The following is a 72,089-nucleotide window of genomic DNA, read 5'->3' on the forward strand; positions in this document are numbered from 1 at the left end:
CTTCTCAGGAGAAGATAAATATCTGATACTCCCTATTAGTCAGACAGAACTGAGGAAGCCTTTTGGACGAAGGGTGAAACTTTTTCAAGAATTTTCAAGCAAGTCCAGTTGCCCATTTCTACCACCCACAGTTTACTATGACCTGGATGATTGAGAATCTTCACAGACATGCTCTATTCTTGTGCTTTCTAAATGATAATTAGTTCATGAGTGAGTCACCAGAGTGGAACCCTGACTGAAAAAGTGACCTTAAAAACACCCCAGCATATCCACAACCAGGCAATGAACCTAACCCATCATGAGCAGTATAATGACCTTCCCACAACTGTACACTGCACCTGCAAATTCATCAGCCCACTCTGATGCCAAGTATGAATGTAATCATGAGCCACTCTTATACCACCACAGAGTCTAGGACAGAAGGAGAGAACAAGAGAGTTGCCTCTCAAGGGAAGTGATCTTAACCTACGGCTCTACATTGGGATTCCTGGATCTTGTATCTGCCCCATAGTAAGGCCTGAGCTGAATAATACTGCTTCACTCTGTTTTTGCCTGGAGCAGGCCCAGAGTGCTGATCTTCACATCTAGCCATGGCTTATGAAAACCATCTCATATGTTCCTATAGGACTCGCATGTCTAGCCATTCTGGCTGTCATGAAACACCAGAGTAGTAGTCTTGATACAAGACCATTCTGGTCTGGGTCCCTCTATACCTGCTCACAGGAGCCTGACTCTTTGAGGTCTGCTTTGTAGAATAGAACGGTGGCTGTTGTATTTCCACTGGTGGTAGTTCACAGGCTTGTGGTGCTTCACACTTCAAAGAAAACTCTAACAAAAGATTGCAAAAGTTTGTCAAATTGTTCATGAGGCTTGAGCACTACTTCTGAGACACTCATCTTGCTTCACTGTCTTTTTGTGACATATGTTTTCCATATTAATGGGAACCAGAGAGTGCAATTGGCATGTCTTTGGACTGTGGGGGGGAAACTGGAGCAGCTGGAGGAAACCCACACAGACACAGGGAAAACATGCAAACTCTACACAGAAAGGCCCTCATCAGCCACTGGACTCGAACCCAGGACCTTCTTGCTGTGAGGTGACAATGCTAACCACTACACCACTGTGTTGCCCTGACCCACAACAATAAATAATAAATGGAACTGAACGAGAGAGAAATAAGGCAGATTCTATATAAGGGTTGTTTTACAATCAGGGTACAAAGTTTGTGTCACAGGGGTCCAAAATTCAGATTGATTCAAACTGGTTCTTGTACCAGTTTTTAAGTGAAGGACAAGTTAAAGAACAGATAGGCATGTGTAATAGTTTGTATTATAACAAGATTAAGTGTAGCTTTAAGCAGGGCTGGGAGAAACAAATGAAGTGATTCTCGGGGAGGACATTTTTTTTGACAATTCAGAATCCACTACTTCCATAGTGCTTTTAAATATAAGGCTGTAAGCTTTGTGTTAGTTGTCTCTAATATTTATGTCCCAATATCTTGATCACATTTTAGGATGAAAATAATCATTTTAGATATGTTATTTTATATTGAAAAATTAGCTGTCTCGGAGAGGACATTTTTTTGACACAATTACATACTAAATTGATCAAAATAGTCTGAAAACTTACTGGCATTCAACATTAAAACTTAACTATGTTTCCAATGATATGGAACCAAATATTTGTTTTATGGTATAAAGAATGATTTAAGTGCATCCCTTTTGGAGCTACCTGTGGTCAAAAAAGCACTTTTTCTAAATGACACGAGTAATTTTGCTAAATATGACATATATTGCCATACATTCACCAAAAATAACGTTATCACCAAATTTTTTTTGCATGGTAAATAGAGCTATCACAGGGCTACAATAAACAACCAAGTTTATTTAGTCAAGCCTTTTGATATTGAAGATAATAAGTGTTAAATGTGATTTTTAGCTTGCGTACCCTGATTGTAAAACAACCCATAAGTGTTATTAAGGTCAACAAAAAAAGGTCAACAAAAAAAGGGCAGAAAGCATGTGAAACCAGTCATTGTTTTTGCTTTCACATTTTGATGAATGAAAATACAGCTGATAAACTAGTAATGGCATTCTAACATTACGCAGTTCGTGCAAAATTTCACACTGCTGTGTGGGAAAACATGTGCATATCTACAGTGAACAAACTGTCACAGCATTTGGGTTTGTGCTGAAGGAGTCCTGCAAAATCTGAAGAGGTTACCCTAATGGAAATGAGTTTTCTATTGTAATTAATGGGTTATCAATGGGAGCTCCATGTAAACTCACGGGACTTCCATAATTCCCCTATTACATGATATGGTAGTTTTTTGGACATTGAGTGCATATGGTATAATTCATGGTATCCCGACTAGTTTGCAATATAAGACCAGAATATCTCAGGGACCCACATTAAGCACACCTGAGTTCCTCATTTAAAAAAAAAATAAATAAAAATAAATTTAAAATTAAAAAACTTTCTTTTGGTTTAGGACTGCCAAGAAATTCCCAGAATCATTCATGAAACCCAGTGGCATAATGATGCAGTGGGTAGTGTTGCTGTCTTCCATGGTCCCTGGTTACCTCACCCACAATGGAGTAAGAGGGTGAGGTATTGTAATCAGTGTTGTTTGTTTGTTTGTTTGTTTGGTTGGTTGGTTGGTTGTTTTTGTTTGTGTGTCTGCCTGTTAACAATCTAGCATCTAGACGGTTGTACCAATTGACTTTTAAATTTTCAGGGTAGGTGGGCAATGGTCCATAGATTACCTGATAAAATTTTGGGGGTAATCAGGTCAAGGTGAAGGTCAAGGTCACTGGAAAGATCAACCTTTCGGTCAAAATGACATTTTCCATTATAACTTAAAAACGGTTGCCGATAGACAAATGTTTACTATTATGAGCATATAGGAAGTCCCATATGGCCTTTCATTTGGCACCATGATCTTTGACCTTGAGTGACCTTGAAAGATCAAACTCAAGGTCACAGATTTTCAGAGGGCTGTAACTTGGAAACAGTTGATGGTAGACAGATATTTACCATTATCAACTTATAGGAAGTGCCATATGGGTTTTCATTTGGCACCATGACCTTTGACCTCGAAGTACTTGAAATGTCAAAGTCAAGGTCATGGATTTTCATAGGAATATAACCTGACAGCTGATGATTGAGAAATATTGCCATTATCAACATATAGGTATAAAATAAGTGCTGCTGGGCAAGTTTTATTTTGCCTGGCAACACTTATTTGGTTGTGAGCTTGGATTGCTGTCTGTTTCTATATACAATATGTTCTCCAATTGTCCATGTGGGTTTCCTTTAAATTATCCAGTTTCTTTGTCAGGCGCTCCGTGATGGATTCCTGGTTGCATGTATTCCCACCTCACATAGGCTCCATATCTATCATAGTTACTGAAACTTCTTGGGTGAGTGTTAATAGCCAGGCACACACATACCCATAACAAATACGAATCCTCAGCTTTAATAAAAGTTGGTCTTGGGTGACAATCGAAGATAATCCGCCAGGCTCCAGCATAAGCTACCAGCATCATAACAGCTGAATATTTCCATTGTCTAAACAAAATATACAAATACATAATTCTTGTGGTTTCTATGTGAATAGAAATGCTATGTTGAACTTGTGTTTCACTAGGTAAGGTCCTGTACAGCACTTCTGCACTGTGATGAAGTTTTCAGCAGTTGGAACAACTGTGGATCTATGTATGTCCTGAAAGAATAGTGAAGGACAGAAAGCATCCACACTAATGGGATACAGGCAGCTCAACCTCCTGTAGTGCAGAGCAAACATTAATTAAATGAACAGTTGCCATGACAGCAGACTCCACATCTAGAAATGGCAAGTAAAGCCACTTTTATGTAACTGTGTGGCTGAGGTGACGTTTGTAGCTACAGAGTTGGCCAGACATTAGTAAAAGAAAGCAAACAGATATGTGTGAAGCTTAGAGGTTGGTTGACGGGCGAGCATTTAACCAGCACTGAGTGAGAACAAACTGTTCTGGCAAAATAATAAATCCGATGTGTCAAGCTAGAAGGCTCTTGGCCACTAAAATGGCTGTTTATGTACAGGAAGTAAGTGCTGCAACAGTTATAGCATAGGAACCTTTAGTATAAAGTTAGCACAAAATCGAAGAAATTTGTGCAATATGCTTGTCTCTATCTTCAGTGTAACATGAACTAATGGAAAATGTGTACAAATTTAAACCAGCCATGTTGATGTGGTTGACTTTTATTTGATTAAATAGAAGCCTAATAAAAGGGGAATATCCTAACCCTGCTCTTTTGTAACTTTGAATACAAATTGAGTCATACACATTGTAACAATTTTTCAAATGGACAACCATGCTTCAGTATTCCCTTCTGGATAGATATGGGGATTCACCCTAGGTCATTTTTGTCTTATAAGAGAAAATGGATGCTTTCTAATTTTCATCAATAGTGCTTTCTGCTTAATCTGCTTTTGATAGACACATTGCTCATGAGAGTGTTTTAACTTCTTTTTATTTGGTAATGTTTCTTAGCTGCTTTGGAAAGAATTTTAGTTCATATTCTATAAACTTCTCTGAGGTTCTGTGAAAATCAATTAAGCACTTTAAATATGACAATTATAGGAGGAATTTATTTTACAGTTATAAAACATCCACTATGCAAGAACAAGCAATGACAAACAAGTGCAAATCAAAGGATTTCATTCATACCTATTCTTTCATCCTTCTAACCAAAGATGAGCTGCTGGGATGCAAATGCTGCCTATCAAGGCAACAGACAAATCAGTTGATATCACACAGAGAAGCAATTAGTCTGTGCATTGTGATGAAAAAGGTAAAGATGGTTAAATTTATTGAAGGGAGGGGTCAATGGAAGAACCTGAAGTGTTAGCTTGTCATGCATAAGAGGCGAAACCTCTCTTCACCACTGCTTTGTACCATCTACACTAATACACTGGCCCTTCTCCTCGAGATAACAGTGATGATAACTATGGCACTGTTAAATCACCTCCTGCATTAACAGGCACTATAATGCTGATCTGTACTATACCCCCAGACTGTTGAGGTGGTCTGTGAGTGATTGATGAAAGGTCCTGGAGGGTAGGAGCTTAAATTAACATGGTGCTGAACATACAGATAACCATTCTCTCTGCAGAACGTGTAATTATGGGGAATACTCAAAATGTTCCTTTCTATTGACTTTTTCTTTTTAAGAATCTTTGTACTTTGTTTTTATGTGGATGTAGTCACCATTATTGATTAAACACACACACACACACACACACACACACACACACCAGGTTAAATGCATGTATTAATTTATTAACTAATTATCTGTCTCCAATCTATAAGGGTAACTGATTCCAAACAATACATTTTAAGTTACAATGTTGGAAAGATAATTTGCCCATATCACTTAGATACTGTACTTTGGCCCATATGTGTGGTCAAAACTAGATTGTAATGATAGAAAAGCAAATTTGGTATCTTCTAAGTCACACATAAGAAAGAAGGATCTTACATCTATAGCACAAGGCAGCTGTGCCGCTCTGCATGTCAAAGTTAAGATACCACGACCTAGAATATATAACAATCAGCATATTAATATAGCTTTAGGACAGCATGGTGGTGTAGTGGTTAGCACTGTTGCCTCACAGCAAGAATGTTCTGGGTTTGAGGACAGGGGCCTTTCTGTGTAGAGTTTGCATGTTCTCCCTGTGTCTGCTTGGGTTTCCTTCGGGTGCTCTGGTTTCACCCACAGTCTAAAGACATGCAGGTTAGGCTAATTGGTGGCTCTAAATTGACCATGGATGTTTGTTTGTCTTTATGTGTCATCCCTGCAATGATGAAGATAGTGGCACGTACGGACACAGCGGCCCCTCTCTCTCTGCATTTAGTGTCTAAAAGTGTGTGTTCTAGTGTATGTCTGTGTGCTTTATGTCTACATACATGTGCGAGTAGTGCACTGACAATGTTGGTCACAAGATATTGTCACCACTGCCTTCTAGCTATAGGAAATATGACCTAAAATCTCATCTTGGGCCAGAAAGTCATTGAGGACCTTTGAGGCCTGGGTCTTCTCTGCTGGACTACTACATCACCGGACTCGCCTGCTGTGTCTCACCCAGAGAGGAGGTGCCAGAAGCGGTGTGAGAGGAAACAGAAGTGTGGCAAGCGCAGAGGTATCCAGGCTAGGCTAGCCGCTAGCCCACACAGACCCGCAATACCATCCCTCATTCTGGCCAACGTACGGTCACTAGACAACAAAATAGATCACATAAAACTCATGAGATCTGTGTTACGTAACGTGAGGGATTGCTGTGTTTTCATCTTTACGGAATCCTGGCTGAATGATAACATCCCGGACTCTGCTATCCAGCTAGCTGGTCGAACATGCTACAGTGCTGACTGAGCCTTTATGGAAGGAAGCAAGGCTCGTGGCGGGGGAGTATGTGTTTACATCAGCGATGCTTGGTGCCGGAATGCTACTGTTGTGTACAAACACTGTTCTCCGCTGGCAGGGTTTATCATCATCAAGTGCTGACCCTTCTACCTACTGAGGGAGTTTACATCGATTCTGCTCGTTGTTGTTTACGTCCCTCCCGCCGCTAACACCAACGTTAGGAGCGAGACACTCGGTGAACTCTACCAGGCCATCAGTGAACAACAGACAGTGCACCCACACGGATTCCTCATCACAGCAGGTGACTTCAATCATGCAGATTTAAAGGTTTTACTGCCCAAATTACATCAACATGTGGACTTTCCAATAAGAGGTGACAACTTACTGGACTTGGTGTACACAACTCACAAAGGAGCTTACAAGGCCTCCCCCCTCCCCCACTTGGGTATCTCTGATCATATCACCATCATGCTGAGACCTGCATATTGAGGTTTTTCACCTGATGTCACAGGGTCACGTGACGCCCCGGTGTCCGCCATTTTGAATGGCAAGCTAGCTAATGTCAACATCATAGTACCTAGTATGTTACTGTAGCAACGTTTACATTCAGTCATTTGGATGACTGTTAAAACCTTTCAGTCTCAAGTTTTTCCTTTACTGTATTTACTAGTTTACTGAGCCAGCCTGCCCCGGAGCACGCTAGCTAGCTAGCTAGTGCCAGCCAGCCAGCCTGCCCCGGAGCGCGCTAGCTAGCTAGCTAGCGCCAGCCAGCCAGCCAGCCCACCCCGGAGTGCGCTAGCTAGCTAGCTAGCGCCAGCCAGCCAGCCAGCCCCAGAGCGCGCTAGCTAGCTAGCTAGCGCCAGCCAGCCCCGGAGTGCGCTAGCTAGCTAGCTAGCTAGCGCCAGCCAGCCAGCCAGCCCCGGAGCACGCTAGCTAGCTAGCTAGTGCCAGCCAGCCAGCCCCGGAGCGCGCTAGCTAGCTAGCTAGCGCCAGCCAGCCCTGGAGCGCGCTCAGTAAACTAGTAAATACAGTAAAGGAAAAACTTATAATGGGCCATGTCTCAACAGACTAAGAAGTTATTTCAATGACATTTAATAACATTTTGTTTATCCTGAGGACCGAAAGTAAATGAAAATGTGAACAAATCTTAGCTGTCAGTGAACAATCCTGGTGGAAGCAGGTAAACGTCGTTCTCTAAGCCTGCTAACCTCAAGTTTTGCAAATACCTCTCCCTCTGCTCGCCCTGTAAATGCCCTATGTCACTGGATAGTGAAGGTGTTTTCTGCATCTCGCTCCTTTTTCTTTTACATTTTTCATTTGTCGCCTTCCTCACATTCAAACTGATTCGAGCCGTGCCGTCCAAAATGGCAGCATCACATGACTTGGTCACGTGGGTGAAATACCTCAATAGACCCAGAGTGAGAGCCATCAGACCATCACAAAAGGAGGTACATGTGTGGCCAGAGGGGGCCTCCCATGCTTTGAAAGACTGTTTTAGCACTACACACTGGGACATTTTCAAAGAAGCAGCCACTCACAATAACCACATAGACTTAGAGGAATACACTGAGGCCGTCACAGCATACATCGCTAAATGCACTGATGATGTCACTTACTGCAAAAAAAATCACTGTTCGTGCTAACCAGAAGCCTTGGCTGACAGGAGAAGTTCACAGGCTCCTGCAGGCTTGGGACGCAGCCTTTAAGGCTGGTGACACCGCAGGTCTAGCAACAGCCAGAGCCAACCTGTCCTGTGGCATCAGGGAAGCAAAATGTCAGTACAGCAATAAAATATCTGGACATTTCAGCAACACCAGAGATGCACAGTCTCTGGCATGGCATTTAAACCCTCACAAACTACAAACACCCACCACGGACCTGTGAGAGTGACATCATATTGCTAAACTGCCTAAATGACTTCTCTGGACACTTTGAAACACAAAACAACACACCAGCACAGAAGACCACTCCTCCCCCAGATGAACAGGCCATATGTCTGGCTCCAGCCAGCGTGGAAAGGACCCTCTCCAGGATCAACCCACGTAAGGCAGCTGGGCCAGACAACAAAACTGGTTGTGTTTTGAAGGACTGTGCCATGGAGCTCAATGATGTCCTCGCTGACATTTTTAACATCTCCCTGAACCAAGCTGTTGTCCCCACATGTTTCAAAGCTACAACCATAATACCAGTGCCAAAGAAGCCCCTCCCATCCAGCTATAATGATGTGGCAACAGGGGCATGGCCAAGCAGCAGTCTGTGAGTGGAAGGCAGGGTCGGGGAAGGTAAGTGGCTAAGTCATTCCACCTGCTGTCAATTAATGTGTGTGTGTTACAGGGATGGAGCATAAAAGGAGAGAGAGAGCAGAGAAAGGGATCTCTCTCCCCGATCACAATGCATGTGTGAGTGAGTGAGTGAGTGAGTGAGTGAGTGAAAGAGTGAATGAAAGGAAGCTGAAAAGCCAAAATAAAAAGTGTTTGTGTAAACATCAACTCTCGCCTGCTGTGCTTCTGTGCTCCACCCATACCAGGAAGTGCTACAGTGGTGCTGAAACCCAGGAGCACAGAAGGGAACCACCCCATGGAGTCCTCACCATTCAAAGAGCTCATCCTTGTCCTCGCTACCACCCAGCAGAACCAGCATCAAGTGCTGATCACCCTCCAAAAGGAGCAGGAGCAACACTTCGAAGCCTTGATGCTGGCCCAGCAGGAAGATCGCCAGGCGTTCCGGCACCTGCTCATATCAGCAAGAGCGTCACCCACCGCTGCCATCACCCTCACGAAGATGGGACCGCAGGATGATCCAGAAGCATTCCTCGCTCTCTTTGAGCAAGCAGCCGAGGCGTGGGGGTGGCCGCTGGAGCAGCACGCAGTGCACTTCCTCCCGCTCCTGACTGGTGAGGCACAGCTCACAGCACAACAGCTCCCTGCTGACAGCTGGCTGGTCTAAGCTTTCCAAAGGAAAGCCATCCTGCAGTGGCTCGGCCGCTCCCCGGAGCAACATCGCCAGTGCTTCCGGACACTGGCATTGGAGGAGGTTGGCTGGCCGTTTGCATTTGGCCAGCAACTCCGGGATGCCTGCCGGCGGTGGCTGAAGGCAGAAGACCGCAACGCCGACGAGATCATCGATCTGGTGGCACTGGAGCAGTTTGTCTCTCGACTTCCGGAAGGAACGGCAGAATGGATCCAGTGTCATCACCCTGCATCACTGGAGTGAGCCATCGAGCTGGCAGAGGACCATCTGGAGGTGGCTCTGATGGCAGGCAGACGAGGCATCTCCCCTCGCTTCTCTTCTCTCTCTCTCTTTTCTCCCCGTCTCTCATCCCCCTCTCCACCCCATTCCCCTGCCACGGAAGCAGGGGCTGGCTCCTCCCCAGCTGGCCTGATGTACCTGTGGTGTCCTCCCCTCTCCCTCTCCTGTGTCTGTGTTGTCTCCCCCTCAGGTGAGTGACACCCATAACACCAGTGCAGAGGGAAAGCCTGGGCTGATGTGCTGGCATGGCGGGGAATCAGAGCATCTCCAGGGTCAAAGCTCTGCAAGGGAAGTGGGTGCTATAATATGGATCCCCGACGCACCAGAAACCGCCCCCGATTGGGCTGGAACATATCGCATACCGGTTAGTATTCAAGAGGCTACATATCACACTTTGGTGGATTCCGGTTGTAATCAGACCTCAGTTCACCAATGCCTGGTGCAAGGTGAGACATTGGGGGGAGCACAGGTGGTGAAAGTGTTGTGTGTGCACAGGGATGTTCACCATTACCCTCTAGTGTCTGTCCAAATTCTATTCTGGGGCCAAATGCATAGAATAAAGGCGGCGGTTAGTCCCCGTCTCATCCTCTCATTGATTTTGGGTACTGATTGGCCGGGATTTAAAAACCTAATGGAATATTTAACACGCAGTGGGTCCTGCACTAGTAGGTCATGGGAAGATCCCAGTGTGGCGTTGACTGGAGAAGCTGTTGCAGAGCCGTCTATGTCAACACCACGTCAGAGTGAGGAGCAGCCTGCTCCTCCTCCCTCTCTCGGGGATTCCCTTGGGGATTTCCCATTAGAGCAGTCGTGAGATGAGGCTCTGCAGCATGCATTTGACCAAGTGAGAGTAATCAATGGTCAAACTCTTCAGCCAAGCGCAGCACCGACCTTCCCCTGTTTTGTCATTATTAAACATAGATTGTACCGAGTGATGCAGGACACTCAAACTAAGGAACAAATAACCCAGTTGTTAATCTCAAAGAGCTGTAGGGAACTCGTATTCCATGCGGCTCACTTTAATCCCATGGCTGGACACTTAGGGCAAGATAAAACACTAGCCCGAATAATGGCCCGGTTCTATTGGCCAGGGAGTCGCGGGGATGTCCGTTGGTGGTGTGCGGCATGCCGTGAATGCCAATTAGTAAATCCCACGGTCACTCCAAAAGCGCCTTTGTGCCTTCTTCCTCTAATCAAGACCGCATTTGAGTGAATTGGGATGGATCTCATCGGGCCATTAGATCAGTCAGCACGGGGATAATCGCTTTATTTTAGTTCTAGTGGACTATGCAACGCGATATCCAGAAGCAGTGCCTCTCCACAATATCTCAGCACGCAGTATTGTGGAAGCGCTCTTCCGCTTTATCTCCCGGGTCGGGATTCCGAAAGAAATCCTGACAGACCAAGGCACTTCGTTTATGTCATGCACACTGCGTGAGCTGTATGGGTTACTGGGGATTAAGTCGATCCACACCAGTGTCCATCACCCACAAACAGATGGCTTAGTAGAGCGATTTAACCAAACACTCAAAAACATAATCCTTAAATTCGTAAGTGAAGATGCATGTAATTGGGATAAGTGGCTCGAGCCCCTGTTATTCGCAGTACAAGAGGTTCCGCAAGCCTCCATGGGGTTTTCTCCCTTTGAATTATTATATGGGTGTAAGCCACATGGCATTCTGGATGTGCTATGGGAAAATTGGGAGGAGGGACCTTCACAGAATAAAAATGAAATCCAGTACGTTCTTGACCTGCGTGCAAAACTCCACACCCTCACGCATCTAACCCAGGAGAATTTACGGCAGGCACAAGAACGTCAAAGCTGGCTGTATGACAGGGGCACGCGCCTTAGAGAGTTCACGCCAGGAGACAAAGTGCTCGTATTATTGCCCACGTCAAGTTCTAAATTAGTCGCCAAGTGGCAAGGGCCCTTTGAGGTCACATGGCAAGTCGGGGACCTCGACTATGAGGTAAAACAAATGGATAGGGGCAGGGCACTGCAAATCTACCACCTCAACCTTTTAAAACGCTGGAATGAGGGGGTCCCCATGGCGATGGCATCGGTAGTTCCAGAGAAGGCGGAGCTGGGGCCAGAGGTAAAAAAGATAACATCTCGGTCCACTCCAGTCCATTGTGGAGACCACCTCTCACCGGCCCAGCTCATGGAGGTAGCCCAGTTGCAGAAGGAATTTTCTGACGTGTTCTCGCCCCTTCCTGGTCGTACCCACCTCATAGAACACCACATCAAAATGACCCCAGGGGTAGTAGTGTGTAGCCACCCTTACCGATTGCCCAAACACAAGATAAAGGTGGTTTGGGATGAACTCAAGGCCATGCTTGAAATGGGCATAGTCGAGGAGTCCCACAGTGACTGGAGCAGCCCAGTGGTCCTGGTTCGCAAGACCGATGAGTCGGTCCGGTTCTGTGTGGACTATAGAAAGGTCAACGCGGTGTCTAAATTTGATGAATACCCAGTGCCTCACATTGATGAGTTGCTTGATTGGTTAGGCGCTGCTTGCTTTTATTCGACACTGGATCGAACAAAGGGATATTGGCAGATCCCCTTGACTCCTCTATCCTGAGAGAAAATGGCCTTTTCCACACCATTTGGATTACAGCAATTTGTCACAATCCCTTTTAGGTTGTTTGGGGCGCCCTCTATGTCCCAGTGGCTTATGGACAGGGTCCTCCACCCTCACACTGCCTACATGGCCACCTATCTAGACGACATCGTAATTTACAGTAATGTTTGGCCGCAGCACTTGGAACACCTGATGTCACGGTTTGGGTTGAGATGGGGATTGAACATCTTAAACCTCAAGGCCACCCTCGGAAGGAGACAGAGATTCAGGACAGAGATGCAGAGAATTAGCGTTTTCAAAAAAAGGAAGTCTTTACTGAGAGCAACAGATCAAAAAATCAAAATAAATCTTTAGCATGTATACTCCAGTTCCAAATAGGCAAAAAGGTCAGTCATAAAAATGCACAAAAAAATTAGAAAATCAAAATGGCAAAACAGTACTTGGCACAAAAGTTCAAAAATCATTTATAATCAGCAGACCTTGGAATCTAAAGATCAAGTCCCAGGTTACAAAATCCAACAGGAAAAATCACAGGCTTTTAAGTGTCCAAAAAATAAGACATAGTTCAAAGTTAATGTCCAATCGAGAAAGTCCAAAGCAAAACAATCCTCTTCTTAGAAAAAACAGATGCAGAGGTCAAAAGGCAGTTCAGAACAGTGGAGCAAACAGCTATCATGAAAAACCAGGACAAGTACTCACATGGTGGCTCACAGGAGAACTCAGCAGAGTGAAAAGAAAACAGACTCCTATATATAGGCCAACCAATCAACTACTTGCCATCCATGAGTCAATTAGCCAATAGCATGAAGCCAAGTGTAACCCAAGAAAAACAAGGGTAAAAGAAAATAAACTGCTGAATGGTGACATCTAGTGGCCAGGTAAATGAACAGCAGGCTAAAATGTCCACAGAACCTGACAGAACCACCCCCCTAAGATTGTCTCCTGATGATCCCAGGCCGATCAGGATGCAAGCGATGGAAGTCTCTAACCAAGGAGCGGTCAAGTATGTCTCTGGATGGCACCCAGGAGCGCTCCTCCGGCCCATACCCCTCCCAGTCCACCAGATACTGAAGAGACCCACGGGCACGGCGGGAATCCAGGAGCCGGTTGACCGTGTACATGGCCCGGCCATCGATGAGCCGAGGAGGAGGCGGTGGCCGAGGAGCAGGAGACAGCGGTGAAGTGACCACTGGGCGGAGATGGGAGACATGAAAGGTCGGGTGGACCCTCATGGAGCGGGGCAGCTGTAGAGTATAGGCCATGGGGTTGACCCGGCGGAGCACCTTGAAGGGCCCAACAAACCACGGCACCAGCTTCCGGTTCTCCACCCTCAGAGGGAGATCCCGAGACAAAAGCCAGACCCTCTGGCCAGGTCGGAAGGTGACCAACCTCTGACAGTGATTGGACTGCTGCTGGTACTGTCGGGAGGCTTTCAGCAAAGCACGTCTGGCTCTACCCCACGTACGCTGACACCGCCGCACAAACTGCTGAGCAGAGGGGACCCCTGCATCCACCTCCTGTTCAGGGAACAAAGGCGGTTGGTAGTCAAACTGACACTCAAAGGGCGACATACCCATAGCTGAGCATTCCAGCGTGTTGTGAGCGTATTCAGCCCATGGGAGTTGGGAGCACCAGGGGGTGGGATTGGTCAAGACCACGCATCTCAAGGTGGCTTCAAGGTCTTGATTCAGTCTCTCTGTCTGCCCATTAGACTGGGGATGGAAGCCAGACGAGAGGCTCGCAGACGCCCCGATTAGCTTGCAGAAGGCTCTCCAGAAGCAGGAGGTAAACTGGGGTCCATGGTCTGAGACGACATCTTGGGGAAGACCAAAGATTCGGAACACATGGTCACATATTAGTCTGGCAGTTTCAGAGGCAGAGGGCAATTTGGGCAAAGGCAAGAAGCGACAGGCTTTAGAGAATCTATCAATAATAACAAGAATGGTGGTGTTACCTTCAGAGGTAGGCAGACCAGTGATAAAGTCAAGGGAGATGTGCGACCATGGTCTGTGAGGAATGGGCAAGGGGTGAAGCAGGCCCTGGGCCCTCTGGCGTGGATCCTTTCCTGGACGCAGTTGGGACAGCTGGCCATGAAGGTCTGCACATCCTCCTTCATATCTGGCCACCAGAAGCATCGCTGAAGGAACTCCAGTGTTCGGGATGACCCAGGATGGACTGCCAGTTGGGAGGAGTGACCCCACTGGAGAACCTGACCATGTACAGACCTGGGAACAAACAAGAGACCTGCAGGAACATTATCAGGGCCAGGGTCATTGCGCAGTGCTTGCTGAACTATAGATGTTATGCCCCAGCAGACTGGTGCAATGAGCCGAGAACTTGGGATGATTGTCTCAGGGGGGCTTTCTAGACTGCCTGGCTGGAATTGGCATGAAAGTGCATCAGGTTTGAGATTCTTAGAGCCTGGTCTGTAGGAGAGCGTGAAGTCGAATCTGTTGAAGAAGAGAGCCCATCTTGCCTGGCGAGGGTTCAGCCGCTTAGCCTGCTGGATATATTGCAGATTCTTATGGTCAGTCCATACTAGGAAGGGATGATGAGCCCCCTCTAGCCACTGTCTCCACTCCTCCAATGCCAGCTTAACTGCCAGGAGTTCCCGGTTGCCAATGTCATAGTTCTCCTCTGACTGAGACAATTTGCGAGAGAAAAAGGCACAAGGGTGGACTTTGCCGTCAGAGGATCTCTGGGATAAGACTGCTCCAACCCCTACATTAGAGGCATCCACCTCCTCAATGAATGGTCGAGTGGGGTCAGGATGACAGAGGATGGGAGCGGAGGTGAAGCGCTGCTTGAGAGCCCTGAATGCCTGGCCAGCCTCAGGAGTCCATGAGAAGGGGGAGTGGCATTTTCGAGTGAGTGCAGAGATGGGGGCAGCAATGGAGCTGAAGTTACAGATGAACCTCCGGTAGAAATTTGCAAAACCCAAGAATCTCTGCGTCTCCTTGATCGTGTTGGGGACAGGCCAATCCTGTACTGCTTCCACCTTCTTAGGGTCCATGAGAATCCTCCCCTCAGAGATGACATAGCCGAGAAAGGACACCTTGGGAACATGAAATTCACATTTCTCAGTTTTGACAAAAAGGTTGTTCTTGAGGAGGCGACTGAGAACCTGTCGGACCTGCTGGATGTGCTCAGAGGGGGTCTTAGAAAAAATCAAAACATCTAAATAAACAAAAACAAATCTGTTCAGCATGTCACGAAGGACATCATTAATAAGGGCCTGGAACACAGCAGGGGCGTTTGTGAGCCCAAAGGGCATGACCTGGTATTCATAGTGGCCAGTTGGGGTGTTAAATGCAGTCTTCCACTCATCTCCATGAATTCGGACCAGATGGTAGGTGTTGCGAAGGTCTAATTTGGTAAAGATGGTGGCACTTTGCAGGAGTTCGAAAACTGATGACATTAGTGGCAGGGGGTAACGGTTATGGATAGTAATCTTATTGAGTCCTCTGTAATCGATGCAAGGCTTCAGGCCCCCATCCTTCTTGCCCACAAAGAAGAAGCCAGCTCTGGCTGGAGAAGAGGAGGGTCGAATGAAGCCTGAGGACAGTGACTCCTTGATATACTGTTCCATGGCTAGGCGTTCTGGCGCAGAGAGTGAGAAGATGTGACCCCTAGGTGGACAAGTGCCGGGCAGCAGGTCAATGGCACAATCATAGGGTCTGTGAGGTGGTAGGGCCGCTGCTTTTCCTTTGCAGAACACTTCTCTCAAGTCATGATACTCGGGAAGCACTCGGGACAACTCGGGAGGGGCTTGGGACAACTCGAGAGGCTTGAGAAACTCGGGACAGGTACTTGAGACAAGACAGCTGGCATGGCAAGTGGGGCCCCACTGGAGGATCGTGCGTGAGCCCCAGTCTAGATGAGGGTTGTGGCGAGTCAGCCAGGGGAATCCAAGGACTATGGGAAATTCTGGGGACTGGATTACATGGAATGACAGTTCCTCCTGGTGACTGTCAATCCGTACATGAACAGTAGAGGTCATTAGATCTACAAGACCCCCACCCAAAGGCCGCCCATCTAAGGCAGTCACTGACAGAGGGGGATCAAGGCTAGATGTGGGAATCCCAAGGTGCTGTGCTAGAGAGCGGTCCATGAAATTGCTGGCAGCACCAGAGTCAATAAAGGCCTGGAGAGAATGCAGCTGGTGATCCCAGGAGAGAGTTACAGGAACGAAGAAGCTGGTGGATGGGAGATCAGGAGACGATGTCACCCCCGTCACAGATCTCCTGGGGCTGGACAGGGTTTGGCCTTTTCCCGGGAGTTCTGGGCAGGTGCTGCGAAAATGTCCAGGCTTTTCACAGTAAATGCAGCAACGGTCCCTCATTCGCCTATCACGTTCTGCCTGAGACAGTCGAGTTCCCCCCGCTGCCTGGGCTCTGGTCCTCCATCAGAGGAGTCGACTGCTGGGCTGCTACAGACTGGAACTGCTTGGTGAACGGAGCTTTTCAGGGCTTTGTTTCATTCCTGCAGCCAATTGTCCAACCAGATGACTCGAGAGATCAACAACTCAAGGTCTTCAGCCTCCTCCCACAAAGCTACCCCATCCTTGATGCGGTCAGCCAATCCACTGTAGAGCGTAGTGAGCAAGGCCTGCTCCCCCCAGCCACTTTCCGCTGCTAGGGTGCGGAACTGAATGGCATAGTCTGCTGCCAACTGACGGCCTTGGCGAAGTTGGAGAAGTTTGTTGGCTACTGTGAGACCACTGACTTCTGGGGAGAAGACCTTCAACATCTCCTTGGAGAAGGACAGGAAGGAAGCGCAAACAGGGCTGTTGCTTTCATAGAGGGCTGTGGCCCAGGCCAGGGCTCTTCCAGTCAAGAGTGTGATGACGTAGGCCACTCGGGAATGCTCAGTTGGGTAGGCAGCAGGCTGGAGGTCGAAGGACAGACGGCACTGGGTTAGAAAGCCCCTGCAACCTTTAGGGTCTCCACTGTACCTCTCTGGGGCAGGCAGGCGGGGCTCACGGCTGTGCACAGGAAGAGATGCTGTTGGCTCATTGAAAGACGTGGCTGTAGGGGCTGAAGGAGCTGAAGAGGCTGAAGGGGCAGGTTGTGTAGGTTGACGAAGTTGGAGGGCCTGGTGGATCTTGGTCAGCATGCCAGCTTGTCTTCCCATTTCAGCCCCCCACTGGGCTAAGACCTCTTCATGATGGTGCATGGTGTCCTCTCGGCTGGTGACGGCTGCTACCAGGTGCTGGAGGGTGAGTGCCGGGTTGTATGCGGGGGCAGTTGCAGGTAAGGGGTCAGGCACTGGCACAGAATCGGGTTCGGGAAGTGGTATATCCTCTGCTCTATCCATTGCTGGCTGAGTTCTTCTGTCATGGTTTGGGTTGAGATGGGGATTGAACATCTTAAACCTCAAGGCCACCCTCGGAAGGAGAGAGATTCAGGACAGAGATGCAGAGAATTAGCGTTTTCAAAAAAAGGAAGTCTTTACTGAGAGCAACAGATCGAAAAATCAAAATAAATCTTTAGCATGTATACTCCAGTTCCAAATAGGCAAAAAGGTCAGTCATAAAAATGCACAAAAAATTAGAAAATCAAAATGGCAAAACAGTACTTTGTTAGGGTTTAGCTGGGGTTCAAACCTGGTTCGCTGGTGTGATAATCCAGCAAACCCCCACTAGGCCACCAGGGGGATAACTCAAGTGCAGAGGCGTGAGACAGAAGTAGAAAAGTATCAAAAAGTTTATTTACAAAATATATACAATCCAAGGGAAAAAACAAAAAGAATAATCCAAAGCTCAGAAGATATACAAAAATAAAAATATCCCAAGGTTCAATGTCCAAAATCCAACTAAGAAAAGAAGAGGCAAAAACTCAAACGCTCAGAAGATTCAAAGGTCAAAACAAAATCCACAAAGTCCAAAAGAAAGCAACAAAACCAAGAATACAAAGACACAGGCAAAGTACATGGGACAGAGGGAACTAGCACTAACAGCATAGCATAGGAAAAAGACTCCGTGACAAGGGAACAAACAGAGGGGTATTTATACACACACTAATTAAGGAACAGGGCAGGGCAGGAAACAGGCAATGAAGACAAACACAAAAATACAGTGGCAGCCTCTAGAGGCCAAAACAAACATGACAAGATGGAAATAACAGCAGCCTCTAGAGGCCAAAACAGTCCCAGTCCTAACAGGACTCCCCCCCCCCCCCCCCAGGAGCGTCTCCTGACGTTCTGAGGGCAATCTGGATAGGCCGAATGGAAGTCCCGGCATAGTCCTTTATCTAGAATGTCCTGGGCGGGGACCCAACAGCGTTCCTCAGGGCCATAGCCCTCCCAATCTACTAGATATTGAAGCCCGCCGCGGACCCGGTGGGAGTCAAGCAGGTGATGCACGGTGAACACAGTCTGACCCTGGAAGATGCGGGGGGGTGGGGGGTTCCTAGGGGCAGGGGCATACATGGACGTCAGTACGGGCCGCAACAGGGAAACATGGAATGTGGGGTTGATCCTCAGAATCCGGAGCAACTGGAGCCGGTAGGCGACAGGGTTCACCCTGCGCACCACCTTGAAGGAGCCAATGTAGTGAGGAGCAAGCTTGCGGTTCTCCACCTGCAGCGGAAGGTCCTTAGTGGACAGCCAAACCCGCTGCCCAGGGCGGAAAGCGTGGGCAGGTCTTCTATGGCAGTTGGCCTGAGTCTGGTTGGTTCTGGAGGTCTGGATGAGGGTCTTCCTGACCTTGCTCCAGGTCTTGCGACACCGTCTCACATATTGGTTGACCGAGGGCACCCCCGCGTCCTCCTCCTGGTCCGGGAACAGAGGTGGCTGGAACCCGAATTGGCACTGGAATGGCGACAGCTTGGTGGCCGATGACTGCAGGGTGTTGTGGGCGTACTCTGCCCATGGCAGCCAGGTGCTCCATGATGTCGGGTTATCCATAGCCAGGCCTCGCAGGGTGGTTTCCAGGTCCTGGTTGAGCCTCTCCGTCTGGCCATTGGACTGTGGGTGAAACCCAGATGAGAGGCTGGCAGTGGCTCCGATGACCTTGCAGAACCCGTGCCACACTTGGGAGGAGAACTGGGGCCCTCGGTCTGAGACGATGTCCTGCGGGAGACCAAAGACTCGGAAGACATGAGTGAATAATAGTTTAGCAGTTTCAAGAGCAGAAGGGAGCTTGCACAGTGGTAAAAAGCTGCAGGCCTTGGAGAATCTGTCAACTATGACCAAAATGACAGTGTTACCTTGTGACTCAGGGAGACCCATGATGAAGTCGACTGCCACGTGGGACCAGGGACGCCGGGGAATGGTCAGAGGATGCAGGAGACCCTGGGGGTGCTGTCGTGGGTTCTTGCTTCTGGTGCACACTTCGCAGGAAAGGACGAATGACCTCACTTCCTTCTCCATGCTAGGCCACCAGAAGCGCCTTCTCAAAAAGACCAGGATCCTTCGAGCTCCCGGGTGGGCGGTGAGAGGGGACAAGTGACCCCACTGGAGAACCTTGGCCCGGGCTTGATGTGGGACGTACAAGAGGCCCGGTGGCCCCGTCCCAGGACCGGGGTCCTGGCGTTGGGCTCGTCGGACGGCCTCCTCAATACCCCAGTGGACAGGGGCCACAATCCGGGACACAGGGATAATAGGCCCAACTTCACTCTCCCTGTTAGTGGCAGAGAACAGCCTGGACAGTGCATCAGGTTTGGTGTTCTTGGAGCCGGGGCGGTACGATAGGGTGAAGTCAAACCGACTGAAAAACAGGGCCCACATAGCCTGTCGTGGGTTCAGTCTCTTGGCTTGCTGGAGGCTTATCAGGAACTTGTGGTCCGTCCAAACCAGGAATGGATGTTGCGCTCCCTCCAGCCAGTGCCTCCACTCCTCAAGGGCCAGTTTGACCGCTAGCAGTTCTCGATCCCCCACATCGTACCGGGACTCTGCAGGACTCAGGCAGTGGGAGAAGTATGCGCAGGGGTGCAGCTTTCCTTCCAAACGTTGAGAGAGCACCACGCCGACACCACTGTCCGAGGCGTCCACCTCCACGATGAATGGTTGGGAGGTGTCCGGGAGGACCAGAATGGGTGCCGTGCAGAAGTGGTGCTTGAGGTCTTTGAATGCCTTTTCCGCCTGAGGAGACCAGACATAAGATCTACCTGTCCCTTTGGTGAGGTCCAACATGGGTGCTGCTACAGAACTAAAGTTCCTGATAAACTTGTGGTAGAAGTTAGCAAATCCTAAGAACCGCTGAACCTCTTTGACAGACTTGGGAGTGGGCCAGTCCCGGACGGCCAGGGTCTTGGCTGGGTCCATTTGGAGTTGGCCTGTCCGTACAATAAAACCCAGAAAGGAGACCTCGGGAACATGAAATTCGCATTTCTGGGCCTTGGTGAACAGATTGTTCTGTAGCAGCCTCTGGAGATCCTGGCGGACATGGTGGCGGTGCTCCTGCACGGTCTTGGAAAAGATAAGGATGTCGTTGAGGTAGACAAAAACGTACAGGTTAATCATGTCCCTCAAGACGTCGTTGATTAGGGCCTGGAAAACAGCTGGTGCGTTGGTGAGTCCGAAGGGCATCACCTGGTATTCGTAGTGCCCAGACGGGGTGTTAAAGGCAGTCTTCCACTCGTCTCCCTGTCAGATACGGATGAGGTGGTCTGCGTTCCATAGGTCCAACTTGGTGAAGATGGTGGCACCTTGGAGCAGGTCAAAAGCTGTGGACATCAGCGGAAGGGGATATCGGTTGTGCACAGTGATCTTGTTCAGGCCCCTGTAGTCAATACATGGTCGGAGCCCCCCATCCTTCTTGCCGACAAAGAAGAAGCCGGCACCAGCGGGTGAGGTGGAGGGTCGAATGAACCCAGAGACCAGGGCGTCTTTGAGGTATTCCTCCATGGCCTTGCGTTCTGGCTGAGAGAGGGAAAACAGTCTGCCACGAGGAGGGGTAATCCCAGGGAGCAAGTCGATGGCACAGTCGTAGGCCCAGTGCGGAGGAAGAATGGCGGCCCTGCTTTTGCTGAATACCTCCTTCAAATCCCAGTACTCTGTGGGAACTTGAGATAGCTCGGTGAGATCAGGGGGCTCGGCAGGAGACACAGGAGAGCTAGAGAGCAGACAAGCAGCATGGCATGCAGGGCCCCATTCCACAACCTGGCTTGTTACCCAGTCTATGCGAGGGTTGTGGCGGGTAAGCCAAGGGAGACCTAGAATAACTGGGAACTCAGGTGAAGGAATCAGGTGCAGGGATATTTCTTCCTTGTGACCTTGAGACTGGAGGAAGACTGGAGAAGTTACTTGGGTGACTCTTCCGTCACCTAAGGCTTGGCCATCCAGGGCAGACACAGACAGTGGGACTTCAAGAGGTGCAGTCGGGACATTGATACTTTGGGCGAAGTGAACATCCATAAAGTTTCCAGCCGCCCCGGAGTCTAACAAGGCTTGACAAGAGTGGACGGACTCACCCCAGGAAATGGAGACTGGGATGTAAACTCCTTGGCCAGGAAGTTCAGGAGAGAGGGTAGGCCCTGTCACAACCCTCCCTCGGCTGGACGGGGTGGTCCTTTTCCCGAGAGTTCGGGACATGATGCTCGGAAGTGACCAGGCTTGCCACAGTAGATGCAGCACTTGTCCCTCCTTCTGCACTCCCTCTCAGATGCGGAGAGGCGAGTACGACCCACTTGCATGGGTTCTGGACAGTCACTGGAGGAGGTAGACGGGCTCCAGGTAGAGGCAGGGAGGCCGGGGAGGCTCAGGACTTGGCGGTGTTCTCTCATCCTGTTGTCCAGATGAGTAGAATGTGAGATCAGTGTTTCGAGGTCACTAGGGCATCCGATAGAAGCCAGACCGTCTTTGATGGGGTCAGACAGACCATGGTGGAAGGCTGACACCAGGGCAGTCTCGTTCCATCCACTTACTGCTGCGAGCATCTGGAACAAGATGGCATAGTCTGCGACGCTTCCCCCTTGCCGGATGGACATGAGCTTTCTGGCTGCGTCTTTACTGATGTCTGCTTGATCGAAGACACGAAGCATCTCCTCAGTGAACAGCTGGAAATCAGAGCACTCGGGTCCCTGTCTCTGCCAGATAGCAGTGGCCCAGGCCCACGCCTTACCAGCTAACAAAGTTATCACAAAGGCAATCTTGCGGCGATCTGTAGTGTAGGTGGTAGGCTGAAGCTCAAAGGTGAGCTGGCACTGGGTAAGGAACTCTCGTCTCGACGCTCACTCTGCTTGCCGTCATACCTCTGTGGTGCAGGAAGGCTGGGTTCAAGGGGTGAAGAAGGCAGCATGGCAGGAGGCACTGGAGCAGGAGCGGATGGTGGAGCAGGAACAGAATCAGGCAGAGGAGATGGGGGCAGAGAAGTCAGCTGTGCCAGGGTTTTCCCAATCTGCTGAAGCAGTACCTTGTGGCGAGCAAGGGTCTCACGTTGGCTTGCGAGAGTCCATCCATGAGTGTCCATCCATGAGTGTCCATGGTGGATCCGAGGTGTGTTAACGCAGCCATCATTCCCTGAAGGTTGGCCAGGTAGACAGATGAAGAAGCCTCTGCTGAGTCGGTCATGACGGAGTCTTTCTGTTAGGGTTTTGCTGGGATTCAAACCTGGTTCGCTGGTGTGATAATCCAGCAAACCCCCACTAGGCCACCAGGGGGATGACTCAAGTGCAGAGGCGTGAGGTGGAAGTAGAAAAGTATCAAAAAGTTTATTTACAAAATATATACAATCCAAAGGAAAAAACAAAAAGAATAATCCAAAGCTCAGAAGATATACAAAAATAAAAATATCCCAAGGTTCAATGTCCAAAATCCAACTAAGAAAAGAAGAGGCAAAAACTCAAACGCTCAGAAGATTCAAAGGTCAAAACAAAATCCACAAAGTCCAAAAGAAAGCAACAAAACCAAGAATACTAAGACACAGGCAAGGTACATGGGACAGAGGGAACTAGCACTAACAGCATAGCATAGGAAAAAGACTCCATGACAAGGGAACAAACAGAGGGGTATTTATACACACACTAATTAAGGAACAGGGCAGGGCAGGAAACAGGCAATGAAGACAAAACACAAAAACAGTGGCGGCCTCTAGAGGCCAAAACAAACATGACAAGATGGAAATAACAGCGGCCTCTAGAGGCCAAAACAGTCCCAGTCCTAACATACTTGGCACAAAAGTTCAAAGTTCAAAAATCATTTATAATCAGCAGACCTTGGAATCTAAAGATCAAGTCCCAGGTTACAAAATCCAACAGGAAAAATCACAGGCTTTTAAGTGTCCAAAAAATAAGACAGAGTTCAAAGTTAATGTCCAATCGAGAAAGTCCAAAGCAAAACAATCTTCTTCTTAGAAAAAACAGATGCAGAGGTCAGAAGGCAGTTCAGAACAGTGGAGCAAACAGCTATCGTGAAAAACCAGGACAAGTACTCACATGGTGGCTCACATGAGAACTCAGCAGAGTGAAAAGAAAACAGACTCCTATATATAGGCCAACCAATCAACTACTTGCCATCCATGAGTCAATTAGCCAATAGCATGAAGCCAAGTGTAACCCAAGAAAAACAAGGGTAAAAGAAAATAAACTGCTGAATGGTGACATCTAGTGGCCAGGTAAATGAACAGCAGGCTAAAATGTCCACAGAACCTGACACCTGAGGGCCATTCTAAAGTCACTGAGGTGAGCAGGCCTCACAGCTAACCCAAAAAAGTGTGTGATTGGGCGGGTGGAAGTACGGTATCTGGGGCTCCACTTGGGCCATGGGCAGGTGCATCTCCAAATTAACAAGACCGCAGCAATTGCGGCCTGCCCAAGGCCCAAGATCAAAAAGGAAGTCAGACGGTTCTTGGGGCTGGCTGGCTATTATCGTAGGTTTCTACCTAATTATTCAGATGTCACCAGCCCGCTAACTGATCTCACTAAAAAGGGGGCTCCAGATCCGGTCCAGTGGATGGAGCAGTGCCAACAGGCCTTCTCTGAGGTAAAAGCTGCACTGTGTGGGGGGCCACTTTTACACTCCCTTGACTTCTTTCTCCCCTTTATTTTGCTGACTAATGCATCGGACAGAGGGCTGGGGGCTGTTTTGTCCCAGGAGGTGAGGGGAGAGGAGTGCCCCGTGCTGTACATCAGCTAGAAACACTCAATGCGTGAAAGCAGGTACAGCACAATCAAGAAGGAGTGTCTCGCCATTAAGTGGACGGTCCTCACCCTCCGATACTACCTGCTGGGGTGCCCTTTCACTCTCTGTTCAGACCACGCGCCCCCTCCAGTGGCTCCACCTCATGAAGGATGTCAATGCACAGATCACCCGTTGGTATCTCGCCCTCCAGCCATTTAAGTTCTAGGTGATCCACAGGCTGGGGGCACAGATGGTGGTGGCGGACTTCCTGTCCCATCGGGGGGAGGGGAGTCAGCTTCAGGCCGGACAGCTCCCCTGGCCTGAGTTGGGCAGTGGGGGTATGTGGCAGCAGGGGCGTGGCCAAGCAGCAGTCTGTGAATGGAGGGCGGGGTCGGGGAAGGTAAGTGGCTAAGTCATTCCACTTACTGTCAATTAATGTGTGTGTGTGTGTGTGTGTGTTACAGGGATGGAGCATAAAAGAAGAGAGAGAGCAGAGAAAGGGAGCTTTCTCCCCGACCACAATGCATGTGTGAGTGAGTGAGTGAGTGAGTGAGTGAAAGAGTGAAAGAGTGAATGAAAGGAAGCTGAAAAGCCAAAATAAAAGTGTTTGTGTAAACATTAATTCTCGCCTGACATGCTTCTGTGCTCCACCCACATCAGGAAGTGCTACAAACGACTACTGGCCCGTAGCACTGACTTCCATCATCATGAAGTGCTTTGAGTGACTGGTCATGCAGAACATCAAGTCCATTCTTCCTCCCTCTCATGACCCATTCCAGTTTGCATATAGGTCAAACAGGTCTATAAAAGATGCTATCTCCGCTGCTCTCCACCCAGCCCTCACTCACCTGGACTCAGAGAACACCTATGTGCGAATGCTGTTCTTGGATTACAGTTCAGCATTCAACATAATCATTCCCCAGCAGCTAATACAAAAACTCAGACATTTGGGACTCAACACCTCTCTTTGTAACTGGGTGCTGGACTTTCTTACAGGGAGGCCACAGAACGTTCGGGTCGGCAGTAACACCTCCAGGACCATCATGCTGAGCACAGGTGCCCCACAAGGGTGTGTGCTCAGCCCGCTGCTCTTCACCCTGCTGACCCATGACTGTGTACCAATCTACAGCACCAACCACATAATCAAGTTTGCGGATGACACGATTGTGGTGGGCCTCATCATGAACAACGATGAAGCCAACTACAGGAATGAGGTGAGCCAACTGGTCAAGTGGAGTAAAGACAACAATCTCATCCTGAACATGGAGAAGACCAAAGAGATTGTAATTGACTTCAGGAGAGGTCACTCACAGCATCCCCCTCTGACCATCGATGGTGCTGCAGTGGAGAGGGTGAGCAGCACCAAATTCCTAGGGATGCACAGCACTGAGGACCTCTCCTGGTCCAACAACACTGCATCGCTGGCCAAGAAGGCTCAAACTTGCCTCTACTTCCTCCACAAACTGAGGAGTGCATGAGTCCCACCCCCCATCATGTGCTTATTCTACAGGGGCACCATTGAGGGTGTCCTCACTGGCTACATCACTGCATGGTACGGAGGCTGCACTGCCTTCTGCCGGAAGACTCTGCAACGTATCGTGAACATGGCCAGCAAAATCATTGGTACCCCTCAGCCCCTTACGGACATCTATCACTCCTGTCTCACCTGCAAAGCCATCAGCATCACTTGTGACACATCCCACCCTTCACAGTCACTCTTCAGACTCCTGCCCTCAGGGAAAAGGTACCGGAGCCTCTGGGCTTGCTCCACAAGACTGCTGAACAGCTTCATCCACCAGGCTGTCAGGATGCTGAACTCTGTCCACTACCTACCCCCTACCCCTGGTCTGTAACACGTTCATTCACACAAGAAACTCATTCTCATCCATTTGCACATCACACTACAATCATTTGCATTATTGCTGTATTTGCTGCTTTTGCTCATTTATACTACTGTTCATATACACCTCATAAGCTACTCTTATAGCACCTTCTCCATTACAGATATTGTACTGTATTTGCACTACTGCTATTTTGTACATTGTTTGATTTTAGAGTGTATTTTTATCAATATTATGTATATTTATATATATTGTTTTTCTTAATATATATATATATATATATATATATATATATATAATGTTTTTACAAGTAAGGTGAGAGAGAAATATCAAATCAAATTTCAAATCAAATCAAATTTATTTGTACAGCGCTTTTAACAATAAACATTGTCGCAAAGCAGCTTTACAGAATTTGAATGACTTAAAACATGAGCTAATTTTATCCCTAATCTATCGCCAATGAGCAAGCCTGTGGCGACGGTGGCAAGGAAAAACTCTCTCAGACGACATGAGGAAGAAACCTCGAGAGGAACCAGACTCAAAAGGGAACCCATCCTCATTTGGGCAACAACAGACAGCCTGACTATAATATTAACAGTTTTAACAGGTATAACCCTCAACTGTCCTCATGCGGCCGTCCTTCATAGGAGTGGGGCAATAAAACTCCGACCAGACACAGGGCACCAGGATGGATCAAGCAGGTCCGAGGGGCAGAAGAGGCCAGCATCTCAATCCCAGGATCAACATGTAACTCAGAGGGACAGATGGGGGGGGGGAGAGAGAGAGAAAGAAAACATGTTGTTAGGTATGCCCTAAAAATGACAAGTATTAAATCTGTGTGGTAGGCTCGCAGAGACGAGAGTCTTTACATCAGGCATAACACACAATGGCATGTTAATATGGTAAAATATATCATGACCTGCTCTGGCTGGATGCTTGATTGGGTGATGGGAGCACACTCCTCAGCAATGATGAGATGCAGATGGGACCCTTAGGGCTGGCCAAGACAATTCAGTTCCATTTCACCGGGTCTGGGACATGCGACAGAATGTCTGATGGCCGATTCCCTGCAGGCTACGATAGCCAGTCGAGGTGTCCACCGTCTCCACCAAAAGATTTCCTGTTGACTCCATGTAACTCAGAGGGACAGATTTGGGGTGGGGGGGAGGGAAAGAAAACACAGGTGGTGAGGTATGCCCAATGTCACTTGAATAAGTAGGAACAGTATACATATTGCACCGAGTGCAAGCAGGGACTCCGGCAACTAACTATGACAGCATAACTGAAAGGAGAGAGCCAGAAGGTAACACAGGCATGAGGGAGCCCCGGGACATAAAGCAGCCAGCCACTACACCGTCAACAAACTCGAGTGAGCAAGCGAGTGGGGACTGACAGCATCCATACATCCCAGTTTACCAAAACACTCTATGTCTGAGGACCCTCCAGATCTACTCCTTTACCTCATAAACACCATTAACAAAAGGCTTGACTAAACAGATATGTTTTCAGCCTAGACTTAAATGCTGAGACTGTGTCTGATTCCCGAACATTACTTGGAAGGCTGTTCCATAACAGTGGGGCTTTGTAAGAAAAGGCTCTGCCCCCTGATGTAGCTTTCACTATACGAGGTACCAGCAGATAGCCTGCACCTTTTGATCTAAGTAGGCGTGGCGGGTCATAGAGGAGCAGAAGTTCACTCAGGTACTGTGGTGCGAGACCATTTAGTGCTTTAAAGGTCAATAGTAGTATTTTATAATCAATACGAAATTTGATTGGGAGCCAATGCAGTGTGGATAAGACAGGCGTGATGTGGTCATATTTTCTAGTTCTAGTAAGGACTCTTGCTGCTGCATTTTGAACTAACTGGAGCTTGTTTATGCACTTATTGGAACATCCATACAGTAAGGCATTACAATAATCCAACCTGGAGGTAACGAAAGCATGGACTAGTTTTTCTGCATCATGCAATGACATTAAATTTCTTATCTTTGCAATATTTCTGAGATGAAAGAAAGCTATCCGGGTGATGTTATCAATGTGAGTTTCGAATGAAAGACTGGGGTCAATAATCACTCCGAGGTCTTTTACTGCTGCACGTGAAGAAACAGAAAGGCCATCCAGAGTTACTGTGTAATCAGAAAACTTACTTCTAGCTGTATGTGGTCCTAGCACAAGTACTTCAGTCTTGTCAGAGTTAAGCAGAAGGAAATTAATAAGCATCCAGTGTCTAATGTCCTTAACACATTCCTCAATTCTATTAAGCTGGTGTCTCTCATCAGGTTTTGCAGAGACATACAACTGTGTGTCATCAGCATAACAGTGGAAACTAATACAATGTTTACGAATAATATCACCCAGAGGTAACATATATAGAGAAAAAAGCAGTGGACCCAAGACAGAACCTTGTGGAACACCAAACTTTACCTCGGTACGTCTAGAAATATCACCATTTATATCAACATACTGATAACGATCAGTTAGATAAGACCTGAGCCAGGAGAGGGCCATTCCCTTAACTCCCACAACATTTTCTAGTCTATCCAGAAGAATGGAATGATCAATGGTATCAAATGCTGCACTAAGGTCAAGCAACACAAGTAGCGAGACACAGCCCTGATCAGACGCCAACAGTAGGTCGTTTACTACTTTAACCAGTGCTGTCTCTGTGCTATGATGAGGTCTAAATCCTGACTGATACATTTCATGGATGTTATTCCTATGTAAATATGAGCATAACTGCTGTGCCACAGCTTTTTCAAGGATCTTGGAGATAAAGGGGAGGTTTGATATTGGCCGATAATTGGACAGCTGACAGGGATCAAGGTCAGGTTTTTTAATCAGGGGTTTGATAACTGCTAGTTTAAAGGATTTGGGTACATAGCCAATCATAAAAGAGAAGAATTTATTATTTTTAGAAGCGGTTCAATTACTCCAGGCATTATCTGTTTGAATAGATGTGTCGGTAAGGGATCTAGTACGCAAGTTGAGGCTTTTGATGTAGAGATTAATGAAAGTAATTCAGTTTCTTTTAGGGGAGTAAAACATTCTAACTGATGATCTGATACAGTTATATTGTTAACTACAAGGTCACTTTCATTGTCTAACCTTAAATTAGTAGTTTGAATTTTTTGTCGGATATTCTCAATTTTGTCATTAAAAAAATTCATGAAGTCGTTGCTACTACATACTGCAGTTGTGCATGTGTTGATAGTGGACTTATTCCTGGTTAATTTTGCTACAGTATTAAATAGGAAGCTAGGATTATTTTTGTTATCTTCTATTAGAGAGGAGAAATATGTTGATCTCGCAGCACTAAGAGCTTTTCTATACTTCAGGAAGCTCTCCTTCCAAGCTAATTTGAACACTACCAATTTTGTTTGACGCCATTTACGTTCCAATTTTCGAGTGGTCTGTTTTAATGCGCGAGTGTCATCATTATACCAGGGTGCTAATTTTTTGTCTCTGACCATTTTCCTTTTTAGAGGAGCTACATTATCTAAAGTATGGCGGAATGTTGACTCTAAGCATTCAGTTGCCTGATCAAGTTCTGCAGGGGCTGACAGTGACCCAATCAAAGTTGATAACTCTGGGAGATCATTTATAAAGCTCTGTGCAGTAGTTGACGTGAAAGTACGTTTAATACAGTAGCGTGGTGAGGTGCATATATTATTACTCAGACATATTTTGAATGAGATGAGACAATGATCTGAGATAACTTCAGACTGTGGAAGTATGACTATATTGTCTACGTTTAATCTGAATGTTAGTATTAGATCAAGGGTGTGACCACCATTATGGGTCGGTCCTATGACATTCTGCTTAATCCCGACTGAATCTAAGATGGACACAAACGCTGTTTTTAAAGGGTCTTCTGGGTTATCGAAGTGAATATTAAAATCTCCGACAACTAAAGCTTTGTCTAAGGAAATAACCAGATCTGAGATAAAATCTGCAAATTCAGAAAGAAACTCAGAATATGGCCCCGGGGGCCTGTAAATAATAAGCAATGGAATTAACTGGGTAGACTTATTTTTCGAGGCTACATACATTATATGAGTATGAAGAACTTCAAATGTATTAAATTTATAACCAGGTTTTTGTGTTACACCTAGATAATCGTTATAAATAACCGCGACGCTGCCTCCTCTGCCAGTTAGACGAGGCTGGTGTATATAACTGTATTCAGGAGGACTCGCTTCATTTAATGCTATATATTCATTTGGCTTAATCCATGTTTCTGTTAAACACAGTACATTAAACTCCTGATCAGTAATGAGTTCATTAACCATTAGCGCTTTAGATGTAAGAGATCTAATATTTAATAGCCCCACCTTTAGATCAAAGGTGCTGGCAGCAGCTGTACAGTCAGTATGATCTAATTTTATCTTGATTAGGTTACTAGAACAAACTCTCTGAAAATTTCTACCTTTTTGTTGAGCTCGGGGAACAGACACAGTCTCGATGTAGTGGGCCCTGAGTGACGACTCTGTGCAGCTAGCAGACAGTCGGTTTAGCCTGTTCGTCTGCTCCCTGGCCTTGGCTCTGGATTGTCAGAAATTAACTAGGCCTGTTCTGAGACTATGACCTATGCTGCAGGAAATGAGAGCAGCACCTTCCCGAGTGGGATGGATACCGTCCCGCCCTAACAGGCCAGCAGTGCCCTCAAAATTAGCCTTACGAAATAGCATTTCGATTCTCCTATGTCCTGGATATATAGGGAATTGACCATAAAAAATCTTTGAATTGAATTTGGTGACTTGTCCAGGGTGTACCCTGCCTCTTACCCATAGTCACTGGGATAGGCTCCAGCTTGCCTGTGACCCTGCACAGGATAAGTGGTTATGGATATTGAGATTTAGATTTGATGAGTTTTACCTCGCATATATATTAAACATTTTAATATACAATTAAGATTTTATTGTACATATTTAAGATTATAGATTTTAGTATATATTTATTTAATAATTCCTTCATATTTATGTATTTACATTCCATTCTAATCAAGGCTCTTTATTTATTTATTTATTTATTTATTTTTGTTGAGAATAACAGCTAGGAATTTGTTTCTAAGTTTTATAGTATGCATTTAAGATTTATTGTTTATATTTAAGATTATAGATAGAAGTATATATTTCAGAGCTTATTCTTATTTATTTATAGCTTGTGTCCCCAATTAGTAGACTACTTGTAGCCAGCTGTAAGTTTGATGCTTTAATAAAGTTATTGATTGATTGATTGATTGATTGATTGATTGATTGATTGATTGCCGCTCGGTGTTCGGTTACTTCTTGTGACCAACTTTATTGTAAAATAATACAAAAATAGTATTGTATAATACAACGATTTTCAATATCATGGTCTTAAAAGTTCATATCTTAACATATACTATACAGAAAAGTTACTCTACTATCTCATCAATTTATTTTAACTGTGCAAGCAAAGGATCTTATAGTCAAAGCTGCCTTTTTTGGTAGCTTCAAAGCTTCAAGGTGATTGAGTCAAGTCTTTACAGGGAAAATTAAAAAGAAAGTTTTGGAGGGAAAGTCAGACAAAATAAAACGTGGTGTGTTTTAAGAGAGTGTGTGCTGAAACAGAAGGGCATCTTTCCCAACAAATAGATGGTGCAGTGGAAGATTAGAGAGGAATTGGACTGACAGTGCTCAAAATAACTTTCTCAGCACCAGAGTAGTTCACAGAACCCACATGAACATGGGGCTTTAATTAACTTTGAAAGAGGTGCCACTTTGTTCCTGTGGAGGCAAAAGCCTTCATTTTTAAGCCAAGGAAGCACTGCTCCAAGAATTTCATATGGAAGGAAATACTCAGAGTCTGAACAAATCAATCTCGCTCAGACACTTTTAATAAATCATCAGAGTTTTCAATGAACCTCGACAACCATCCAACAATTATTTGCTTGCTTTGTTCCGGGGTTTTTATCTCAGCCCTTTCATTCAGTTTTCATATATTTGTGCTTTGCAACTGCAGCATAAAGGTCTTTAATTCTGCCTTTAGATACATTCAGGATCAAAGCCATGTGTCTGAGTACTGAATGTCTTCATACTTGAAAGGAGGATTGTATGTTCTGGTACTTGAAACTAAAGTGATCAACTGTGCAAAGACCCAGAGTTTCCATCTCTGACATTTTTGAAGATGTTCATTATGAGCACCTTGCATGATTTTCTTCCTTATTTGTTTGTTTGTTTGTTTGTTTTTAATCTTACTGCACCAGCTTCAGCAATAACAGTATCAGTATCACTAGGTTTTCTTTTTTATTTCATGTTTTAACTTTTTTTAAAAAAGATGAAGCGACACATAAACTATGTTGGTCCATAAATAATTCACAAAGTTATTGTTAAGTTAGCTGTCTACCACATCGTATTGCAGTTAAATAAAGAATTAAATGAAATTAAGTTACGAATATTCGCTCAAAGAACAGGATTTCAGCTTTAATGTAAGGGTAGTTACATCCAAGTCAGATGAATGTTGTAATAATTACAGCACATTTTATGTATGGTTCCCCCTTTGTAATAAGTGAACAATTGGACACTCAGCTGTTCCATGGCCAGGTGTGTTATTCCCTCATTATCTTACTGTGGCAGTGGGGGCATGGTCAAGCAGCAGTTTGTTAATGGAGGGCGGGGTCAGGGAAGGTAAGTGGCTAAGTCATTCCACCTGCTGTCAATTAATGTGTGTGTGTGTGTGTGTGTGTGCGCATGTTTGTTGCAGGGATGGAGCATAAAAGGAGGGGGAGAGCAGAGAAGAGGCTCTCCTGACCACAACCCATGTGTGCATGGTACAGTGAGGAAGAAGGGTGGGACGAGCACTAGGGCTTTTGCACATATTTTTATTAACTTTGTTTATTTTGTTTATCTTCTATTTTCTTGGTACAGGTAAATATGTTTAAATTACTTGTGTTTAGGAGTATGTGATTTAAAATAATAAATAAAAATAATAATAACAACAATAAAAATAAGTAAATTATATATACACACAGGAAGTAAATAGTATGATTAATTAATTGGAAAAGGGGTAGGATTAAATAAGCTAATGCTTCTTCCTACTCCTTTTCAAACATGTTAAGTTAATATTGTTCCATTGTTTTTTTAATTGAATTAAGTGTCTTTATTTGTTCTTTTGTTTTTGTTTTTTGTGTTTGTTTTTCTTCTCTTCTGTTTTGTACTAGTTTGATATGTTTGAAATAAAGCATTCATTCATTCATTCATTCATTCATTCATGTAGTGTGTGTGATAGTGTGAGTGAGTAAGCTGAAAAGCTAAAATAAGTCAAATAAAGAGGGTGTATGTGAACATCAACTCTCGCCAGCCATGCTTCTGTGCTCCACCCCCATCAGGAACTGCCACAGTGGTGCCAAAATGCACAGAATGGAACCACCCCATGGAGTCCTCGCCAGTCGAAGAGCTCATCCTTGCCCTCGCTACTTCCCAGCAGAACCAGCATAAAGCGCTGATCGCCCTCCAAAAGGAACAAGAGCAAAACTTCAAAGCCTTGATGTTGGCCCAGCAGTAAGATTGCCAGGCGTTCCGGCATCTGCTCGCGTCAGCAGGGGTGTCGACCATCACCGCAGCTGGCACACCTCATGAAGATGGGCCTGCAGGACGATCCGGAAGCATTCCTCGCCCTCTTTGAACAAGCACCCGAGACATGGGGGTGGCCGCTGGAGCAGTGCACGGCACACCTCCTCCCACTCCTGACTGGCGAGGTGCAGCTCGCAGCGGAGCAGCTCCCTGCTGACAGCTGACTGATGTATGCTGACCTGAAGAAAGCCATCCTGCAGCGAGTCAGACACTCCCTGGAACAACATCGCCAGCGCTTCTGGACGCTGGCATTGGAGGAGGTCGGCCGGCCGTTTGCATTCAGCCAGCAACTCCAGGACTCCTGAGGGCGGAAGATTGTGACAACAACGAGATCATTGACCTGGTGGAACTGGAACAGCTCATCTCTCAACTTCCAGAAGGAACAGCGGAATGGGTCCAGTGTCTTCGCCCGGCGTCGCTAGAATGAGCCATCGAGTTGGCGGAGGATCATCTGGAGGCGGCTCCAATGACAGACAGACGAGGCGTCTCCCCTCGCTTCTCTTCGCTCTCTCTCTCTTCTCCCCCAGTCTCTCTTTCCCCTCCCCACCCTGTTCCCCTACAGCGGAGGCGGCGGTGGGCTCCCCCCAGCCGGCCCGTCGCATCCATGGTGTCCTCCCATCTTCCTTTTCCATCTCTGTGTTGTCTCCTCCTCAGGTGAGTGACTCCCATAACGCCGGTGCAGAGGGAAAGCCTGAGCCGGTGTGCTGGCGGGGCAGGGAATCAGAGCATCTCCAGAGTTGGAGCTCCACAAGGGAGGTGGGAGCTGTGATCCAGATCCCCAATGCACAAGAAACTGCCCCTGATCAGGCCGGAACATGTCTCATACCAGTAAGTGTTCAAGGGGATACATATTACCGGTTGGTGGATTCCGGTTGTAACCAGACCTCAATTCACCAATGCCTGGTGCAAGGTGAGGCACTGGGGAGAGCACAAATGGTGAAGGTGTTATGTCTGCACAAGGATGTTCACAATTACCCTCAAGTGTCTGTCCATATTCTATTCCAGGGCCAAATGCATAGAATTAAGGCAGTGGTTAACCCTCGTCTCACCCACTCGTTAATTTTGGGAACTGATTGGCCAGGGTTTAGGGAATTGATAGACCACATAATGAGAGGTGGGTCCTGTATAAATATGTCATGGGAAGCTCCCGGTGTGGCATTGACTGGGGAAGCTGTCACAGAGCTGTCTATGTCAGCACCGTGTCAGAGCAATATGAGGAGTGAGGAGTACCCCACCCCTCCTCCCTCTCTTGGGGATTCCCTTGGGGATTTCTTGTTAGACCAGTCATGAGATGAGAGACTGTGGCATGCTTTTGACCAAGTGAGAGTTATTATTAAGGATAGGTTGTACCGAGTGATGCAGGACACTCAAACCAGAGAACAGATAACTCAATTATTGATCCCAAAGAGCCGTAGGGAACTTGTATTCCATGCGGCTCACTTTAATCCCATGGCTGGACACTTAGGGCAGGATAAAACACTAGCCCGAATAATGACCCGGTTCTATTGGCCAGGGATTCAAGGGGATGTCCGTCGGTGGTGTGCAGTGTGCCGCGAATGCCAATTAGGAAATCCCGCGGCCACTCCAAAAGGATCTTTGTGCCCTCTCCCTTTAATCAAAATCCCGTTTGAGCGAATTGGGATGGATCTTGTCGGGCCATTAGATCGGTCAGCATGGGAATATCACTTTATTTTAGTTCTGGTGGACTATGCAATGCAATATCTGGAAGCAGTGCCTCTCTGCAATATCTCAGCACGCAGTATTGTGCAAGTGCTCTTCTGCTTTTTCTCCCGGGTCGGGATTCCGAAAGAAATCCTGACAGACCAAGGCACGTTCTTTGTCACACACACTGCAGGAACTGTATGGGTTACTGGGGATTAAGTCTATCTGCACCAGTGTCTATCACCCACAAATGGATGACTTAATGGAGCGCTTTAACCAAACTCTAAAAAACATAATCCGGAAATTTGTAAGTGAAGATGCACGTAATTAGGATAAATGGCTCAAGCCCCTGTTATTTACAGTACGAGAGGTCCTGCAAGCCTCCACAGGATTTTCTCCATTTGAATTATTATATGGGCATAATCCACGTGGCATTCTGGATTTGCGACGAGAAAACTGGGAGGAGGGACCTTCGCCTAGCAAAAACGAAATTCAGTACGTTCTTGACTTGTGTGCAAAACTCCACACACTCACACACTTAACCCAGGAGAAAGTGCAGCAGGCACAAGAATGTCAAATCCGGCTGTATGACGGGCACGTGCCTTAGAGAGTTCACGCCGGGAGACAAAGTACTCTTATTATTGCCCACATTGAGCTCTAAATTAATCGCCAAGTGGCAAGGGCCCTTCGAGGTCACATGGCAAGTCGGGGACATCAACTATGAGGTGAAGTGAATGAATGGGGCGGAGCATTACAAATTTACCACCTCAACCTTTTAAAACACCGGAATGAGGGGGGTCTCTGTGGCATTGGCATTGGTAGTCCCAGAGAAGGCGGAGCTGGGGCTGGAGGTAAAAAAGATAACATCTCAAACTACTCCGGTCCCTTGTGGAGACCACCTCTCACCGGCCCAACTAACGGAGGTAGCCAAGTTGCAAAAGGAATTTTCTGACGTGCTCTCGCCCTTTTCCGGTCGTACCCACCTCATAGAACACCACGTAGAAACAGCCTCAGGGGTGTTAGTGCATAGCCACCCTTACCGCTTGCCCAAACACAAGAAAAAGGTGGTTAGGGATGAACTCAAGACCATGCTCGAAATGGGCATAATTGAGGAGTCCCACAGTGACTGGAGCAGCCCAGTGGTCCTGGTTCCCAAAATCGACTGGTCAGTCCAGTTCTGTGTGGACTATAGAAAAGTCAATGTGGTGTCTAAATTCGACGCATACCCACTGCCTCGCATTGATGAGTTGCTTAATCGGTTAGGCGGTGCTTGCTTTTATTCGATACTGGATCTAGAGCCTCACTCACAACCCGCCATACATGCTGCTATGGGTGGTCTATGGTAAAAAATTTGGCAAAGCCGTGCTTGAGACTTGCATGACACTTGCGTGTGTTCAGCACCATAGAAGGTCGCAGACTGCCCGTGGAGACTTTTGGTCCTGAACATGCAAATTCTATGGGTCTTGCGACAAATCAAGAATTTATACACTACGTATGGGACCCGTAATCCTTTTGTACACCTGAACCAAGTCAGCAGCGCGGCTAGTAGGGGCTTTTTGCGATGACAGTAAGACTCATGAGTGACGCACAGTCATTGTATGAGTGACCTGCCTCAGAAATACTACACAAGTATTCCACACTTGCTATTTGTGTGGTGCGCAAGACAGAAGTGCATCTCACTTTCTACCCCTATGTGTGGTGTGCACACAGTGCACGCGACCTGCACACAGTGCACACGACCTGCATGTGACACAAGGGGCAAGACTCTGGGTGTATATATATATATATACATCATATATCATCATATATATCAGCTGGATAGTACAGTGGTAATGCTCACTAACTACGACGCAGGAGATCGGGGTTCGAATCCCGGTCGGGGCAAAACATCATCCAGTAAGGGTCCTTAGGCAAAACCCCTCATGATATATCAGCCTACCTCAGGAATGAGTGAAAACATAACTGATAGAGTCATACCGGCTCAGACATCGCCCGGGTCAACAAGGTCTGCGTCAGTTGCTAGGGAACCAGGGCAAACTGATGAGAAATGGGCTACTGGAACAAGACATTGATGGACGAGGACAGAAAATACGGATTTGCTGGAATGCTACTATACAAGCAATCCCAGAGAGAGGGGATACATGCAGAGATACTTCGAAACCCACAATCAAGGCTAACAAAGAAACAGCTATTAGCCCAGTGTTCCAACATCTGTAATCGAAATCTACTATCACAACTAGAGATTAATGAAATACAACAACGATGCTACGGCAAGGAAGAGCCAGGAAGACAGGTCAGCGGGGAGATGTCATCATCATCCCCACAACCAGAGATTGGGTACCAAGCCCCAACAGCTAACAGCCTCAACACAAGAGCTGCTGACCTGAGAAGGAAGATCGTGAGCCCCCGACAAATACCGAAGCTGAGTTGCCAAGTACCTTCAGAAGATCTACTAGTAGATGTGAATGCTGCTCTGAAGACAATCTCCACAAGAACCATCACTGAGACCAACAAGCTGATACACAGTACAGCAACAGTAATCATGGAGATGCTTGGACACAAGGTGGGCTCGGGACATAACAAACAGTATCCACCATGGAAGAGACGATTAGAGGCCAAGATAAAGGCAGCAAGGAGAGAAGTTAGCCAGCTAGCTGAACTACAGAAAGGGAACATGGTGAATAAAGGGGCGCCCAGGAAGTACAACTCACTCTCCATACCAGAGGCACTCAGGTCAGACCCACCAAGAGCTGAGGTGGAAAAATACTGGAAAGACATATGGGAAAGAAAGGCATCACACAACACCGATGCCCAATGGTTAGTGGACCTAAGAGCTGACCACAGCAACCTCCCAGAACAAGAACCAGTAACCATCTCAATGGCAGACGTCCAAGAAAGAGTGTCAAAGATGAAGAGCTGGACAGCACCAGGCCCCGATATGATCCATACGTACTGGCTGAAGAAGCTAACTGCACTCCATGAACGCCTAGCAGCACAGATGAACCAGCTGCTGAGGGATGGAACCCACCCAGAATGGCTAACCCAAGGCAGGACAGTCCTAATCATGAAGGACCCCCAAAAGGGACCCATCCCATCCAACTACCGGCCAATTACCTGTCTCTGCACAACATGGAAGGCCCTGTCAGGCATCATTGCGGCAAAAATGAGTAGGCATGTGGCTGAATACATGAGGGAGGCACAGAAAGGAATTGGCAGTAACACCAGAGGAGCCAAGCACCAGCTACTGGCCGATAGAACAGTCGCCCGAGACTGTAAGAAGAGACAGACCAACCTGTGCACTGCCTGGATTGACTACAAGAAAGCCTATGACTCAATGCCACACACATGGATACTGGAATGTCTGGAACTGTATAAGATCAACAGGAACCTAAGGACCTTCATACAGAACTCAATGGAAATGTGGAAGACAACCCTAGAGGCCAACTCAAAACCCATTGCCCAAGTCAACATCAAGTACGGCATATACCAAGGAGATGCGCTATCACCACTGCTGTTCTGCATAGGCCTGAACCCCCTCAGTCAGATCATCACGAATAGCGGCTACGGGTACCGATTCCGTAGTGGGGCAACAATCAGCCACCTGCTCTACATGGATGACATCAAGCTGTATGCCAGGAATGAGCGAGAAATAGACTCGCTGATCCACACCACCCGGATCTACAGCGATGACATAGGGATGTCATTCGGATTGGACAAGTGTGGCCGGATGGTCTCAAAGAGAGGCAAGATGATCCGGACTGAAGGGATTGACCTACCAGAGGGCAACATAGGTGATATCCAAGACAGTTACAAGTACCTTGGCATCCCACAGGCTAATGGAAACCATGAAGAGGCCACAAGGAAGTCAACCACAGCCAGATACCTCCAGAGAGTAAGGCAGGTCCTGAAAAGTCAGCTGAATGGTAAAAACAAGGTCCGAGCCATCAACATGTACGCACTACCAGTCATCAGATACCCCGCTGGTATCATAAACTGGCCAAAGGAGGAGATAGAAGCCACAGATATCAAGACTAGAAAGCTCCTCACCATGCATGGAGGGTTCCACCCCAAGTCCAGCACCCTGAGACTATACACTAAGCGGAAAGAGGGAGGCCGAGGGCTAGTGAGCGTCAAGACCACGGTCCAGGATGAAACATTGAAAATCCGAGAATACATCAGAAAGATGGCCCCAAAGGATGAACTGCTAAGTGAATGTCTCAGGCAGCAGAACCCTGATGAGAGTGCAGAGGAGGAGGAGGAACAGACAACCTGGAGAGACAAACCCCTACATGGCATGTACCACCGTCAGATAGAGGAAGTGGCTGATATCAAGAAATCCTACCAGTGGCTGGATAATGCAGGACTGACAGACAGCACAGAGGCACTAATCATGGCAGCACAAGAACAGGCCATAAGCACAAGAGCCATAGAGGCCAGGATCTACCAGAGTAGATCAGACCCAAGATGCAGACTGTGCAAAGAAGCCCCTGAAACAGTCCAGCACATAGTAGCAGGGTGTAAGATGCTAGCTGGATCAGCGTACATGGAGAGGCACAACCAAGTGGCTGGGATAGTATACAGGAACATCTGCAACCAGTATGGAATAGAAATACCCAAGTCCCAATGGGCCATACCACAGAAGGTGGCTGAGAACAACAGGGCCAAGATTCTGTGGGACTTCAGCTTCCAGACTGACAAACAGATCCTGGCTAACCAACCGGACATAGTGGTGGTGGACAAAGAGCAGAAGAGGGTGGTGGTGATAGATGTGGCGATCCCAGCTGACGCCAACATCAGGAAGAAGGAACATGAGAAACTTGAGAAGTATCAAGGGTTGAAAGAGCAGCTGGAACGGATGTGGAAGGTCAAGGGTTGCGTGGTCCCCGTGGTAGTGGGGGCACTTGGGGCAGTAACCCCCAAACTGGGAGAGTGGCTCCAGCAAATCCCAGGAACAACATCTGAAGCCTCAGTCCAGAAGAGCGCAGTCCTAGGAACATCGAAGATACTGCGCAGAACCCTCAAACTCCCAGGCCTCTGGTAGAGGACCCGAGCTTGAGGATGACATGGATACCACCCCCCCGCCGGGGGTGAGAAGGAGATTTTTTTTTATATATATTGGGGAGGAACCAAGAAACCGATCGTGTAGCATGTAGCATTGTAGAAGGGAAGAAGACCACCTCATTTGCTGTTTTTATTTGAGTATATGTTAATTTACCATGCAAACATCAAATAATAAAACATGAGTATAAGGGAAAAACGCATTTTATTACATTATGAAAAATCCCAACTAAATAGCCCAACAGTTTGAGTACTGAAACACACTTTGACTCCAAGCTACTGTCCTGCTCCTACTCCTGCTGAGTGGTGGGATGGGGTGTCGGGATGTCCTTGTCCTTATCACTGAGCATGGCACAATGGCCTGACAGCAATGATGGAATTGCAATGTCCATACTTCTGGGCGTTGTTAGCTGAAACATACATGAAAATCAGCATATATAATATTAATTACATAAACATATAGATACTGAAATGAATGTTTAAAGCATGTGTATTTACCTGTGAAAATACCTCTGGTGGGGTGCTGTGCCTTCTGCCGGCTTGAAGGCATACTTCTCCCTGTCCGTGCAGGGCTTGCCGGTGCTGCTACCATCATCATCAAATTATTCCTCCTCCTTCCCCTCTGCTGTTTCAGGTTGGGTTACTTCACTTTTGCTCACTTCTTCTTGGGTCCCATATTCTAAACTTTAAACTGAAATAAATAAAAAAAAATTCCACGAAATATTCATTGTTCTTCAGCCGAAAGACAGATGCAGAATGCTGCAAACATGCTGGTTTTATACCCATTCCTGGCTTGCATCACATGCAAGTTATGAGTGATTGTAACGTGCTAATCACACATGCTTCACAAGAGCGGCCCGAACTCGTAGCGCAGGAAACTGGTAAAATGCAAGTATCGCACACTCCACACTCACTGAACACGCACTGATCACACGTGTCAGACATACGCTTTCCATGGGCTAACGGCGCAATTTTTCCCACGCCTCAAGGAAGTCAGGTGTGCAACCTGTACTTGACAATTACTTTGCCCAGACTCCTCCCCCAAACTTTCCCCCAGGTTCACCGTGACCCTGCGGCACGGCTGCGAGCTACCAAACCCTGTGACCCGTACGTGTCCAAAACACTTATGGCGGGTTGTGAGTGAGGCTTAACAAAGGGATATTGGCAGATCCCCTTGACTCCTCCATCCCGAGAGAAAATTGCCTTTTCCACTCCATTTGGATTACACCAATTTATCACACTCCCTTTTGGGTTATTTGGGGCACCCGCTATGTTCCAGTGGCTCATGGACAGGGTCCTCCGCCCTCACACTGCCTCTGCGGCTGCGTATCTAGACGATATAATAATCTACAGCCATGATTGGCCGCAGCACTTGGAACATCTGAGGGCCATTCTAAAGTCGCTGAGGCATGCGGGCCTCACAGCTAACCCGAAAAAGTGTGCAATTGGGCGGGTGGAAGTACAGTATCTGGGGTTCCACTTGGGTCATGGGCAGGTGCGCCCCAAATTAACAAGACTGCAGAGATTGCAGCCTGCCCTAGGCCCAAGATCAAGAAGGAGGTGAAATGGTTCCTGGGGCTGGCTGGCTATTATCATAGGTTTATATCTAATTATTTGGATGTCAGAGGGCTGGGGGCCGTTTTGTCCCAGAGGGTGGAGGGTTAGGAGCTCCCCATGCTGTACATCAGCCATAAACTCTCGATGTGTGAAAGTAAGTACAGTACCATCGAAAAAGAGTATCTTGCCATCAAGTGGGCAGTCCTCACCCTCCAATACTACCTGCTGGGGTGCCCTTTCACTCTCTGTTCGGACCACGCGCCCCCTCCAGTGGCTCCACCTCATGAAGGATGCCAATGTGCAGATCACCCGTTGGTATCTCGCCCTCCAGCCATTTAAGTTCACGGTTGTCCACAGGCCAGGGGCAGAGATGGTGGTGGCAGACTTCCTGTCTTGTCGGGGGGGGGAAGCAGCTTCAGGCCGGACGGCTCCCTGGCCTGAGTCGGGCGGTGGGGGTATGTGGCAGTGGGGGCGTGGCCAAGCAGCAGTTTGTGAATGGAGGGCGGGGTCAGGGAAGGTAAGTGGCTAAGTCATTACACCTGCTGTCAATCAATGTGTGTGTGTGTGTGTGTGTGTGTGTGTTGCAGGGATGGAGCATAAAAGGAGGGGGAAAGCAGAGAAGAGTCTCTCCCGACCACAATGCATGTGTGTGTGATAGTGTGAGTGAGTAAGCTGAAAAGCTAAAATAAGTCAAATAAAGAGAGTGTATGTGAACATCAACTCTCGCCTGCCATGCTTCTGTGCTCCAACCCCATCAGGAACTGCTAAACTTACCTACAAGTAAGCAGGTAAATGGTCTAGAGATGACTTCAAGCATGGCATTTGCATTATGAAACTATTGCTTCTTACCTACAACAAGTCCAAAGACCTGTCACTGCTAGTGATGAAAGCCATCATTCGGATGAAAAATTAAAACAAATCCATGAAAGAGATAACAAAAACCCTATATGTGGTTAAATGAACTAAATACATATATTCTTTAAAAAGAAAGAACTGTTGAACTCAAGAACACTAAAAGGCCCAAAATACCACAGAAAACTGTGTTGGAGGGGAAAAAAGAACCCTTTTCTTTCACAACTGTTTGCCAGATCAAGGTCGTATCCTCCAGGTGGTAGTGTATCTATGCCAAAATCAACAATCAAAAGAAGATTTCACCAGAGTAAACACAGAAGGTTTACCATAAGATGTAAACCACTGGTCAGCCTCAACAACAGGAATACCAAGAGTTTGATAAAAGCCTGTGTAGTTCTGGAACAACAAATCATGGACAAAAGAAACAAAGGTAAACCTAAACCAGAATGATGGAAGGAGAAATATATGGAGAAGGGAAGGATCTGCTCATACTCCAAAACATATTACCTCACCTTAGAGCACAGGCATTACAGTTGCCAGTGGAACTGGTTTGCTTATATTTATTGATAATAAAAATGTGCTGTAATTCTTACATCATTCATCTGATTTTGATGCAAGTACCCTTAAATTAAGGCTGAATGTAGACACTGTCAATTTCATTCTTCAATTTCAACTCCAATATACTCTAATACAGTGTTTCTCAACCACTGGGCCGTGGCCCATTAGTGAACCGCGACGTGCCATCTAGTGGGCCACAGATTTTTTTTTTCAAGTTGAAGCTAATTTTTAGTACGGTATAATTGCTGGGTTGCATTTGATGTCACAGCCGCCTCATTAGATACACAAGAAGTGGTGGTCAGCTAAGCTCATTGTTCCCAAAGCGTTACTATTGCTGAAGTGCCTTGCTGGTTGATAAAATGCCCTATGCTTGCATTGTTTTGGGCTGCTTGAATCGAACAAACCGTGAAAGTGATAAAAGTTTTTTCCTGGTTGCCCATGAAGTGATAAAGGGTGAAAGAGCAAAGGATTTTACCAAAACATGATGAGAAAGGTGACTCTTGAACCTTTCACTGCAATGGAAGGGAGTGGAGTCGAAGAACGATCGAGTTTGCAGTGATCACTTTGTGAAAGGTTTGTAAATTCCTTTGATTTATTTAGTTTGGATTTTCAAATTACTTTTCTCACCATTTTTCATTATTTCATAATGTTTTGAAGTTCTGGAGATGCTTAAGTCCTCAGATGTGTTTTTGTTTACGGTTTCTTCATGGTCACCATATTGTAAACTACTGTGTATATAATATGTGTAATACCCAGGTCTTTAAAGGTGTTTCCATGGACCTTTTGTGAATGATTTGCCTGGAAGAGAAGAGCAGGGAGGACTGAGAATCAAGGGGCTGTGGTTTGTTTACACTCGATACTGAAGCTTGTAGCATCTTAGCAACCATTGCAAAGACGCATACAGAAAGCTCAAAAATGCCAACTTACCTGGGCATAAATGATACAGGATTTATCTTGTAGTACTGATCCCCAGATCTTTAACCCAGTCACATATAAAAAGTTGTATGCCTCCATGCTCTTCCGGGTTTTCATCTATGTGTCCGTGTAGAACGATGTCTGCAGCACCAGGTAGTTTGAGATGTCAGGGAACTCAATGGATGGATAATTTTCCAACTCATAGGAAAAATCCTTCTTTGTTAACGTGTCAGAATCTATCCCATTTAGTGGTTTCTATATCCACTTATTTTGAGAGTACTTTTTGGTTTTAATAACTTGCTTGTTTGCTGCACACAAACATGGCAATAAGTTCTTGTGGTAATCGCCCAGACTCCACTTTTGGATCATTATCCTTTTGACTGAGAATGGCCTGCATGCATGGTTTTATGTGGCTTCTGGCACATGCATGCAGTTTTAAACACAATACCTACAATTAAAAACAGTTTGTTTTTATTGCATTTATTTAATTCCTGCGCTCCCATCTGTAACAGGGAGTGATGTTGCATTCCATTAATAAACTTTACAGTAAATTACTAGATTCTAATATAATAGATGAGGCAAAATAATCAGGGATCATTTTTAATGGGCCTTGACTCATTACAAGTAGGTGGGCCTTAAAGTAGAAAAGGTTGAGAACCCCTATTCTAATAGACAGTTAAAAAAGCAATAACTCTGTCGATGTTCAACTATTAATGGACCTGACTGTATAAATAAATAAATGAACCAGAACATATGCAGAGCTTTTTTTTCTTCAGTGAAATGTGTTGTTTTCTTATTTGTTTGCCCATAGTGTGGCTGTGTTTTATGTAAGATATTCTTCTCACAAAAACACAGCAATATAAATCAAACCAATTGTGGGTACTTTAATGCAAAGTGTGAAAACTGCAGCCATGGTGTGTTACATTTACTATGGTCACATCCATTTGTAGTCAAAGGTAAATTTTGTTTAAAATGATATGACTACATTTACTTCAGTCTTCTTCCAGCCAAAGAAAAATCTTTGAAGCATGTGAAAACTGTGACACTGGTAAACCTCTCAGTTTTTTTTTTTTAATCTTGTTTGTAAAAGTGCAAAATAAAACATGACTAGAAAAGTCTAACTTGGTCAAATAGTGGCTGCAGATGCCAGAAAATATTGTGTGTCAAAAACTCTAACCTTCGTCCAGTGACTTCTCAATAAACAAGAAGCGTAGGAGCAAAAAAGGAAATCAATAGTTGCTCTGGTCAAACCAGACCTCATGCAGTATGTATTTGAAACACATACTACAATCAAGAAATAAGATAGTTACAACATTCAACAACAGTACTGGCTGATCCTTACAAAATATATACTTACTATATACCTTAGTACAATTGACATATAATTTCTTAGATTTAATAGACATAAGTAAACAAAAAAAGCAACAATTCTTGATATAATGATACAAAACAATCAGGTTCCTCTGACACATGAGAAGCCATTGTATCTTTTTTTTTTTCTGCTCATGTAACTTAATGGGTAATCTGAATGCTTTCAGAGAGAGAAAGGCCAAGCTCTCCCCCAGGATTTCCTGAGCACAGGCTTAATACTTTACTGCTTTAAAACTTTGATACCTGTGAACAACCTTTATGCAGTTTACATCTCTTCAGGCATACCTAGACATGCTAGTTTCATGCAGGGATCAAAAGTAAATTGTAGGTATACGATACATAAATAATGCATGAACTTTTTTCATAATAAGGGAGGTAGATATTTGTTACCAAATTGAAATAAATTGCTAGTTTATGATTATTAAAATGTGTTGTTCAGAAGACTGGAGGTGGATGCAATTGCAATTAAAACAGTCCTTTATTAAAGTGGCAGACAGATCCAAATGTTGATAAAAGAATCAGCAGCATAGTGGTTAGCACTGTTGCCTCATGGTTCTGGGTTTGAGCCCAGTGACCGACACGGAGCTTTCTGTGTGGAGTTTGCATTTTCTCCTCATGTCTGCATGGATTTCCTCAGGGTGCTCTGGTTTCCCCCACAGTCCAAAGACATGCAGGTTAGGTTAACTGGTGGCTCTAAATTAAATGTAGGTGTGAATGGTTGTTTGTTTCTGTGTGTTAGCCCTGCATTGATCTGGTGACTTGTCCAGGGTGTAGATCAATAACTTTATGGTCATTCACCTGTACATTCAGAATGCACATTTGAATGAAATTTTGTTCCACTGGCTTATGTCAATATAACTACCGCATATAGCTATTGCACATAATCTGGTAACCAAAAATATCAAATGTACAAGTAGATACTTAATAAAATAATATTCTATAGAGTAGAATATACTAACTATGCTACATATATTAAATATATTGCACAATAAAGGATTTAATGCAGCATGTACTGTTGAATATTGCACATAGTCCACATAGTGAGGTTCTTGCCCATATATATATATATATATATATATATATATATATATATATATATATATATAAAAGGCGGCATGGTGGTGTAGTGGTTAGCGCTGTCATCTCACAGCAAGAAGGTCCGGGTTCGTGCCCCGTGGCCGGCGAGGGCCTTTCTGTGCGGAGTTTGCATGTTCTCCCCGTGTCCGCGTGGGTTTCCTCCGGGTACTCCGGTTTCCCCCACAGTCCAAAGACATGCAGGTTAGGTTAACTGGTGACTCTAAATTGACCGTAGGTGTGAATGTGAGTGTGAATGGTTGTCTGTGTCTATGTGTCAGCCCTGTGATGATCTGGCAACTTGTCCAGGGTGTACCACGCCTTTCGCCCGTAGTCAGCTGAGATAGGCTCCAGCTTGCCTGCGACCCTGTAGAACAGGATAAAGCAGCTAGAGATAATGAGATGAGATATATATATATATAAAATGGTATATAGGGTCATTCCTAACATTCCGTGTCATTTGAGCCCCCATGATATTATATGTATGGCATATTTTGTTTAAAAATATTCTAATCTTGATTTCAAAAATCACATTTTAAATGATAAGCCCCCTTCTACCATAAAACACAACAATATTTTAAAAGGATGAATTAATTAAAAATTATTTATCTGATTTTATAGCAAATAGGCCAAATTTATGTGTCCCCATGCCTGTTTGCTCAACTACAGTTACAATTATAAGCAATAAAAACTAAACAAATTCTAAAATTTTAATTATTGTTGTCTAATCTTATTTGTCAAATTTATGAATAAATATTATTTTTTATATTAATAGATTTTTAATGCATTAACACTTCAAAATTATTTATGTCCCTGTGTTGACTGTCCCCCCGTTACTCTGATGGATATCGCTTTAAATACACCCACTGACTAGTCCTCTAGTCACATGATCCCCAGGAAGTAGCAGAGATCTCATCTCATCATCTCTAGCCGCTTTATCCTGTTCTGCAGGGTCGCAGGCAAGCTGGAGCCTATCCCAGCTGACTATGGGCGAGAGGCGGGGTACACCCTGGACAAGTCGCCAGGTCATCACAGGGCTGACACATAGACACAGACAACCATTCACACTCACATTCATACCTACGGTCAATTTGGAGCCACCAGTTAACCTAACCTGCATGTCTTTGGACTGTGGGGGAAACCGGAGCACCCGGAGGAAACCCACGCGGACACGAGGAGGACATGCAAACTCCGCACAGAAAGGCCCTCGCCGGCCACGGGGCTCGAACCTTCTTGCTGTGAGGCGACAGCACTAACCACTACACCACCGTGCCACCCTAGTAGAAGAGATTTTTGGAGGTAAATCTTCTACAAGAAGCAGAGTATCACTCTTTAATCTACTCTTTTTCAGCCTTTTTAAATGGCTCACTGATGCAGCAAGGCATAACATGTCCACTCTGTTAGACCATTTTATTTTTGAAACTGATAATTTTTTGCAAATTTTAAAATATGGTTAGTAAATATGTTATAAATATTCCTCTGTGGTCACCAAGCACTAGCATGTTGCTCATCCCATGAGTAGTAATGGCTAACTTCAGCCAAAAATGTCCCCCCCTGTTACTGTTCACCCTGTTACCATTTTGCACAGTAACATGGTGGACTCATAATAACAGGGTGGACTTAAGAAGGCTATATGAATAAATATGTTCAGCATTTATTGGTATTTTTTCTTTCTTCCTATAATTTATACATTTGTTTTTTTATATACTTTCAAAATGACCGATTAAAACAACATGCATGTTTTTGTCAGTGAATGGCACCACTGTCTGCTGCAGAAAAGCAATGGCGCTACAGGACACGGCGTGACGCAGACCCTGAAAAATGGGCAAAATACCTAAATAAAGAGAAAGAGAGTTGGAGAAGAGACACAGAAGAAGGAAGAAAAAGGAAAGTGTCAGACCTCGGTGAAAGAGAGAAGAGAGCACAGAGAAAGAAATGGCAGAGAAAGTAGAGAGAAAGCGTAAGATCCAGGACAACCTTTCAGTTAACTCCTCCTTCAAGTCCACAAAGTCACCCAGAGCCAGAAAATGCCCCCCAACCAGGGTTAGAAGAAAGTTTTACCTTCTATCAAAAGAACCTTTTAAGAAAGGCTTCAAAGAAATCAGCTGGAACTTTTTTGAGGCCAACCATGGAAAGAGGGCTCCAGATGGTGTTGGGGGTGCTATTAAAAGGTCAGCTGACAAAAATGTCCACCATGGAGGGGATATCCCCAATGCCGAGGCCATGTTCACACAGTTAAAAAATCATGGGGACGTCAGTGAACTTTTTTTTTTGTAAAAGAAGAAGATGTTGAGAGGAAAGTACAAGAAATAAGAAATGTGCCCCCACTTGTGCCAGTCAAAGGAACAATGAAAATCCATCAAGTCATCAGTTTCTCTCCAGGGAAAATTAAATATCGGGACATAACTTGCCTTTGCCAGGCAGACAAAAGTGTTCTTGACTGTGTGTGCTATGGGCTGAAGGAGGTGAGCCTGGGAGAAGAGGAAAGCCCATATTGTATTGATGAACCATCACAGCCTGAGGTCATCAAGTGAGAAAATATTGGGCAATGGTGCATAGTGAACTATAACGATGAACCTTGCCCAGGAATCATCATGGATGTTGAAGAAGATGTAAAAGTGAAATGTACGGTATGCATAAGAATGGAACCAACAAGTTATACTGGCCAAGTCCGAGAGAGGATATTAGCTGGTACAATGATGACAGGTTGTGTGCCTCATGAGAGCGTCACAACCTGTAAACAAAAGATCCGTCAAGTTAGATAAAAAGGTGTGGAATTTCAGAGAAAAACAAATGGGTTAAAGGTTCAAATATAAAACTGGTGTGTTCATCAGTGTTCCTGATGTTTATGTTGGGTGTGCATTATGGTGTGGTGTGATAAACTGACTGAATTGCCTTTTGAAAATGAAATGTATTTTTAAACCCTGTTGTAAGGTCCACCCTGTTACATGTTGTTGTCCACCCTGTTACCCCTGTGTTTTTTATATTAATTAAATAAAATTGAATAATACTTTGCTTGACTTTGTGGTTACAAACACAGTGAATCAATTGAAAAACTCAAATCACTTAAAAATGGGCCACAATTCCATTTAACTTTCTTTTTATTGCAAAAGAAATGTGTTGAAAGTACATTTTGCCTTAAAACAGAACATGACTTTTTTCAAGATAATGCTTATTTATGAATATATTTTAAATACTTTTTACTGAGCAAATAAGGGACATTTTTGATATTCGAAAATGTAAATATCACAAAGACTGTGCATTCAGGACACCTATTAATAAAGATGAAAGTGTCATGTAACAGGGTGGACATTTGGCCCATGTTGTATGCCAAGAATTTGGTCAAAATTATTATAATTCAATATCGTGAGCTCAACCAATATTATTTTCTTGTAGTTTAATAAGACCTCCTTCAGATGAAATGATAAATTCTCACAAAGTTAACATTTTTTTTTTTAAAGGAAGTCACAACACTGAAATGGCACCGAATTGTAGGAATGACCCATATATATATATCCCTTGTATGGTGTTCGGGTCTGTGGGACCCGTGTTCATTTTTATCAAAGGAACAATGATACGATTAATTATTTTTTCAAACTCAGACTCACTGGCCTTGGGTCATTTTCTGTGAAGAACATATATCAGAACACATTTTCGATGACCACGCACTGTACACGCCCCCCTACACATTTATATTACATACAGGATGTTCGGGTCAGGCTAATAAGTGTGTACCTTCACTCTGTCCTCCTCCTGTCTGGGCCTGCTGTTAGTGTGTGTGTGTGTGTGTGTGTGTGTGAGAGTTTTGTGTTTCTGCCCCTGCCGTTCAAGCACCAACACCTGTCTGCTCTCACATTCCTACACATTTTACCCTCTGTCTTGCGGGAACCAAGACAGAAGTTCCCATAAATTGGGGGCGGGACACAAATATAGCTTTTCCAATGTGGCTCCTTATCACAACTGATCAAGATGGCCAAAAGATTCTCTGCTCAGACGGACTTGCAAATGATTTTGGAAGAGAGAGAAGCTTTTGATGATGATGTAGAGGAAGACGTTTCAGAACGTGAGGATCACATTTCTGAAAATTCAGAGTCTGACAGTGACTTTGAAGAAGAGGATAAGATAGAGCATCAGCCAGTCCCAAAACGAAGACGAGCATGGGGATGATGTGTTGTATAGACTGACATGGTTTTACTGTATGTGTTCAGCTTGTGTTGTGTAAACTGAACTGAATGGGTTAAATTTCTAATGAAATTCAAAGAAATAAAAATCATTTGTTATGAAAAACCTTGCTTCATTTGTAAATTTGAAGATAAACATCTTTTTTTCCCACTCATATCTTGACTGCAATTGATTTTCTTTTTGTAAAATTAATTTTTATTAAAAAACAAACAAAAAATGAGCAGCACTTTTTTTTAAATAAATGTAATCTAACAAAGGTAAAGGGCAAATATTAACCATATATGCTGTTTGTGTTGCTTGTAACTGAGGTGAAGTAAACATCTGTTAAGAATTTAATGTAAAATTGTTTGACTGTGTTGAATTTAAAGCACCAAAATGCAGCGGGTCCACCAGACCCACGAACACTGGCTAGAGTAACACCACACAAAGGGTTATATATATATATATATATATATATATATATATATATATATATATATACACAGTGGTGCTTAAAAGTTTGTGAACCCTTTAGAATTTTCTATATTTCTGCATAAATATGACCCAAAACATTATCAGATTGTCACACAAGTCCTAAAAGTAGATAAAGAGAACCCAGTTAAACAAATGAGACAAAAATATTATCCTTTGTAATTTATTTATTGAGGAAAATGATCCAATATTACATATCTGTGAGTGGCAAAAGTATGTGAACCTTTGCTTTCAGTATCTGGTGTGACCCCCTTGTGTAGCAATAACTGCAACTAAACATTTCTGGTAACAGTTGATCAGTCCTGCACACCGGATTGGAGGAATTTTAGCCCATTCTTCCGTACAGAACAGCTTCAACTCTGGGATGTTGGTGGGTTTCTTCACATTAACTGCTCGCTTCAGGTCCTTCCACAACATTTCGATTGGATTAAGGTCAGGACTTTGACTTGGCCATTCGAAAACATTCACTTTATTCTTCTTTAACCATTCTTTGGTAGAATGACTTGTGTGCTTAGGGTCGTTGTCTTGCTGCATGACCCACCTTCTCTTGAGATTCAGTTCATGGACAGATGTCCTGACACTTTCCTTTAGAATTCGCTGGTATAATTCAGAATTCATTGTTCCATCAATGATGGCAAGCCGTCCTGGCCCAGATGCAGCAAAACAGGCCCAACCCATGATACTACCACCACCATGTTTCACAGATGGGATAAGGTTCTTATGCTGGAATGCAGTGTTTTCCTTTCTCCAAGCATAATGCTTCTCACTTAAACCAAAGAGTTCTATTTTGGTCTCATCTGTCCACAAAACATTTTTCCAATAGCCTTCTGGCTTGTCCACATGATCTTTAGCAAACTGCAGATGAACAGCAATGTTCTTTTTGGAGAGCAGTGGCTTTCTCCTTGCAACCCTGCCATGCACACCATTGTTGTTCAGTGTTCTCCTGATGGTGGACTCATGAACACTAGCCAATGTCAGAGAGGCCTTCAGTTGCTTAGAAGTTACCCTGGGGTCCTTTGTGACCTCGCCGACTATTACACACCTTGCTCTTGGAGTGATCTTTGTTGGTCGACCACTCCTGGGGAGGGTAACAATGGTTTTGAATTTCCTCCATTTTTACACAATCTGTCTGACTGTGGATTGATGGAGTCCAAACTCTTTAGAGATGGTTTTGTAACCTTTTCCAGCCAGATGAGCATCAACAATGCTTTTTCTGAGGTCCTCAGAAATCTCCTTTGTTCATGCCATGATACACTTCCACAAAAGTGTTGTGAAGATCAGACTTTGATAGATCCCTGTTCTTTAAATAAAACAGGGTGCCCACTCACACCTGATTGTCATCCCACTGATTGAAAACACCTGACTCTAATTTCACCTTCAAATTAACTGCTAATCCTAGAGGTTCACATACTTTTGCCACTCACAGATATGTAATATTGGGTCATTTTCCTCAATAAATAAATGACCAAGTATAATATTTTTGTCTCATTTGTTTAACTGGGTTCTCTTTATCTACTTTTAGGATTTGTGTGAAAATCTGATGATGTTTTAGGTCATATTTATGCAGAAACAGAGAAAATTCTAAAGGGTTCACAAACTTTCAATCACCACTGTATATATCAGTGGCGGCTGGTAGTCTTTCAAACAGGGGAAGCTGGTCGGTTACGATATTTGCAGATTTTAAAAGAAAAAAGAAAAAACACATCAATTTTGCCCATACTCTTGCCTCTGATCTGGCTGATTGTTGGCAGGGTCATAAACTGTGAAATAACAGGTTCTTTTAGCCTACTGTCCAATATACATGATGGTGTTGTTGGGGGGGGTATGTTTTAACATTTTCATCTCATCTCATCTCATTATCTGTAGCTGCTTTATCCTGTTCTTCAGGGTCGCAGGCAAGCTGGAGCCTATCCCAGCTGACTACGGGTGAAAGGCAGGGTACACCCTGGACAAGTCGCCAGGTCATCACAGGGCTGACACATAGACACAGACAACCATTCACACTCACATTCCCACCTACGGTCAATTTAGAGTCACCAGTTAACCTAACCTGCATGTCTTTGGACTGTGGGGGAAACCGGAGCACCCGGAGGAAACCCATGCGGACACGGGGAGAACATGCAAACTCTGGACAGAAAGGCCCTCGCCGGCCACGGGGCTCGAACCCAGACCTTCTTGCTGTGAGGCAACAGTGCTAACCACTACACCACCATGCCGCCCGTTTTAACATTTTATATTTTAAAATTGTGGCATGTGGCATGTTGTTTAAAAATTGATCATTATTGAAAGCAGCTCTTTCTCGGGAACCTCAGCAGTAACAGCAGAGTGTTCTGGAATAGGCACAAGCACTGACCTTAGGGAGCCAAACATAGAGCTGTGTGCCACACATTTCATTCAATGACACTTTCCCTATATTTTACTTATTTTGACTGAGAAATGTTTTATTGACAATTTTGATAACCCTTCACTTTTAATCCAGGTCTGTAGTGTGAAATGTTCTCGGCTGTGTTTTTGTTTAAAAATGTTTTCCAATTTGTAGCTGTGTTTAATTCATATCCAGAAAAATATATATTCCAATATAATATACTCAGCATAAACATTTTAAATAGATTCTATATTTTTGGTCCATCCATGACATATTACTAAAGTAGCCTATTTACTGTTGTTGATGTGGGTCACTTGCTGTTAGCCAATTCACTTTCTCGTACCAGGAGAGCTGAAAGGAACGAGTATTATTCCCTACCTTTTTCACCAAGTCAATTTGAGGCGTTGGTCTACCCTGCTCTTTAATTTTAATTTTTTCCTCGAAAGGAAGACTGGCAAATGGCTTCGCCAAAATTAAATCAGCAATGCTTGGCATCCGTGCGCAGCTTTCTTGCTAGCTGACTAGCCCCCTCAAGTTCAAGTTCAGTCACTCAAATTAACGAAATTTCTGGAACTAAGATAGCAAACTTGACAAAACTATATTTACACTTTATTTACAATGAAAATATATACAAACTAAAAAAGCTGGTAGAAACTGTATGTAATGAATGAAATCGAAATGTAAGCTGATCTCTTACAATACACCACAGCACTTGCGACTCCGCATGGGACTGAACTGAAATTCTCCGCTGCCTGTCTATAGTTGAAACGAGCTGTCAATCAAAGAAAATATCCGGCCGCTTTCACCAATCACCAGTCTCCTCGCGGAAACTGCCATGTCCCTCCCACTGTGAGGCTGGGAGTCAGTGGGCGGGCATTTTCACAGTATTTGTCCAATAACTGTCTTGCATTTTGAGATTGAAAAGCGCATCGCTCCCAAATGCCATTGAAGTCCACTGAGGCTGGGAGTCTGTGGGCGGGCGTTTTCACAGTATTTGTCCAATAATCGTCTTGCATTTTGAGATTGAAAAGTGCATAGCTCCCAATGCCATTGAAGTCCACTGAGGCTGGGCTGCATCGCGCTGTCACAAGGGGGAGAAATTCATGCGCACATTAGGCGAACTGGGGAAAGTTATAACGGAATGATTTCACACTGTAGTTGGGTTGAGCACATATATTTCTATGATTCTGAATCTGAAATAGCAATGTTATAACTTATAACATTGCTATTTCAGATCCAGAATTTTTAGAGGAGGCTGAGCCTCCCTCATTGTCTTAGAGCAATCGCCCGTGATATATATATATATATATATATATATATATATATATATATATATATATATGGGCGGCACGGTGGTGTAGTGGTTAGCACTGTCGCCTCCCAGCAAGAAGGCCCGGGTTCAAGCCCCGTGGCCGGCGAGGGCCTTTCTGTGCGGAGTTTGAATGTTGTCCGAGTGGGTTTCTTCCGGGTGCACCAGTTTCCCCCACGGTCCAAAGACATGCAGGTTAGGTTAACTGGTGACTCTAAATTGACCATAGGTGTGAATGGTTGTCTGTGTCTATGTGTCAGCCCTGTGATGACCTGGCGACTTGTCCAGGGTGTACCCCGCCTTTCGCCCGTAGTCAGCTGGGATAGGCTCCAGCTTGCCTGCGACCCTGTAGAAGGATAAAGCGGCTAGAGATAATGAGATGATATATATATATATATATATATATATATATATAGGTGCTTGAAAGTTTGTGAACCCTTTAGAATTTTCTATATTTCTGCATACATATGACCTAAAACAACATCAGATTTTCACACAAGTCCTAAAAGTAGATAAAGAGAACCCAGTTAAACAAATAAGACAAAAATATTCTACTTGGTCTTTTATTTATTGAGGAAAATGATCCAATATTACATATCTGTGAGTGGTAAAAGTATGTGAACCTTTGCTTTCAGTATCTGGTGTGACCCCCTTGTGCAGCAATAACTGCAACTAAACATTTCCAGTAACTGTTGATCAGTCCTGCACACCGACTTGGAGGAATTTTAGCCCATTCCTCCATACAGAACAGCTTCAACTCTGGGATGTTGGTGGGCTTCAGGTCCTTCCACAAAATTTTGATTGGATTAAGGTCAGGACTTTGACTTGGCCATTCCAAAACATTAACTTTATTCTTCTTTAACCATTCTTTGGTAGAACGACTTGTGTGCTTTGGGTTGTTGTCTTGCTGCATGACCCACCTTCGCTTGAGATTCAGTTCATGGACAGATGTCCTGACATTTTCCTTTAGAATTCATTGGTATAATTCAGAATTCATTGTTCCATCAATGATGGCAAGCCGTCCTGGCCCAGATGCAGCTAAACAGGCCCAAACCATGATACTACAACCACCATGTTTCACCAGTTTCATAAGGTTCTTATGCTGGAATGCAGTGTTTTCCTTTCTCCAAACATAATGCTTCTCATTTAAGCGAAAAAGATATATTTTGGTTTCATCCATCCACAGAACATTTTTCCAATAGCCTTCTGACTTGTCCACATGATCTTTAGCAAACTGCAGATGAGCAGAGATGTTCTTTTTGGAGAGCAGTGGCTTTCTCCTTGCAACCTTGCCATGCACACCATTGTTGTTCAGTGTTCTCCTGATGGTGGACTCATGAACATTAGCCAGTGTGAGAGAGGCCTTCAGTTGCTTAGAAGTTACCCTGGGGTCCTTTGTGACCTCACCGACTATTACACGCCTTGCTTTTGGAGTGATCTTTGTTGGTCGACCACTCCTCAGGAGGGTAACAATTGTCTTGAATTTCCTCCATTTGTACACAATCTGTCTGACTGTGGATTGGTGGAGTCCAAACTCTTTAGAGATGGTTTAATAACCTTTTCCAGCCTGATGAACATCAACAATGCTTTTCCTGAGGTCCTCAGAAATCTCCTTTGTTCGTACCAATATACACTTCCACAAACGTGTTGCAAAGATCAGACTTTGATAGATCCCTGTTCTTTAAATAAAACAGGGTGCCCACTCACACCTGATTGTCATCCCACTGATTGAAAACACCTGACTCTAATTTCACCTTCAAATTAACTGCTAATCCTAGAGGTCCACATACTTTTGCCACTCACAGATATGTAATATTGGATCATTTTCCTCATTAAATAAATGACCAAGTATAATATTTTTGTCTCATTTGTTTAACTGACTTCTCTTTATCTACTTTTAGGACTTGTGTGAAAATCTGATGATGTTTTCGGTCATATTTATGCAGAAATATAGAAAATTATAAGGGTTCACAAACTTTCAAGCACCACTGTATATATATGTATGGTAGGGGATTATTTAGAGTTCAGGAGTCTGATGGCTTGGGGGAAGAAGCTGTTACAGAACCTGGTTGTTCTGCTCCAGATACTGTGGAACCTCTTGCCAGAGGGCAGCAGGGAGAACAGTCTGTGATGCAGATGGGTGGGGTCTTTTATAATGTTCTGACCCCGATCAGACAGTGAAAAACTGTAATGTCTTCGATGGAAGGCAGAGACATCCATCGATAATCTTTTCCGTTGTTCTCACCACTCTTCACTCAATCTTCCAGTCTGAGGCTTTGCAGTCCCCAAACCAGACAGAGATGCAGCTGGTCAGTACACTCTCTATAGTGCCCCTATAGAAATTGGTGAGGATGGGAGGGGGAGATATATCATTCTCATCCGATGCAGAAAGTGCAGGTGCTTCTGTGCTCTCTTCACAAGGGAGGCGATATTGAGGGACCAAGTCAGATTGTCTGTGATTTGCACCCCTAAGAACTTGGTGCTGCCAGGTAACTCCACTGTGGTGTCATTGGTGTGGAGTGGTGTGTGACTGTGCCTATTTCTCCTTAAGTCCACAATGATCTCTTTTGTTTTTTCAACATTCAGGACCAGGTTATTTCCATTGCACCAGTCCACCAGCTGTCTCACCTTCTCCCTGTAGGCCTGTTCATTGTCATCCTGAATGAGGCCCACCACTGTCGTGTCATCTGAATACTTCACAATGTGATTTGTACTGAACCTGGCACAGCAGTCGTGGGTCATCAGGGTGAACAGTTATGGACTCAGGACACAGCCCTGAGCAGAGCTGGTACTCAGGGAGATGGTGCTGGAGGAGATGTTTCCAGCCCATACAGTTTGGGGTCTGTTTGTTAGAAAGTCCGGTAGCCAGTTACATAGGGGTGTGCTGAGGCCCAAGAGGCCTAGTTTTCCTACCAGATGCTGGGGGATGATTGTGTTGAACGCTGAACCGAAGTCCAGAAACAGCATTTGCACATAAGTGTTCTCCTCCAGATGTGCCAGGCTCAGATGGATTACAGTGGATATAACGTCCTCTGTGGAGCGGTTGAGATGGTAGGCAAACTGGAATGGGTCAAATGTGGAGGGAGCCTGGAGATTATATAGGCTTTTACCAGTCTCTCAAAGCACTTCATCATTATGGGTGTTAGTACAACCAGGCGGTAATCATTTAAATATGTAATTGTGGGCTTTTTGGCACTGGGATTGTAGTTTGTTCAAGTTCAAGTCAACTTTATTGTCAATAATGCCATATGTGCAGGATATACAGAGAATTGAAATTGCGTTTCTCTCTTAGCTGCAGTGCAAACAGTAATAAACATGAAATATAAAATATAGGTACAAGATATAAACTACAAAAAGGAAAAAGGAAATAAGGGGGGGACCTGGGGGGGGGGGGGGGGGTTACACACACAAGCTAAAGCTATCTAAGAAAAGACAAGACAGTGGCAATCCAGAAAGTGCAAATGTGGCAGTGTGAACAGAATTAACGGTATAAATTTAAATGTGACAAATGACAATATAAACAGAATGAACAATGTAAATGGGAACAGCAGTCTGACAGTATAGTAATTATCAGTATAAATATAAATAAATAAATGGCAGTATGAGCAGAATTTTCAGTTTAAGTATAAATATGGCAGATATGACAGTATAAACAGTGTAGCAGTGAAGTCTATCAAAGATTAAAGATGTATAAAGTGTAAACAGTGTTGTAAACAGTTTTTATATAGTGCAATTAACAAAAAAAGGCTGTATGAGCAGAATTTTCAGTGTAAGTATAAATATGGCAGATATGTAAAAAGTGTAAACAGTGTTCTAAACAGTTTCTATATAGTGCAATTAACTTAAAATAAATAAATAAATAAATAAAAAACACCCATGTAGACAGTATTGACTGCTGAGCTTTCCTGGCCAGCGATACGGTGTTGCTGCTCCAGAAGAGATCCTCAGTGAGGTACACACCCAGGAACTTGGTGCTGCTCACTCTCTCCACAGCAGCACCATTGATGGTCAGTAGAGGATGCTGGGTGGAGGCTCTCCGGAAGTTGACAACCATCTCCTTCGTCTTCTCCACATTAAGAGAGAGATTGTTGTCTCTGCACGATGCGGCCAGTTGGCTCACCTCGTCCCTGTAGTATGGCTCATCATTGTTGTTAATGAGTCCCACCACAGTCATGTCATCCGCAAACTTGATGAAGAGGTTGCTGTTGTGTGTTGGTGTGCAGTCGTGGGTCAGCAGGGTGAAGAGAAGGGCGCTGAGCACACATCCTTGGGGGGGGGGGGCTGTGTTCAGTATGATGGTGCTGGATGTGTTGCTGCCGACCCGGACTGCCTGTAGCCTTCCAGTCAGGAAGTCCAGCAACCAGTTGCAGAGGGAGGTGTTTAGTCCTAGACAGTCCAGTTTCTGTATCAGCTACTGGGGGATGATTGTGTTAAATGCTGAACTAAAGTCTAAGAACAGCATCCGCATGTAAGAGTCCTTAGTGTCCAGGTGAGTGAGAGCTGAGTGGAGAGCGGTGGAGATTGCATCATCAGTGGACCAATTGACCCGATATGCAAATTGGTACAGGTCCATGGAGGGAGGGAGGATGGATTTGATGTGCTGCATGACTAACCGCTCGAAGCACTTCATAATGATGGGGGTCAGTGCCACAGGGCGGTAGTCATTGAAGCAGGATGGAGAGGCCTTCTTTGGAACAGGGATGATGGTGGTGCTCTTGAAGCAGGTGGGAACAACAGCTTGGCTCAGGGAGGTGTTGAAGATGTCTGTGAGCACTTCTGTGAGCTCCTTTGTACAGTCCTTTAGCACACGACCTGGAATGTTGTCAGGTCCTACAGCTTTGCGGGTGTTGATCCTGGAGAGGGATCTCCTCACACTGGCTGGAGACAGGGACAGCACCTGGTCATCTGGAAGGGGTGGTGTCTTCTGTGCAGGCATGCTGTTGTTGGCTTCAAACCATCCAAAGAAGTTGTTTAGACTGTTCAGCAGAGTGATGTCCTTGTCACAGGTCTGTGGTTGAGGTTTATAGTCCGTGATGGTCTGTATCCCCTGCCACAGGCTCCTTGTGTCTCTGTTGTCAGTGAAATGATGGGCTATCCTGCTACTGTACTGCTTCTTTACTAGTCTGATGCCACGGGACAAGTTGGCTCTTGCTGATCTCAGACCAGCCTCATCACCTGCTCTGAAAGCAGTGTTCCAGGCTTTCAGTAACCGATAGACTTCCCCATCAGCCATGGTTTCTGGTTGGCCCGTACTGTGATGGTCTTAATGTCCGTGACATCATCAGTGCATTTACTAATGTAGGCTGAATACTCCTGGATGTTGATCTGGTGGTTGTAAGTGGCTGCCTGCTTAAACATGTCCCAGTCTGTGATGTTAAAGCAGTCCTGAAGTGCTGAGGAAGCACCATCTGGCCACACCTGTACCTGCTTCTGGACCGGTCTGGTGACTTTGACCTTCGGCCTGTATGCTGGCATTAGCATAACAGTAATGTGGTCTGAAGCACCGAGATGGGGGAAGGGTGAGGCCTTATATGCTCTTCTCAGTGTAGTGTAAACCTGGTCCAGTGTGCTGTTTCCCCGTGTTGCAAAGTCAATGTGTTGATGTAACTGAGGAAACACTGTTTTGAGATTTGCATGGTTGAAATCCCCAGCTACGATGAGAAGTCCCTCTGGATGGGTTGTCTGTTGGTCGCTGATGGTGCAGTACAATTCACTCAGTGCCTTATCCCTATCGTTGTTGTTGCAGCTGGGAGGAATGTAAACTGCAACAAGCAGGATGGCAGAAAACTCCCTCGGTAGATAGAAGGGCCGGCATTTGATGATCATAAACTCCACAAGGGGTGAACAGTGTCTGCAAACTACCACAGCGCCCTGACACCAAGCATCCCTGATGTAAACACAGACCCCACCGCCGCGGGTCTTACCTCCTTCAATGAGGGCTCTGTCTACTCGATAGCATGTTAGCCGGTCGAGCTGGATGGTGGAGTCCGGTATGCTGTCATTGAGCCATGTTTCCTTGAACACAAAAACATAGCACTCTCTCACAGCCTGCTGGGTCGCTCTCAAAAGGTGAATATAATCCAGTTTGTTATCCAAGGAGCGTACATTGGCGAGTACGATGGACGGTATAGCCGGCTTGTGTGGATTAGCCATTAGCCTGGCCCGGATACCCCCGCGCTTTCCCCACTTCTGCTTCCTCTTGCACCGCCTACGGTGCTTCCTCTGCGGGTGTGCAGCAGTAGTGGGGGTCGATGTCAAAGCGGGCCGCCGGAGTAGGCTGAGGTCATGTAGCTCCTTAGCGTGTGGCGGGTTTAACTTACAGAAAAAAGTGTTGCCAATGTCAAAAAGAGTCCCATGGCTGTATGTGCGCCTCAGGACGGACAAACGTGACGAAAACATACCATCACTCGAGCACACCGACGAAGACAAACATGTAAACACCACATTATCGGGACAGAGAGGGGCCACTGCGTCCGCACGAGCCACCATCTTGGTTTACCTTGCCACCTTGAAGCATGATGGAACTACAGCCTGTCTCAGTGAGGTGTTAAAGATGTCTGTGAGGACCAGAGCCAGCTGATCTGCACATTCCTTGAGCACCTGTCCTGGAATGTCACTGGGACCTGCTGCCTTCTGGGTGTTGACTCCTCTCAGGATCCTGTGTACATCAGCTGGGTCAAGACTGAGTGCCTGCTCATCTAAATTAGGGACAGTTTTTCTTGCAGGAATGTTATTTTGTGCCTCAAAATGTGCAAAATGTTTGTTGAGTTCATTTAGAAAGTCTGTGTTATCCTTACAGGGTAGTGGATCAGCCTTATAGTCTGTATACCCTGCCACATTTGCCTGGTGTTCGTAGGGTCATGAAAGAAGCTCTTGATTTTCTGGCTATAGGCACGCTTTGCATCTTTGATGGTACGGTTCAGGTTGGCTCTTGCTGAGCCAAGCACCACCACATCCCTGGCTTAGACTGCACCATTTCGTGCCTTCAGCATTGCACTTACCTCACTGGTCATCCATGGCTTCTAATTGGCTTGTGTGATTATGTACTTAGTGACACAGACATCCTCCATGCACTTCCAGATGTATGCAGACACATATCCAGCATACTCCTCCACACTGATGTGTTGATTTTCAGTCTCTGCCTCCTCAAACATGTCCCAATCCGTGCACTCAAAACAGTCCTGTAATGCTGACATAGCACCCTCGAGACAGACCCTCACCTGCTTCATGGTGGGTTTTTCCTGGTGAGCACAGGCCTGTATATGGGGATCAACATCACAGAAAGATGATCCGAGGAACCGAGGTGGGGGCGGGGGCTGCCTTAAATGCTTTCTTAATGTTTGTGTAAGCTAGGTCCAGTGTACTCAGGCCTCTAGTTGCAAAATCCACATACTGATGGAAATGAGGGAGAACCATCTTCATGTTGGCTTGGTTAAAATCCCCTGCTGCAATTGAAACACCTTCTGAATTTGTGGTTGGCAGATCACTGATGGAGTGGTAGGGTCTCTTTAGGGCCTCTTTGGTGTTTGCGCATTTAGGTCTTTTTTGGTGTTTGCACTGGGGGGATTGTACACAGCTGTGATGAAAATAGTTGTAAATTCCCTGGGCAGATAAAATGGTCTGCATTTTAGAGTAAAAAACTCAATGTCCAGAGAGCAATGACTTAAGACCATTGTTGCATTATTACACCAGTTGTTATTAGTGTGGATGCACACACACACACACACACCAGGATTTGCCACTGACAGCGCAGTGTCTGTCTCATTGGAATGTTGTTAGCCCCTCCATGTTAACAGCAACATCCGGAATGGATGAGTTTAGCCATGTCTTTGTTAGAATTATAGCATAGCAGTCCCTCATCTCCCATTTTGTTGTTAAATCCTGCCTCAGGTAATCCAATTTATTGGATGTTTGCAAGCAGAATGGATGGAAGCAGCATCTGAAAAGGGTTAGCCATTAGCTTGGCTGTTAGCCCACCTCGACTGCCCCACTTCTGTTTTCTATCACACTGCCTCCGTCTCCTTCGGGAGCGACCAGTACTGGTGGGAGACTCTGATGCTTCCTGGGCTGTGGGGTCTCATCGGCTTAGCAGTCCAAGTCTATGTAGAGCATCCAAAGTTTTTGCATCTCCAGTCCCTAAACTGCTGGCTATATGTAATTCCAACATTACCTGACAATCATACACTAATTTAGCATTGCTTCACTGAACATAAACAGATGGTCTCATTGGCTTGAGTGGATTATTTTTTAGTAAACGTCCGGTCCTATTGCAAGCCAGTGCAGCCACAGCCAAGCAGGGCACCGCCATCTCATTGCCTCTCACTTCTCATGTACCCTGCCTCTCGCTGATAGTCAGCTGGGATAAGCTCTAGCTTGCCCACGACCCTACACAGGATAAGCGGTTATAGACAATGGATGGATGGATGGATCAAAGAGTCATAGTCAAAAACCAGGACGATCAGCAAACAGGATATCAGAGACTATTGGCAAGATGCACGAATTGAAGAAGCACCAAGGTCAAAACCTGAATAGCAAAACATGATCAAAAGGTTTGGAAATGACTGGCAATAATGACACAGAGCATATGCTTCACAGTGATGTGGTAATTAGGAAGTCCTTAAAAACCATGTGGCTGTAATAGTGGTGTGTATAATAGGTGATGTGTAAGAGGGGTGTGTAATCAGTACAATACTGAACTTGAACCTGACCATATGCATGAGTGCTGTTGGGAAATGTCATCTGTGGCAGCCATTTCTGTAAGCTGTGGTGTGTTCTGGGAACTGAAGAGTGGAAAGAACTTCAGTGCTGATGTGACAGGTGTATAATCCATAATTTGCTAACAATTAAGCGGTTCGTGTGAGAACAGTGATGATTCTTAATTGCGGCCTGCACTGTTGAAATATTAGTCAGCTTTCTTCTTTGTGACTATCTCAGCTGCATGAAACAAAAGCTATTGTTGATAGTGAAGGTCAATTAAAGACACTGAATAGTCTTAGCTCATCTACTCTGTAGTACAGCAAAATTGAACTTGTAACATCACTGTCATGGTAAAACATCATCTTCAGGAGCTGTTTTTCTTCTGGTTGGGGTCATAGAAGATCTGGAGCCTATCGCAGGAATACTGGGCACAAGGTGGGAGCAAATCCTGGATGGGAAGCCAATCTATCACAGGGCACCATGTCCATACACATTCACAACTACGGGCAATTTAGCATCATCAATCCACCTATCGGTATGTTTATGTGTGGTGAGATGAAACATGCTGAGATACCAGGAGAACATGCACAACTCCACACAGAGATCAATCTGATGTCAGGATCAAACTAAGAAAACTACCCAATGTTCCACTATGCAAACCTACAGTGTCTTGCAAAAGTATTCATCCCCCTTGGTGTTTGTACAATTTTGTCACATTACAAGCTGGAATTAAAATTGATTTTTGGGTGGTTAACACCATTTGATTTACACAACACGCCCACCACCTTAAAGACGAAAATTATTGCTTGTGTCACAAACAATAATTAAGATGAAAAAACAGAAATCTGGAGTGTGCATAGGTATTCAACCCCCCCAAGTCAATACTTTGCCACCTTTTGCTGCAATTACAGCTGCAAGTCTCTTGGGGTATGTCTTTATTAGCTTAGCACATCTAACCACTGGGGTTTTTGCCCATTCCTCAAGGCAAAACTGCTCCAACTCCTTCAAGTTAGATGGGTTGCATTGGTGTACAGCAATCTTCAAGTTATGCCACAGATTCTCAATTGGACTGAGGTCTGGGCTTTGATTAGGCCATTGCAAGACATTTAAATGTTTCCCATTAAACCACTCCAGTGTAGCTTTAGCAGTATGTTTAGGGTCATTTTCCTGCTGGAATGTGAACCTTCATCCCAGTCTCAACTCTATGGCTGACTCAAACAGGTTTTATTCCAGAATTGCCTTGTATTTAGTGCCATCCATCTTTCCTTCAGTCCTGACCAGCTTTCCTGTTCCTGCAGATGAAAAATATCCCCACAGTATGATGCTGCCCGGTGGTGTAATGGTTAGCACTGTCACCTCACAGCAAGAAGGTTCTGGGTTCGAACCCAGAGGCTGACGAGGGCCTTTCTGTGTGGAGTTTGCATGTTCTCCCTGTGTCTGCGTGGGTTTCCTCCCACAATCCAAAGATTTGTAGGTTAAGTTAATTGGTGGCTCTAAATTGACCATGAGTGTGAATGGTTGTTTGTGTCTCTGTGTGTGTGTCAGCCCTGCGATGAGCTGGCAATTTGTCCAGGGTGTACCCTGCCTCTCGCCCATGGTCAGATGGGATAGGCTCCAGCTTGCCCCCTGCAACCCCGCATGGGATAAGCGGTTACAGATAAAACAAATAATGATGCTGCCACCACTGTGCTTCACTGTAGGAATGGTGTTCTCAGGGTGTTGGGTTTGTGCCACATATGGCATTTCCCATGATGGCCAAAATATCAGTTTTAGTCTCATTTGACCAGAGAACCTTCTTCCATGTGTTTGGGGAGTCTGCCACATGCTGTTGGGCAATTTTCAAGCGTGTTTTCTTCAGCAATTATTTTTTTCTGGCCACTCTTCCATAAACCCCCGCTCTGTGGCATGTATGGCTTAAAGGGGTCTTATGGACAGATACTCCCATCTTCACTGTGGATCTTTGCAGCTCCCTCAGTGTTATCTTTGGTGTCTTTGTTGCATCTCTGATTAATGCCCTACTTGCCCGGTCTGTGAGTTTTGGTGGGCGGCCTTCTCTTGTCAGAATTGTAGTGGTACCATATTTTTTTTCCATTTTGCAATAATGGATTTAATGGTGCTCCCTGGGATATCCAAAGTTTGGGATATTTTTATAACCCAGCCCTGATCCATACTTCTTCACCACTTTGTCTCTGACCTGTTTGGAGTGCACCTTAGTTTTCATGTTGCTTGCAGAGGTGGAAAGTAACGAATTACATTACTCGCGTTACTGTACTTGAGTAGCTTTTTTGTGTACTTATACTTTTTCAAGTAATTTTTAAAGAGTGTACTTTTACTTTTACTTAAGTATGTTTTCTTTTAAGTATTGTACTTCGGTACATTTTACATCACAACCGTTACTGAGTAAAAAAAAAATATAAAAAATAAAAAAGGCTAAAACGGAGAAGGGGAAATGCGTTCTGGAAATGAATCACGGGAAGGACAGTTGTCGCGCGCGCGAGTCTCACACAGACGATGGCGGACATGCACCGGTGCTGGGGGGGGCTCACGACCCTGGGCCACAGCCAATCAGGGGCCTTGTAATATTAATAAAATAATAAACTGTCGGAATCGTGGGCCTACATTAATGTATGGATAGAAATAAGGTTAGAAATAAATGAGTGCACAGTAGCCTGCCGTAAGAGACATGGTGGATGTGGTTCGCGAAAGAACACCCACAACTGTACCAGAATAAAATGTAACAAAATGTAACGTCACGCACGAAAGCGCGCCAAAGACTGCAGACTACAGAGACACAAATTTAGAGGCTTTGAAAGATGAAGCGTTCACATGTTAGCGGGGCGCATAAAAGGAAAAAAAGAGAGATGCAGGTAATGATAGAATCGCTGCCTAAAGTCACAGACTTTTTTAAGATAAGGATCACCAATCTGTTCAGAATATCAGCTACTTATCAGTTATCAGCCTACCAGCAGCTAGGCTATGTGCAGCTAGGCTAGATATGCTATGATCTGTCCAACAGTAAAATAAATCAGTTGTGATTTGAATATGTGTCGTGTGATTTGAGTTATAATCCTGTTAGTATAATAGCATATTTCGATGGGGATAATAAAATGTCTAAAACCATGGGCGTCGCCACCATTGAATGTGAAGGGGACATGTCCCCCTCACATTTCATAATTCTTCGTTTGGACCCCCCCACATTTAATATAAAATATTAGTTCACCCAGCGCCGTTTCTATTGCTTCGTGAAAGAATCCATTCCACTTGATCGATAAGAGAATACACAGACCACTGAAAATCCACTCCGGGTTTTCCGGGCGGTCCCTACAACAGCTCACCGCGCGCGAGTGAAGTGAATCTCAGCGCGAGCACAGAAATGTTGGTGCAGCTGCTGGAAAGTGGAGGAGGTGACGTCAGCCCCATTGCAACCTCACAATGTCTAGCTTTTGCTAAAACCGTATTCTTTTGTTATCTGCCCTCAAAATTAACCCTAGGACACGTTAAATTAATATTCAACTAAACAGTGAAATAAGCTTAGCCTAATGGGGTATTCTTGATTGATGATGAATTGTTTGCAGTATTTGCTCCTCCCCAGACACAATGGACATAAGGACATTCTTTACAAAGAAGCGGAAAGTCAGTCAGAATTCCCCCACAGGACAGGGTTTTTTTGTCCCAATGGAAATGTTAGTGCAGTTAGCTGGCTAGTCAATGTTAGGAGATGTATCAGCTAGTTTAATGTTAGCTATCATTTCATTCAAACCCAGTAGGCCTGCCTTACTGTAATGCCAAGAATGAGGTCAAGTCTGCTCTGATGATATTTATTGATCCTTGTTTTGTCTGGTCTTTGGCAGTTTTCTGGAAAGTAAGATGGGAAATCAGTGTATGGGGAAGGAATAGTAGAAAGGAAAGCGATGGAGAGAGATGGATGTTATTCCAGGTGGATTGTGAAGGAAAGGGGGATAAAAGTTATGAAGTGGTAGAAATTGTGGTGGCACCAATATAAGAAGGAGTTCTATCTATAAATCTATTTGTTATACTAATCTGTAAATGCTACTGTAGTACCACCATTGCATGTAGGTTGACAAAACTGCACTTGTTCATTGTGTGAAGTTATTTTTTATGTCACCGTTGCTTGACACAGTGTGATTTTGTGTTATGAAGTTTGCATGATGCCATGTCATGCCTGTTCATTGTGTGAGATTATGAATATTCTTATTTTTAAACATACAGTTGAGTGTCACTATTGCTTGGCCCAGTGGCATGTTGTGTTACATCTAAAACTAAATAGAAAACACAAAATAAAAAGTAAAACGCACCCATAAAGTCATTGTTGGTGATAAATTGTGTCACATTCATCTCATTATCTTAGGCGTAGCGGTGGGTTTAAAAACAGGCTGATGAATATATGGACTAGTTGAATGAGCACTTATTGTTGAAAATTAATTTAAAATTTTCTGGCGGAGGACCCCCCACCAGTGTGTCCCCCCCACATTAAAAATGCTTCTGACGCCCCTGTCTAAAACGGCATCTACTGAAGAAATTGATGAAAAGATTGTAGCCTATAATGTTCACAGTTCGGGCAGCAGACAGAGTAAGCATACTGAGGGGAATAGCAATACAAAGCTAGCGCATATCCACATTTCTCGCTAGCTCTGTTGGGTGTGTTGTTAACCCGTGTGGATTTAAGTGAAATACTTGAGAAGCTCTGTGGTCAAGACAACGTTTTAAGGTAAGGACACTTGATTGCCCGCCGTGGCTTGTTGTTGACGAAAGGCCCACATGATTTTGCCTTATGCAGCTACTGCTAGCGTCATGCTTTGAACTAGGTTAAGCTCATTTGCGCTAAAGGATGGGTTTATTGAAGGACTTTGATGTAGCTAGTTTCTTTTTTAAAAATCGTATGCTCAAAACAGTATGCCCGTGTTCATCATGTTTAACTTTTTTCTTGATGGAGTGCGTGAAATATTGTTGCAAGTGGTATTTCTATGCAGTCATGTCAAAAAGGCAGTTGAATGCACGGTCTTATTCAAGGAGAAGGAAGACTTGCATGATGCTTGAACATAGATCGGTAAAATAGACCCTAGTAGGACTTGGTTTCCTGTATTTCGGTCTGTAGAGTTATGAGTTTGTCCGCTGTCCATGGTGTTTACGTTTCATGTGGCCGCCGAGCCAAGTACCTTCATCATCATCATCATCATCATGTTCCCCTGTCAAAAGTTAAACTCTCTAAGGGTGCTTCTGCTGTAGCAGTTGCAGCAGTTGCTCAAAGTTTGATTTGTCCATCATCATACGTCTTATCTGTTGGGTGTCTATGCCCAGCAGATTTTCCCATTTCGTCCATTTGTAACCATTTTTGTCAAACAGGAGCTGCTTTTGCACTTGGTTATTGCCCATCCGGCAAACGTGAGCAATATATTTTAGTTGTTGTACGTAGCAGGATAGTTTTATATCCTGGCTTCCTGTCAGTTTCCGGAGGTCAGCATTGGACATCTTGTAGCTCCAGTCTATATCTTCATTTGTAGTGTTCTTTTGGTCAGGGGCATTCTTTCGTTTATATCCACCTTTAATCATTTTCCTTAGGAAGCCGTGCCACACTACCTCAATTTTGTGAATTTCACTGGATGATAGTTGCCATGCCTGTGTGCTGTACAGGAGACGAGATCGAACGCATGCCACTAGGAACTTTATACGGGTTTTTAGTAGTATTCGGTGGTCAGTTAGAACGTGTTTCAGTTCATTCCATTTCATGAATGCAGCACTTATCCTAGCATGCAGGAAGTGTGAGGATTCATCACAGTTGCTGACATTATAACCAAGATATTTAAAGGTGCGGACGTTTTTAATATTAGTGCCGTCAAGGGAAATGATACTTGGTTTACATTTGATATCCTCATTGATGTTAAAAGCCATTGCTTCTGTTTTGACATATATTTGTAAACCAAAGCGGGTGTAGGTCTTATCATACAACTGAAGAATATCCTGAAGCTCCTCGATGGATCCAGCGAGTATGGCCTGATCATCTGCGTATAGAATCTCTGTTATGCAACCCTCTCCTGATGCTCGTGCTTTCGTACGCATTTCTCTTGTGGATACTTCATTTGGAATGCAATATCTGAACTTGAAGCCTGTATCTGGGTACAGTTTTGATATCTCATGCTGTGCAATCCTGACAACAAAGTCCATATAGATATATTAAAAACTGATGGCGATTCTAGGGCACCTTGTCTTGCAGTGAATGTTTGTTTTCATGCCGCCGAGCTATTTTTATGTATTTAATTTTTTAAAAGGACTTGTCTGTAGGTGTGTGTGTTTTATGTTTACAACACATAGGTCTACATTAGCACACGCATGCTTGTGTGGTTATCTCTGGCCATGCCCCTGCGTGAAAGTTACGCAGTATCACTGTCCTGTCCGTGGTAATAATCAGAACTGGCTCTGTAATGATAACGCACGCGTTCTTCTCTCCCTCTGTGGTCGGATGTGTTGAGCGATGTGAGCGTGGGCCTTGCGCAGCTACGCTGAGCCAAACATAACCTATCGTAGGCTTCTAGGCTAATTACGCACTTACACTGTAAATGCTTGACACGTATTGCAAATAAAATAAGAGTGTTTTCCTGGCCAACGGTAAGGGTAGGGCTGACAGGTAGCCTATGAGGGGCCTAGCCCCTGGGCCACGGGTGTTGATAAAGTGCCCCTGCGGACATGGAGGAGACCGAGGAACCTGTGGTGGATGACCCTGCAGAAAACGCAATTTCTTCCAGTAATGAAGTGCACCCCTGGCCCTACATACGTGATCACTTCAGCTTCGTAGAGAAAAGGGGTGACAGTTTCATTATGCAATGCAGATTATGTGTGCCCAAGAAGACAACCATTGCGGCATACAAAAATTCGACGTCTAATCTGCGCAAGCATGTTGAGGTAAGTATTGTCATTGGCATCATAATCACGGGCGCAGATAGAGGGTGGGACGGGTGGGATTTGTCCCACCCAGATTTAAATTCACCTCGTTCGGTCCCCCCCACTTATAGGGAGGAAAAAATGTCTATGCTGTCTTTCTTTGCATAAGGCAAACCTCACGGAAAAATCAAAAGACTAATTACCATTCGGTTTATTGAGGTGCACAGCAGTGTATACATAGTTGCAACAACTCACATAAAACAAAACAAAGACTGATATTCGGTTGGTTGAGCTGCGCAGACTGCACAGGTTGTGAGCTCGAGCTTGGTTGCTATGGTTACCCACAACAAGTTTGACAGGCATATCGGGGTTGGGGTTGGTTTGCTGGCAGCTTTGTCCCCCCCAGTTCAAAAAACGTATCTGCGCCCCTGATCATAATGTTTCCTTTCCATAGTAAAACCGACAATAGGCTGGTTATATTCCAAAAATAGTGGATGGCATTGCTAATGTTGAAGTAGCAACCTGTTGGTACTGTAACATAACAGTAACTAGTCTGTTATTCGGTTGGCTAATCATGCAAGCAAGTTAGCTCGCCAACCTGACGTGATCAGTCCTCCTACCATTTTACATCCAACAGGCCAGAAAGGAATACTAAGCAAAACAAATAATGTTTGAATTGAATTGTTCAATAACACACAGTGCACACAGGCAAGCTACGAGATTTCGATGCAACATTTCACTTTCATATTTTGTGTACAATGCTTTGTGTGGGGTCAGGGCGATGTAAACAACATGACTGTGTGTATTGACCTTTTTTGTTTGTCTCAGTTTTAATGCAGCATTATCCTAAGCATTCAATTTGATACACTTCCTTTAAATAAAACATCTGGATTGAGATGTACATATATCCTTGTTTCCTCTTCTTTTTCATTTTTGCACAACACAATGGAAGCGGAAAACACCCATTGTTAAAAGTAACGTTTTACTTTTACTCAAAGTACATTTTAAATGATCTACTTTTTACTTTTACTTGAGTAGATTTTTTGTCTGGTAACTTTACTTGTACTTAAGTAAAATTTCATCAGAGTAACAGTACTTGTACTTGAGTATAATATTTTAGTACTCTTTCCACCTCTGGTTGCTTGTTTAGTAGTGTTGCAGAGTCAGGGTCATTCCAGAACAGGTTGATTTATACAGACATCATGTGACAGATCATGTGACACTTTGATTGCACACAGATGAAGCTTAATCAACTAATTATGTGACTTATGAAGTGATTTGGTTGTACCAGCTCTTATTTAGGGGTTTCATGCGAAAGAGGGTGAATACCTATGCACAATCCAGATTTCTGTTTTTTCATCTTATTGTTTGCGCCACAGTAAACCAAAA

The sequence above is a fragment of the Neoarius graeffei genome, chromosome 25, assembly GCF_027579695.1.
Source record: "Neoarius graeffei isolate fNeoGra1 chromosome 25, fNeoGra1.pri, whole genome shotgun sequence".
NCBI lineage: Eukaryota > Metazoa > Chordata > Actinopteri > Siluriformes > Ariidae > Neoarius > Neoarius graeffei.